At 45.9% G+C, this 72089-nt stretch overlaps 1 protein-coding gene across 2 annotated transcripts; it reads right to left on the bottom strand.

Moving 5' to 3' along the window:
* Positions 1 to 30969: 30969 nt before the first annotated feature.
* On the bottom strand, positions 30970 to 50432 carry WNT10B (Wnt family member 10B). Of its 2 annotated transcripts, none has more exons than XM_030196822.1 (5): positions 50127 to 50432; positions 49113 to 49297; positions 45746 to 46008; positions 38173 to 38549; positions 30970 to 32546 (listed from the first exon to the last, which is right to left on the bottom strand). In XM_030196822.1, exons 2-5 carry the CDS (start codon positions 49178 to 49180, stop codon positions 32088 to 32090), a joined length of 1167 nt encoding a protein of 388 aa, XP_030052682.1. In that variant the 5' UTR covers positions 49181 to 49297; positions 50127 to 50432; the 3' UTR covers positions 30970 to 32087. The 2 variants fall into 2 exon arrangements, with proteins under 2 accessions (XP_030052682.1, XP_030052683.1); XM_030196823.1 differs by lacking the exon at positions 50127 to 50432 and adding an exon at positions 49755 to 50110.
* Positions 50433 to 72089: the final 21657 nt, after the last annotated feature.

Genomic DNA, 72089 nt, shown 5'->3' with positions numbered 1-72089 from the left:
AAGAGCAACTTCTAAATCATATGAGTGATCATCTTTATTCTTTGTTAATGGACTGTTCAAATGACAGTGGTCTTGAGAAAATGAATCCTATCACAGTCCACTGGTGTAAATGCTTCAATGGCAAGAAGAATCTTTTCCAAGATAAATTCTGTGCTGGAAGAATGAAATATTCCCTGGTACAAATGTAGAGGGGTTGGAGTTTGCAACACAAGTGTAAATCTAGGAAGAAGAAATTCCATCAAAACCAGGGTGGAAAATAAAAATAAAAGCGTTCCAGCCAATATTCAGCCAGCGGTGGTCAGAGTTTTTTTTTAAAGCTTACCGTCACCAGCTAAATTAGCCCCCAATATTCAGTGCCATGCCATGTCTGGGCACTGGTACTGAATATCCAAGGCTGTAATGTTATGTTATACAGATCTTCTGTTCCACAATTACCACATTTTGGTTCAATGTGGATTATAATAAGAGAACTGGAAATATTAACCCAGGAGATTACAATTCTTCAGACTCCAATCCTAAATGAATATAAAAAGCCTAACAACAATTCTAGACAACAAATGCAAACAATAATCCTAATATTGCCATATATGCCAATGTAAACTAATTTGCAGATGTTAAATATTTAGAAAACAAAAAAGTCTTAAGAGCCTTTTGGAAAACCAAATAGTTAGTGTGTGGATCTCCAACGGCAATGAATTCCATACCAAGACAGCTCAGTAGAACAGAAAAGAGTCAAATCATCTTCGCAGTTTGATCTGATTATGGGTTTTACCCACTGAGATATTATGTAAAAACATAATCAAATCATTCAGATATAGTGGTGCTACACCAAAATTATTTTTAAATAATAGTACACAATTTAAACTGTACCCTAGCGTCAACAGAAATCCAATGTCGCCATGCTGCGGTGTTCTGAATGACGTGTGGGTCTTTGAGCAACCAATATAAATAACATTACAATAGTCTAATCTGCAGAGGATCAACACCTGAACTAACAGTCTAAATTTAGCTAGCTCAGAGTAACTGCATACTGTCCTCAATTTCCTCATCATGTGGAAAGAGTTAATTGATAATTTCACATGAACATTAAAAGTTAACAAGTTATTTACTTCCACTTCCAAAATGTTAGAACAAAATTTGAAGGTGAAGGTGTTAGTTCAAAACTTCTGGGGAACCACAGATGAATCAAATGGATGCAGCCACAGAAACTTTGTTTTCTCACTGTTTAGTTTAAGTCAATTCACTCTAATCCAATCTTCAATCACTTTCACACATTTAGTGATATCATTCAATGTGGTAGTCCAGTTAGTGGGCTTGCTGAAGAGGCCCTGGCTGCTGGAGCTTAGGTGAATCCCAGCTGATATTCAGCTGGGGCATGCATAACTTTTGTTTAGCTCCCCGTTCCTCGAAATGCCCCCCTTTCTTCCCCCTCCCCCATCCTATGCATCACAAATCCCCTCCCATCTGAACGACCTCCCCCAACCCCCCCCTCATCTTTGTAGGCTATCTAGGCCTACCTGGTGTCCCTGATGGTCCAGTGGGGTTGATGAGGGCAAGAGTGAAGGCCGCTCACTCCTACCCCTTGCAGCCACTAAGAGAACATGGCTGGAGTGATCATGTCGGGACCATGTTGGGGGGGGGGGATGGTCATTCTGGAGGGGTTGAAGGGGAAAGAAAGAAGAGGGCTTTTTCGGGGGATTCACGAGTTAAAATAAAAGCTATTCTGTGTAGACTTATGACCATTAAGATGCACAACCCTGAACCCTGCTACAACTTTGAATTTACAAAGTCTTTTGCTTCTAGAGACAGGAAAACAACATGAGGATATAACAAAGCTTCAAAAGTGCAAAAAAAGGAAGCAAACATAAAAACCAAAATATTACAAACAACGTTTGCTAACTACTGTGACAGGATCAGGACCTAGCAGGCTGGGAAAGGGCACTTTCCTTTAAAAGGAGGCAGAACTACAAGCCCCCTAAGGTCCTTGCACCACAGTCGTAGATACAGTAAGCCAGGGTGGAAGGCAGAGACTTCTGTAAATTTCCACAGATTATGCCCTGTCAACAAGATGCCATTGGGAGGGGGGGACTCTTGCTCCCTATCATTTGTATGATTGGTATAAGTACTGCCCTGTCAAGAAGAGGACACATGGGGTGTTAAGGAAATGGTAGTTTTCCTTTAAGTAGAAGGAGACTCATGACTCCTATAAGGCTCAGAGCTAGACTTGTTGCCTCCGCCTCCAAGAATCTAGGAAGGAGAGGAGGAATTAGGAAAAACTAGCTTACCTGAAAGAGATATGGGAGGAGGATTCTAGAAGTGTGGGGGCACAGAAGTCTTGCTAGCCCCAAAGGAAACATTGACCATACTGGGAAAGGCTGGGGAGGAGCCCAAGCAGATCCTAAATGGAAAGAAAATGAGATTGGCCTGTGAATTGGTGGTACCAAGGAGGTTTGATTGAGAACAGGAGATGGCATGACGTCAAAAAGTTGAAGCCACTTAGGTTAGTCTCTGTTTCCCAGATGTCGTTCTGCATACACTCAAAACTAAGCAAACAAACCTATGAGCCGTTTCATTTATTATTTAATCTCACTTATATTTTCAAACATACGAACTTGTGCAGCATATGGATGTACAGAGAGGACATATAGTAACAGAATAACTTTTTATAGATAGAGTAGTAATTTGTTATAAATCGTAATCAGTGTGTCATTTGTAGGGGCTGGTTATAGGGACTCCCTAGCATGTGCTGTATTCATGCAGATTTTTTTTCTCCTGGAAAAGCACCACTAAAACAGACATCATGTTATGAAAATCAGGTGCTCAGCATTGGAGTTTCTATCTATCTATTTATTTATTTATTTATTTATTTATTTATCTATGACATTTATATCCCACATTAAGCATGAATTAGGTTGAAACCTGGGAGCATATAAAATCTTTTTTTTTTCCTGTACTTAGATCAAAAGAGAAAGATGGTTTGTGGGAACTTGCTCCTTTTGTTTTGTGGAATGCAGTAGTATATTATAAAAATGCACTTAATATTGTTTATTACTACTATTTATAAGAGAGATATTGAGTAATGTATATAGATGTGTCCTGGGAATAGTGATGGCTAAGGGAGTGTAGGAGCTGAATGACAGGAACAAATCTGGTGAAGGGGAAATGAGCCAGCATGAGTTCAGTAAAAGTTTTTATTTTGCCATGTTGGATGGCTCACTATTTTTTTTATTTTCGTATTCTGTATGAAACTTATCAACCAACATGTTGTGCTTTGAATAAAGGTGATTAAACAAAAAATAATTTTGGGACGTTCTATTATTCTGTCTCACTGTGGGCCCCTTTTATTTATTTATTACATTTGTACCCTGTGCTTTCCCGCTCATCGCAGGCTCAATGCAGCTTACATAGTAACAAGAGAATACAATCTATAGTAAACAAATCAACAAAGGGGGTATGTGATAGGACAAATGAACAAGGAGTAAATGGGATAGAAGAGGTATGAGAAAAAGGATAGGGATAGGTAAGGCGGTGGACCCCTAGCATGCTGTCACATCTGGCGCTATAAAAATATATTTATTTTTGTAGCGCTGGGGTGTACTTGGCGGTAATCGGGCATGGCCGCACGCTGCCTGGTTATTGCTGGGTTAGTGTGGGAGGCCCTACCGCCACCTCAATGGGTGGTGGTAAGGGCTCCCCTTCGAAATGACTGCATGGCAAGTGCTTTACTTGCCACATGGCCATTTCCTGCAGGAAAGAAAGACTTCCTTTTTACCTGCTGTAGTAAAAGGGTGCTTCAGCACACGTGAAAACCACGCACCGACGCCAGCACAGGCGCCCTTTTGCCGCAGCTTGGTAAAAGGGGCCCTGTATTTCCAGTTGTGACATAGTATAAGTCATCACAAGGACAAAATATAAGAAAACCAATGGATTGCATTAGGGGCTTATAGCCCATTTAGTTATGTTTAAACAAATGAGAGATCTGCATGAAAGAAAATATTTATTTTTATTATTAACTTATGAAAACCACTTGTCCCTGAAACATGCTCATAACAGAATAATCCATTTACAAAAGCGATAAGGTGAAGATGTGATTCCATGTGCCATAATGAAAGGAGAATTTAATTTTACTTCCAATCTTTATAACACCAGGCTTCCCAAAGCGGCTGCGATAATTTTTTGAAGCTGTTTTAGTGATATTCAGTTTTTATTTCATGATATTTATATCTACATATGGGAATCTTTCAAATAAATTAAAAAGCTGTCAAATGAGTTTAAAAAAAACTTTTGTCCTCCACTTTTTAAGGCACTGCCTCTCCAACTGGAACAGCTTTTGACTTTTTACAGATGGACCACGCATAGGCAGTCTATTTGACCAATAATCTTTTACTGTTGTTTTCAATAGCGTTTGCTATTGTTTGGGGTGAACCAGCGACTCTGCCTACTGCCAGCAAGCTCCACCTACTGCCTTCAACCCATAAAATGGGCTAGATAGCCTTGTACAGTCTTCTGTTCTCAATCTAACCTCCTTCTTCTGTTCTCAATCTAACTTCCTTGGTGAAAACCTCCATGAGAAGGGTGTGGTTTAGTCCCAAAGCCCCATAAAAGCTCTCCTCAGAAAGCAGGCAGGAGAGCAAGAAACCTGGGGAGGAGGGCACTCTCCAGCCACAGCAGATGGATGGATCAGGCTGAAAACCCTGAGGCGCGGAACTCTAAGCAGGAGCCCAAAGAATTGGCTAAAAGAAGAGGTACTTTCTCCTGGGACAGATAAATATCCAGTGTACTTGAATGTAACTCACCTTGAGCTACTACAGAAAAAGGTGTGAGCAAAATCTAAATAAATAAATAAACACCTACATAACAAAAGATCACCTCATTGCTATATCAAAGCTACACCCAGCAACCCCAAACCAACCTTTGGAACTATAGGACTGATGAATATCAGATCAACTGCTAAGAAATCCTCAGTGTTCCATGATGTCATCCATGAACAGCATCTTTACATTTTAGGAATAAGTGAAATCTGGCTAGGTTAAAGCAGGGGTTTACCACTGGCTGAACTATGCCCAATACATTTCAATATCCACCATCACCCAAGACCAGGAAGACAGGGTGAGGGGTAGCAATCTTGATCTGGATTCAATCAAACTGTGCAGAATTGCCATTCCCCAGCTAAATGAACCAGAATCTCTTTTAATCCAGCTAGAAGAAGAGAAACCAATCTGGCTGCTCATGGTATACTGAGCACCTTGTAACAACACATGTGTTGAAGAACTCCTTGATTTGATTACATAAGTGACTCTGATTTATCCTAGGATGGTGATCATGGGAGATTTCAGTCTATACATCGAAACCCCAAATACCAACACAGCTGTCTTCCTGGACACAATGACAGCACTAGGATTCACACAGGTGATCAATTCTCCAACCCATGGAAATGGTCACAGATTAGACTTGGTATTCTACAAAGGGGTTGACATCCCAGAATACCAGGATAGCAGTATCATGGACAGACAACTTCCTAGTTAAGTTTTCTCTAAGTGACCACCTGAAACAAATGGCACCTCCTAGAGTTTGGAAGGATGCAAGAAAAAGCTGACTACTGAGAATTTCCTAGAGGCCTTGGACTAACCAAATGTGATTGAAAAGCCTACAGTGTCTGAACAGGTTGATATTTGGAATATGCACTTAGCTAAGACCTTAGAGAAAATAGCACCACTAAAAAAGGTCTTATGCCCCACTCACAAATGTTCACCTTGGTTTTCTCCAGAAATTCAGACCCTTAAACGGGAAGGACAGAAATGGGAAAGGAGATGCTGTAAAATCTCGCCTGGATGAGGACAGGCTAAACTGTAGGAAACACATGACAAAGTACTGCCAAGCCTTAACAGCAGCCAAAAAACAATATTTCTCTCAATGAACTGAACATGCTGCCAATTCAATCAAGCACCTGTTCAGCATAGTAAACAGCCAGTGGTGTACCTAGCTTGGTTGCCACCTGGGATGAAGCAGTCCCCTCCTCCAGGCATGTCACCCCTCCGCCCTCTCTCCTCCAAGCAAGGGGGTGAACTGAGGAGTTGTGTGGCTGTCAGCTCTGTCAGTCCCCTGCCCCAGAACAGGAGGTTGACATCAGAGGGGGCAGGGGACCGGCAAAACCAACAGCCACGCAACTACTCAGCACCCCCTGGGGCAGAGCACTCCCTCCTCCGAGAAAGGGGGTGCACTGAGCAGTCACGTGGCTATCAGCTCTGTCAATCCCCTGCCCTGGAACAGGAAGTTGATGTCAGAGGGGGCATGAGACTGGCAGAGCCGACAGCCGCGTGACAGCTCAGTGCACCTCCTTACTGCCTGCACCCGGGTGGACCGCCCCTACCACCCCGCCCTCAGACAACAAGTATTATGTTATTTTTTTTACTGGAAAGAGTAGTTGGAGAACAAGAAGAGATGTAATACAGTGCACTGAATAACTTCCTTATAGAAACTGCCATTCCTATTGTCGCCAGTGTAAATAAGGTATTTTCAGGAATAGCCATAGGATTGAGGTGTACCAGGGGTTGGAACCAGTGGGTGGGGCTGGGGCAGGGCTCAGGGCACATACTAAAATTTTCTTCTCAAAAATTGGTCTCCCTTTTTGTATGTGTGTGTGTGTGTGGGCATTGCAAGCATTCACCACTCTTTCCATGAATACATTTTTCCTGATGTTGCTCATGAGTCAGCTTCATATCATGTCCCCTAGTTCTACAGCTTTCTTTCCTTTGGGGATGGTTTGGGTTTTTGTTGGTTCTTTTTTTTTTTTTAGTTCACAACATTTTTTATTTATTTAAGTGAAGAGAGAACAACAACATTATCCATCTACTGCGACAGAGATATTAATACAATGGTAGGAAAATACAAAAACATGCCATCCAGGGAGCATTTCAATAATACAGGACATCATATATGATCAGAAAAGAAGTGCGGAAGGCAGACATAAAGATAATATTATTATTATTATGACATTTGTACCCCACATTATCCCGAAAAAGCTCAGGTTCAGTGTGGCTTGCATTCAAGAAAAAACATCAAAAGTATATATTACAGTCAGATAATTGATTATAACATTTTAACATATTAGGAATAATTGTGTCACGAAGCTAGGCTAGAGAATTGGTTATGTTGAAATATATAAGAGAGACAGCAACATTAGTTTAATGTCGTTTGATAAGATATGTACTTAATAGAAAAGCCTTTAGTAATTTACGCAATCTCAGATAATCTTCTAAGTACTTCAGGGACCTGTTTACTAAGCTGCGCTGTAGGCGCACTAGCATTTTCAGTGCATGCTAAAAATTTGCATGCGCTAACGCTAGAGACACCTATATATTTTCCTATATTTCCCTGCTTACTAAACCTTAGTAAACAGGGCCCTTAATTGCTTGGGTAGAGAATTCCAAAGGTTGGTACTCTGATATGTGAAGCCTCCAACAAGGACTGATTTGTAAGAAAGGCCTTTGCAGTTTGGATAATGGAGTGTGAGGTATTCTCGACAAGGTTTTACTGTATTACGTGAAGGTAAATCAATTAATAGGTAAGTCACCCATTAGTGGAAAGAAATGCAGTGGAGACCAGGTTTTTTCAACATTTTTATGTCTATTAGTGAATTCAGAGGCTTTACATTCAAATGTGTGTATCATAAGGACATTGGACCATCAAAAGGTGATATTCAGAAGAGAGGAAGACTTCCAGTTATGGAGGATCATCTGAATAGTAATAGCTAAGAAAGTATCAAGTAGTTTGGATTGCCACTTATCTAGATTTTCATGAATTGTTACAGAACAATATATAATAATAGTAGGCATTAAAGGTGTTGCAATGGGAAGAATAATTTTGATTATATCCCATACATCTAACCACAAAGGTTGAATTACATGAACATGAAAACAGCATATGCAGTAAGTCAAATAGGTGAGAGTTACAGTGCCAACATTTATTTGTAGATCCTAAATTTGCATGGTGTCCATATAGCTTTGTGAAAAAGGAAATGATTGCATAAGGCTGAAAGAAGCTGTAGGACGTAGTACAAATGTGAAAAGGTTAACCCAGTCTTTCTCATCACCATTCCAATCTGACTCAGCAAACCATAATGACTTGATGCAGTGTGTAAGAGCAAATGTTTTGGAACAGAGAATTTTGAAAAACAGAGGTGGTATGACCTCGGTCAGCCTATGTTGAAAACAATTTAAGAAGTTCTAAGTTTTAGGACCAGGAGGTGAGGGAACAAAATTCAGTCAGTAACCAGTGGTTTAATTGGTACCACCTATAAAACTCAGAACTAGGTAAGTGATATCTTTCCATGAGTTGTGAAAGGGATAAAAAGACATTATTTTCTAAAATATGATGAATATTCTGAATGCCAATTTGCTACCCAAGGGGCCCTTTTACAAAGGCGTGCTGAAAAATGGCCCGCGGTAGTGCAGACGTGTGTTTTGGACGCATGCAGAACCATTTTTCAGCGCACCTGTAAAAAAATGTCTCTTTTAAATTTTTGTCCAAAATGGCAAAATGAAAGTGCAGCCATTTTGGGTCTGAGACCTTACCACCAGCAATTGACCTAGCGATAAGGTCTCACACGGTAACCGGGCGGTAATGGTCTACGCGCGTAGAATGACGATTACTGCCCGCACACCAGAAAATAAAAATATTTTCCGGCGCGCATAGCGGACACATGTCAAAAATGAAATTACCACAAGGGCCCCTTGATAGCTGGGTGGTAACTCAAAATTGATGCGCATTGGGCGCACACAGGCACCTATGTGACATAGTAAAAAGGCCCCCAAGTGCACCAAAATATGGTTGTTGTTTTTTAAAAAATCAATTAATATCTTGGAATTATACCATATAGGTGCATCAAGTGAGCGCCACCTATTTTGTGAGAGAATAGAGTCAAAAATATGAATAGCTTGAATAGTAGAAAAAATGGAGTCAGGTAGATAAGGAATAACAGAAGTAGGAGCGTAATGAGGAGCGTATTTAAAAGAAATAGGATACACCAAATTAGATTCAACCAAGAGCCATGCTGGACATTCCAAGGAGTCTGATGAACAGGACGTCCAGAACACACCATATCTCAGAACAGAAGCAGTATGATATAAAAAGAAGTCTGGAAAGCATATTGCACCATCAATGTTGGACGCTTTCAAGGTTTTCAAAGCTATTCTAACTGGTTTGTTGTTCCAGAGATATTTGGAAATCCTACTTTCTATTTTCTTTTTATCAAAGGAGGGAAAGGCATTTAGGTAACATACTGAGGGCCCCTTTTACCAAGCTGCAGCAAACGGGGGCCTGTGCTGGCGTTGGTGCGTGGTTTTGATGCACACCAAGGCCCCCTTTTACCGTAGCGGGTAAAAGGTAGGTCTTTCTTTTTTTAAAGAAATATGCCATGCAGCGAGTGAAGCACTTGCCGCGTAGCCATTTGAGGGGGGAGCCCTCGCTGCTACCCATTGAGGTGATGGTAGGGGCTCCCGCAGTAACCCGGCGGTAACTGGGCAGTCCACGGGTTAGTGCGGGATATGACAGTGCGCTGGGGGTGGGAAGTACCACTGTGCTGCCGTGGTAGCCAGGTGGTACTTCCTTTTTAGCGAGCAGTAAGCCCACGTTGGGCTTAGCGTCGCTTGGTAAAAGGGCCCCTGAGACAGTAGTTCACTACTGGCACGATAGACATTTTATTGGCCTCCATATGGCCCCACCAAGACAGAGTCATAGGGGACACATGTAGTAATAAGGTTTTCTACTTTAACCAATATGGCATTAAGGTTAATAGACATAACATGATCACGATTCTTTTGAAAAAGTACCCCCTAAGTATTTGTGTAGGAGGCCATTTAAGATCTATGGATCCAATGTTAGTTTGAGGGACTGGTTTATTAATTGGACATTAATACCTTTGAAATATTTACAGCTCCGTATCATTTCTCCCCTGTTAGGTATGTATATTTAGGTCTTCAAGTCACATCTCATATGTATTTTGGGTACAGACCCTTCTTGTGGTCTGCTTCTAGCCTCTTTGTATCCTTACTGAAATGTGACCTCCAAAATTGATCACAGTATTCTAAGTGAGGCCTTGCAATTATAAAATATGTGATAAAGCTTCATTTACAAAAATCATACGATACCACCCTAACAAACTATCCTTATGATAACTCTCAGAAATGACTGACCATATTTAAATATGCAAAAGCATACAAATATACCTCTAAACATCCATATACATTAGTGAATAACAAAAACCCATAGCCATGAGTATAGCAATAAAACCATCTAACAGGGCTACACCCTGCCACTATGGCTGAAAATTGAAATACCAGGTTCCCCATTGAATACCTTTGCCCTTCATTCCCAAGAAGTATCAAATTCCTATAAAATTCCATCAATCTCAACTGCAAAACGTATGGTCTGAGCAACTTACATTTTTGAAATTGCATCAAGAGCTTCTACAATAGGTCCTGGCACCCAGAGACTCACCTTGCTTTAGGCCTCAGACCTAAAATACAATGATGTGCCTTGCTGTGGAGAGAAACTCTTCAGAGATAAGGTGCAAGAAGTAGAGAATGACACAGGGCGCAAAGTTTGTCCTTGTCCCCACCCGATCCCCGCAGGTTCTGTCTCTGTCCCCGCCCCATCCCTGTGGGCTCTGTCCTCATCTACAGAAGCCTCGAACACATGATTTAATATTTAGATATTTTTATTAAAGTATAAAAAGGAACAATATGCTGTGCAACTGTTGTTTATAAATCACAAATAGAAAACAATAATAACAACGAGCAACTATAATAACCCCCCACCACCACCACCCTCTACCCTTCCAACCTCAACAATAGCTGACTTCTACTACCCTAAGAAATCCTAATTCACTCTGTTAAAATATCCAGGGGTACAAAATACAACCCGTTCTATATGCCCTAGTGGGGGATAAATATGCCCTATGAAGCAGTTATGACTTTTTAACCTGTGGATGAATATGTCATCAACAATCTCAGGATTCAGTCTAGCTCTCCTGTCATCCACAGTCCCTTCTGCAATAGAAGATGTCTTCTTAGAAGATGTGCTGGTAGCAGGAATGTACAAGATCCCCTGTGCAAATTTTACTAGTTGTAGCCAAACAATCAAAATATCGTGGTCTGCATCACTCAAACATAAATAACTTCCAGTTCATTAACAAACTTCAAAGTAGAAAATGACACGGGAACAAAGTTTGTCCCATCTCCACGGGCTCTGTCCCTATCCCCGCCCTGTCCCCATGGGATCTGTCCCCGTCCCTGCTCGGTTCCTACGCTGTCCCTGTGGGCTCTGTTCTTGTTCCTGTCCTTGCGGTTACTGCAGATCCCCATCCCGTGTCATTTTCTAGCAAGAACTGCTACTTTGATCAAGCAGCTTTGGGGCTGGCAATCTCTCAGTATTTTGTGCTAGATTGTTCTGCCATTTTTTTTACTTCTAGATATCTATGTACACCTTCTTGCTCAAGTTCTATTATATTATGACCCTCACTGGTGTATTTCACAAAGTGATAAGAAACTGGCAGGTCTGTCCTGATTTTTTTTAATGATTATTATTATATTTTAGCTTTTGTTTTAAAGATTCATGGGAGATGCCTAATATATAAAACTTAAGTCAGTGCAAAACTAGAACTGTCTGATTTGATTCTTCAACCCTAGGGCCAAGGAGTTACCCTGCCTTCACTAAGGTACATATTTCCCCTCCACCTAGAAGTATTAATCAGGACCTCTAGATGTTACAGGATGTGGGAAGAGCTTGCAGGTACGGACACTTAGAATTTGGGGCACCCATTAAAAATTCCAGTGTAAATGTTTACGCTTATCTCATAGACTGCAGACATATGGCTTCCAGGTACAGCACGAACATATCATCCTCAAGACAAAGGATGACAGCTTTATCCAAAGAAAACAAATAGTCTAGATAATTTTTCTTCTTTTTATGAGCAAAATTCCTCAACCAGGCATTGCTTCACCTTGCCAGCTTTATCCTTAGGGATTCCATCATACCAGCATTACATCATAGACCCCATACACTGGCAGAGGTACCCGTCTTCTTTCATTCTTCCCGGTCATGACCTCTCTGTTTCAACTGAAAGCCTCATTTTGTTTTGTTCTGCCTGCCTTGTGGTATTCGGGATTCCTTACATACTTCATATTATACATTGGTAACAACTTACATAGGCAGAGTCCTCCTTAGACCCTAAACATGGTATTTGAAGTTCAATTTAAACTACCCCTCCTTAATTTAATCCTGCCAACCTCAAATCTTCTCAGTCATAGCCTTGCTGTGTTAACTCAGGGCCTCTTATATGCTGCTCATTGTGTGCCAGCCCTCTTGACTCCAGTGAGCAGGCACCGTCTATTACGGGGATAATTTTGTAAAGCACATTTTACATATGGAATATGGCTATTACAAAATTGGTTGTTGGTAGACGTGCTTTAACATTGGCACATCAAAAGATAACATTTACTATTACATGCACTGCACATAAGCATTTCCAGGGAATTATTGATAGTTTCGGCAGAGCAGGAATGCAATTGTGATACTGCACCTGCCTCAGAGCAGGAACAGGATTGTGACATACAGTCATAGAAAATGTACCCATACACACACAGAGAATACACATGCATGTTTGCACCTGCCTCAAAATAGGAATGGATGAGCTGTGACATACAGTCCTGCTTTATAAAACATACACAGAGTGCACACACATGTTTGCGTCTGCCTCAGAGCAGGAATGGAACTGTGACACGCCATTCTACTTTATAAAATACATCCATACACACACAGAACACACACGTATGTTTGCACCTGCCTCACAAAAGGAATGGAATAGTGACTTACCGTCCTACTTTTAAAAATACACTCGGACACACACAGACTACACATGCATATTTGCACCTGCATCAAAGCAAAAATGGAATTGTGACATACAGTCCTACATTATAAAATACACTCAGACACATACAGAGTATACACACACATCTGCATCTGCTTTAGAGCAGGAATTAAATTGTCACACACCCATAGACACACAGAGTACACATGGATGTTTGCATCTGCCTCAGAGCAGGAATGGAATAGTGACATACAGTCCTACTTTATAAAATACATTCATTCACACACAGAGTGCACACGCATGTTTGCTCCTCCCTCAGAGAAGGAGCAGAACTGTAGCATACACAATCCTACTTTATAAAATATATCCATATCAATACAGAGTACATATGCATGCTGCTTCAGAGCAGAAATTGTCACACACCCAGACACACACAGAGTACAAAGGCATGTTTGTACCTGGCACACAGAAGGAATGAAATTGTGACCTACAGTCCTAATAGATACAATACAACCAGACAAACAGAGCACACATGCAGGTTTGCACCTGCCTCATGGAAGAATGGAATTGTGACATGCAGTCTATTTTAAGAAATACACCCAGAGACACACCGATTACAAACCTCACACCAGGAATGGAATTGTAACATATAATCCAACCTTTTAAAATACATCCATTCACACACAGAATACACATGCATGCTTCAGAGCAGGAATGGAATTGTGACACACTATTCTACTTTATAAAATACACCCAGACACACGCAGAGTACGTACAGATGTTTACATCTGTCTCAGGCAGGAACGGAATTGTGATATACAGTCCGTTATAAATATGCCTATATGCATACAGGGTACACATAGGTTTGCATCTGCCTCCCAGCAGGAATGGAATTGTAACATATAACATATGTAACTTATAAAAGAAATCCATTCACATACAGAGTACACATGTATGTTTTCTCCTGCCTTACAGCAGGAATAGAATTGTGATGTATAATCCTACTTTATAAAATATTTCTCTAAGGACAAGCAGGTTGTTTTTTTCTCACATGTGAGTGATATCATCCAATGGAGTCCAGTGTGGACATTGACTAGTGAGTTGTAGAAAATTCTAGCAGCTCCCACCATTCATGGGCAGGTGCCTTCCCACCCAACATGTGAGTTCGGGTCCCTCAGTCTTCGTTTTTCTGTGGAGACGAGGATGCATCACAGTCTTCTCTTTGTGGCATATATTTTTTCTAATGTTGCAGTGCCTTCCCATGCGGCTCTTTTTCATTTTTCTGTTTCTTTTCCTTCAATACAGTTTTACCTTTTATTTTTGTAGTTTTTCAGCACTTTAAGATTTCTTTACTTTTCGCAATGAAGGTTGGAGCCCTGACCTGAATTGAACCCTGCCCCTTTTTTCTGTTCAAAATTGAGAAGTTTAATTTGGCCACAATCTTTTTTTCGATGTCTCAGAAGACCCCCCCAGTGGCTTCAAAAGGTGCGCCCAATGTAATCAGGTGATTTTGGTAATGGACCCGCACCCATGGTGCATCATGTGCCTTTGGCTCAACCATAAGCCTAACTCTTGTTCTCTCTAAAAATGTGGATGAGGACACAGAGGGCATGGCAGATCCAACAGGAGAAATGTTTTGGCTCTTTGAAGACCAGTGCATCAACATTGGCATCGAAACATCGACCTCGATGGCTGCGAAGGTTTCTACATCCACTGGGAGTGCACCAGCATTGAGAAGGTGTCCATCTGTCTTGATATTGGACTCTAATACTCGGCCCTGGGACCGGTCAGCATTGGACCCAACACTGAGGACACATACAGATTTGACATTGTCCTCATCGGCACCGAAGAACCACAATGCTGAACAATGGGGGAAGTCCAAGAAGCACAAACATTGGTCCTCTTCGCATGGAGCTGGGAGCACTGGGACATTGGCACACCCAAGAAGAAGTACCAGCACAGAGAAGAGCACTGCCCCTGCTGTCCTCGGAGAACACCTGATACAGGTGAGTAACTTTGCTATCTATACACAAACAGAGTACATATGCATGTTTGCATCTGCCTCAGAGCAGGAATTGAATTATCACACACCCATACACACACCCATATGTCACAAAAAGAATGGATTTGTGGCACACAGTTCTACTTTTTAAAATACACCCAGACATGCAGAGTATGCATTCATGTTTGCCCCCGACTCAGAGCTGGAATGGAATTGTGACATACAGTTCTACTTTATAAACTATATCCAGACACACACACAGCACACATGCATGTTTGTTCCTAATCTAATCTAGACATTTCTAGTCTGCTTTACCCTAAAAAAGGCTCAAGGCAGATTACAAATAAAGACAAATGGTACAGAATGCCATTGAATTACAAAAAAAGGTTACTTAAGTAGCACACAACATAAATCCATAAAAAAACAATTACATTAACAAATTCACTTCAAACTGATAAGTCACACAAATATTGAGAGAAAAGCACCTTTCTGAAAGTGGTGTAAGAAGTAATACTTCTAATGTCTTTAGGCAACTTACTCCATAATTCTGGACCTTTGCCAATTATAGTTCTTTCTCCGAGGACAAGCAAGCTGTATTCTCACATGTTTGTGACGTCATCCACATCGCCCAGTGCGGAGCTTGATTAAAGCTAATACAGCTTTCAGAGCACGCACTGCGTTCCCACCACCCATGAGTGAGTGCCTTCCCGCCCACCACAAAAGCACGGGACCTGCAGTCTCTCTTCATCCACTGTGAGGAGAGAACGCATTGTCCCGTACTTCTCACAGTGTCTGGTGCATGAGTCTATTTTTGAGCATTTTGTGCCTTGCCTTTGGAGTTTTTTTGCCCTGATTTTTATTTTGTTTTCTTTAGAAAATTTTCCTCTCCCTTCTTTTATAGTTTTAGTTCAGTTTTTCCCCACTTTTAAGTTTTCTTTATTTTTACTTCACTCGGTAGGCCCTCTTAGGCCTGAGCTCCGGTCGGGCTTTATTTTTCTGGTACTTCCCCCTTTTTTCCGTCACCATCGAGCTGTTTGATTTAGCCATAGCTGTTTTCCCTTCCATGTCATTGAAGGTTCCCTGTGGCTTTAAGCACTGTAGCCAGTGCAATCAGAAAAATCTGGGGTGGCAACAGGAGGAAGTTAGGTATGGGGGGGGGGGGGGCAAGCCAAAATGACATTTCCGCTCATGATACCTCTCTTTCTCCCCCACTTTAAATTAGCAATATAAGACACCACAGCGTTCTATACATAAAGAAACCCTCCCTGCCCCCCAAGCCAGTTTTAGCTACCTGGTGAACCCCCTCCTCCCTCCTCCCATCATTCAACAAATTCTTCTTTGTAGACGTGAAGTCAGGATTGCAGAGAATTTCAATATAAACTCTGCACCTCCATTTTTGTATCACAACATAATATTCCCCAACAATGAAGCTATAACCCTTACAATATACCATACAAAACATCTTCAAACTGTGATTATCACCTTAGGAAAAGCACATGTTCCTTCCACTGCCAGACACTTTGCTTAAATCAGACAGGTTGTTGTTTGTGTCTGTAGTCTATAGGATGTGGAGACCACTAGTCCTGAGCATTTTCCTAGCTTCAGAGCCTACTTTCAAAAAAGGCCAGGCACTTTGAAAAATAACACAAGACCCTGCAAAAAGACACTCAAAATCTATATAGGAAATTTATCACACCATAACAGCCCAAGCCCACATATGAAAAGACAGTGCTATAAATATTACACTGGGCCCTACAGCACCAATATACCTACTACTGGGAAACTAGAATAAGGAGTGTTACGGATTCCTAAACAGACACTACATGCTAGCAGAAGCCTTCATCTCAGTTGCACATGAAGAACATAAACAGAACCTCAACTGATAAAAAAAATAGGGGACCCACAAAAAAACCATGCAGACAAAAATTGAAATGGCAGTTCCCAAGAAAGCTAGACTGTATAAGCAATGAAAATACAGGTAAAAGAGAATCAGAAATACTTTCCTCCTGTACTCTGCTAAATACAAAAATTGAAAAGATGTACATTTCCTAAAGTGGACACATTTCAATCCTTAAAAAGTATTAAATAAAGATAAATTTCTTATTTCCTACCTTTGTTGTCTGAGCATTTCATTTTATATATTGGGCTGGTCTCAATATCTCTTCCACATTCCACGTATAAGGTTTTTTCTAAATTCTTTTCCATGTTGGCCTTTTCAATTTCTTCTCTCTCCTCTTCCCTTCCATCTCTACATCTGTCTGGCACTGATCTTTATGTTTCATTTTCCCCTTTTCTCTTCATTGCCTTTATATCCACTCCTTTCTGATTTTACTCCTCATTCTCCCTTTCTCTCACTCTCTAGTCCTTAGCCTCATTCTTCATAAGACCATAAGAAGATAAGAGTAGCCATATTGGGTCAGATCAATAGTCCATCTAGCCCAGTATCCTGTTTCCAACAGTGGTCAAGCCAGGTCATAAGTACCTGGCAAAAACCCAAATCATGGCAACATTCCATGCTTCCCCATGTCTATCTTAATAGCAGACTATGGACTTTCCCTCTAGGAACTTGTCCAAACCTTTTTTAAACCCAGAAATGCTAACCGCCGTTACCGCATCCTCTGACAAAGAGTTCCAGAGCTTAACTATTCATTGAGTGAAAAAATATTTCCTCCTATTTGTTGTAAAAGTATTTCTATGTAACTTCCTTGAGTGTCCCCTAGTCTTTGTACTTTTGAAATGAGTAAAAAATCGATTTACTTCTACTCGTTCCACGCCACTCAGGATTTTGTAGACCTCAATCATATCTCCCCTCATCCATTTCTTTTCCAAGCTGAAGAGCCCTAACCTCTTTAACCTTTCCTCATATGAGAGGAGTTCCCTTTATTATTTTGGTCACTCTTCTTTGAACCTTTTCTAATTCCACTATATTTTGTTTTGAGATACGGCAACCAGAACTGAACACAGTACTCAAAGTGAGGTTGCACCATTGAGTGATATGAGGCATTATAGTATTTTCGGTCTTATTCACCATCCCTTTCCTAATAATTCCTAGCATCCTGTTTGCTTTTTTGGCCACCACTGCACATTCAGCAGAAGATTTCAATGTATTATCTATTTATTTATTTATTTATTTATTTATTTATTGCATTTGTATCCCACATTTTCCCACCTTTTTGTGGGCTCAGTGTGGCTTACAATACATTATGAGTGATGGAAGTACAATTTGTTACAATTCGGTTATGGATTACATTGTGAAGACAAAATCAAAGTATCTTTAAGGAATATAGCAATGGAAAAGAACAGTGAAACATTGGAAGGAAACAACGGGAAGCTAAAGGGCAATATATAATAGTAAAAAACAAAACAAAACATATGGTATACATTTTTCTGTGAGTAAAGGTATGAGTGTGGTGAGATTTCAGGGGGTGAGAATTCATAAGTGGATGTATTGATGTATTACTGAACAGTGAGTGTGGACTTTATGTGTTTTGGTTCTTTCCGTAAATTTTATCAAAAAGATGTGTCTTCAATAATTTGCGGAAGGTGGTTTGTTCGTAGGTCGTTTTCAGGTTGCGCGGCAGTGTGTTCCAGAACTGCATGCTCATGTAAGAAAAGGTTGACGCGTGCAGCGCCTTGTACAGTATTTCAGGCCCTTGCAGTTAGGGAAATGGAGGTTGAGGAAAGTTCGAGATGATCTTTTAGCGTTTCTGGGTGGTAAGTCGATTAAATCAGACATGTAGGCTGGGGCTTCGCCGTGAATAATTTTGTGGACTAATGTGCATACTTTAAAAGTAATGCGCTCCTTGAGTGGGAGCCAGTGTAGCTTCTCTCGTAAGGGTTTTGCACTTTCATATTTTGGTTTTCCGAAGATGAGTCTGGCTGCTGTGTTCTGGGCTGTTTGAAGTTTCCTCAGGATTTGCTCTTTGCAGCCTGCGTACAGTGAGTTGCAGTAATCCAGATGGCTGAGTACGAGGGATTGCACTAGGCTGCGAAAGACGGATCTTGGGAAGAATGGTCTTATTCTTTTTAGTTTCCACATGCAGTAGAACATCTTTTTGGTTGTGTTGTTTGCATGGGTTTCGAGCGTTAGGTGGCAGTCGATAGTAACTCCAAGGATTTTTAACGTTTCTGAGATTGGAAGGTTTAGTTTTGGTGTATTTATAGCGGTAAATTCATTCGTGTTGTATTGGGAGGTAAGTATCAGGCACTGAGTTTTTTCTGCATTTAGTTTCAGACGAAATGCATCTGCCCAGGTATTCATGATGTGTAGACTTTGGTTGATGTCGTTGAAGATTTCTTTGATGTCTTGTTTGAAAGGGATGTATATTGTTACGTCATCGGCGTATATATATGGGTTGAGGTTATGGTTTGATAGGTGTTTTGCCAAGGGGATCATCATTAGGTTGAAGATGGTTGGTGAGAGAGGTGATCCTTGTGGTACTCCACATTCAGGTGTCCATGCGGCAGACATGGCTGAATTTGATGTGACTTGGTATGAACGCTGGGTTAGGAACCCCTTGAACCAGTTTAGGTTCAACGACATCTAGATCTTTTTCTTGGGTGTTGACCACCAAGATAGACCCTAGCATCAGGTAACTCTGATTCGGATTATTCTTTCCAATGTGCATCATCTTGTATTTGTCCACATTAAATTTCATCTGCCATTTGGATACCCAGTCTTCCAATTTCCTAATGTCTTCCTGCAATATTTCACAGTTCACACGTGTTTTAACAACCTTGAATAGTTTTGTGCCATCTGCAAATTTAATCACCTCACTAGTCATTCCGATTTCCATATCATTTGCTGTGACTCAAGCAAGACCAAGGAATCATGATCCTGATCGCTCCATATTGGCCCAGGCAAATCTGGTTCCCTCTTCTTCTAGAAATGTCCTCCAAAGAACCTTGGAGATTGAAGTGTTTTCCAACCCTCATCATGCAGAATAAGCAAGGGATCTCTTCTACATCCCAGCCTCCAATCTCTGGTCCTCACAACCTGGATGCTGAGAGCTTAGAATTTGTTTCCTTGCAACTCTACCCTCCTAGGCCCATTTTGATCTGTTCCAGGCTGCACTCTCACACGGTTGTATATAGTTTCAGGTTAATTACTATTTTGCCCTCACCATTGTGAGGTCCAATTGACCTATGGTTGTTGATTTCAGTGAGACTGGTAGCTAGGGATTTCCACATGTAAGAATATGGCCTGCTTGTCCTTAGAAAAAGTGAAGATACTACCTGTAGCAGGTATTCTCCGAGGACAGCAGGCCATTCATTCTCACATACTCTCCCATCTCCCCTTGGAGTTGTCTCCTATTTGGTAGAAATATTATTGTACTGTGGATCCTGCGAACTTGTGACAGGCAGGAAGGCAGTTGTGCATGTGCTGTGGGGATACAACACATGCTTCTAAAGCTGCATTAGCTTTATTCCTCCACCGCGCAATGTGGATGACATCACCCACATATGAGAATGAATGGCCTGCTGTCCTTGGAGAATACCTGCCACAGGTAAGTATCTTCGCTGTTCATCGTGGACATCCTACAGTACGTCGACATAGAAGATACTTTTAATCTAATTTCCTGAACCCAACATAAGAGCCTTGAGGCAGAATAAAGCAATATCTCATTAGGAAGCTAGTCTGGAACTAAACCATATACAATTTTTTAAACAAATAGCAGTAACTTAAAATCTAGCCTTGCACTAACTGGCAGCCAGTGTAACTTAATCAAAAACGGCGATGCATGCTCAGAGCAGGAATGGAATTGTGAAATACAATCCTACTTTATAAAATACACCCAAACACACACAGAGTACATATACATGTTTGCACCTGCCCCAGAGCAGGAATAGAATTGTAACATACAAACCTACTTTAGGAAATACACCCAGACACACACACAAGCATTTCTGCACCTGCCACAGAGCAGGAATAGATTTGTGACCAGACGCATAGCCAGACCTCAACTTTTGGATGGGCTACTGGGCAAATTGGGTGGGCACATGTAGTCTCTGCATCTCCCCCCACCACCACCACCACTCAGCGTCAAGAAAAAACATTAAATACCTGGCTGGTGGGGATCCCCAAGCCCCACCTGCTGCAGAGGTCCTCTGAAGACAAGAACAGTTTCCTCTCCTTCTTGCTCCAGTTGGCGGCACTGTGCACATGCTGCTGCTACTCTGCCCCCATGTGCATAATTGTTTTTTGCGCATGTGCAAAAACTGAGCATGTGAAGCAGGGGGAGGCCAGCGGGACAGCAGCGCATATAACATGCCACCGGCTGCAGCAAGTAGGAAAGGGAGCTCTTCTTGCCGCCGGAGGACCTCTGCAACAGGTGGGGCGCTAGAATTTTGGGCAAGCCTGCATCCAAAGTGGGTGAGCCCAGGCCCACCCGAACCAACCTGTGGCTATGCCACTGTTTGTGACATATAATCCTACTTTAGAAAATACACCCAGACACACAGAGAGTACACATGCATGTTTGCTCCTGCCTTAGAGCAGGAATGGAACTGTGACATACAGTCCTATTATGTAAAATATACCCAGACACACACAAAAGTCAATTTTATGAAATCACATAGAAGTCTGGATTGCCTTTTATAGGCACCCTGTAAAATTGCCCCATATCCCCTGGATTCTATATAGCTCCTCCTACGTTGCCCAAGCAAATGTGGTCTTATTCTAGATTTCCGCGTACAACTTGATTAGCTAACAAGCCAATCAGTGCCGATAATTGCCAATTAACAATCAATTGTTGATACTAATTGGCATTAATTAGAATTTATGCACACAACTGTCTAAGCGTATTCTGTAAAGTAATGAGCATAAATTCTAAGGCAAATAGCTGAAAAGGGGTTTGGCCATGGGCATGGAATGGGTGGGTCATGGGCGTTTCTATAAAAAATTCAAGTTATAGAATACACCTGGTCCATGCCTAATTTAAGCGTTGGCGTTTACACCAAGTTTTACATGTCATTACTGCCTGTGATTAGATTTAGTTGCATGGACAGACACTAGGCATATTCTATTTAATTTAATTTAATTTAATTTATTGCATTTGTATCCCACATTCCCCCACCTATTTGCAGGCTCAATGTGACTTACATAGATTTGTTAATATTGTCATTTCAGGATATCAAATCAGATACAGTTAGTAATGTGTAGCGATTAGGAGGGGAAGAAAGAAGAAGGAAGAGAGTGATTAGGGTAGTTATAGAAGGTAGGCGTTCATAATTGAGTGGGTCGGTGAGGTGACTTAGTGAGGCTGTAGGTTCTCATTGTAGGCTTTGATGAAGAAGAATGTCTTCAGAGATTTTCGAAAGATAGTTGTTTCGTTGATTGCTTTCAAGTCTATAGGTAATGCATTCCATAACTGCGTGCTCATGTAAGAGAAGGTAGAGGCATGCATCAGCTTGTATTTAAGTCCTTTGCAGCTGGGGTAGTGCAGGTTGAGAAATTTGCGGGATGATCTTGTGGCGTTTCTGGGAGGTAGGTCTACGAGGTTTAGCATGTAGATTGGGGCGTCTGCGTGAATGATTTTGTGTACAATCGTGCAGATCTTGAACGCAATGCGTTCCTTAAGTGGGAGCCAGTGAAGTTTCTCTCTTAGGGGTTTTGCACTTTCATATTTAGTTTTTCCAAATATGAGTCTGGCGGCGGTATTCTGGGCTGTTTGGAGTTTTTTGATATTCTGTTCTTTGCAGCCAGCGTAAAGTGCGTTGCAGTAGTCCAGATGACTTATTACCATTGACTGTACCAGGGTACGGAAGATGTATCTCGGGAAGAAAGGTTTTACTCGTTTGAGTTTCCACTTGGTGTAGAACATCTTTTTTGTCGTGCACCTAAATTTAGACGTACTTTATAAACTATGCCTAGGCGTTTTTCTTTTCCGCACAAATATTTTAGGCGTGATATATAGAATCTAGCCCTATATGTGTTTGTGCAGTGATGTATGTATCTAGTATGTGCTACACAAACCATGATAATAGTAATAACAGTGATGAAGTTGGTATCAAGTACAGTCAGCCGAGCAGAAAAGAGAAAGGCTGAGTCATTCAGCTTTGTCCGTTGAATCTAGAGGCATTGATTCATATACAGTGGTGCCTAATGAAGTCACTGATTCAGGTTGAGGGCAGCCCCTGCTTAAATGGTATTTTCCACTGCTCCTCAAAATACAGATTCCTATTGGTAGAATTCAGGATATAACTGGGCAGTGAGTGGAAATGCTTAGTAATACCAAGAGAGGGAAGGAGAGTGTGCGGGTATAGGTGAAATTGATTTAGTTCCCTGTCTGTATAACCTAATACTCCTAGGGGGAGGGGGGGTTCATGGAGCACATGCCTTGGAAAAACTAGATGAGTCAAGTGGGAGAAGTGTGAATGCTGCGGGACACTTCCCCAGTGGCGTAGCCACAGATGGGCCTGGGTGGGCCGGGGCCCACCCACTTAGGGCTCAGGCCTACCCAACAGTAGCACATGTTTAGCGGTAGCTGGTGGGAATCCCAAGCTCTGCCAGCTGAAGACTCCCCCCTGATGGGAATGAAAATGCTGCTCTCCATAATACTGGCGCCTGTGAATGCTCAGTTTTCAGAGCATGCCTGCTGCAGACTACCAAGGTGGAGAGAAGCATTTTCCCACCAGCTGAGATATTGTTTTGGTGGGGGGAGAACATTTGGTGCCCACCCGTGTCTTGCCTAGGCCCACCCAAAATCTGCTGTCTGGCTACGCCCTTGCCCTTCCCAATACAGAAAGGAATGGAAGCAACTTGCAACCTAGGTCAGCAAGCCAGGTGCACAGTGAAATCCCTCTTGGAGGTGAAAAGAGATCCTCTGTTCTAGGAGACAAGAAATTAGCCACACGCACAGATCCCTTAATGTTTCCATTGGAAAGAAAAGAGGCTGGCACGGTTCTGCTTAAGGAGTTCTTTTCTGCAAACTTTATCATAAAAATGGATAATTGTAACAAGTCAGTGTTTCCTGTGGAATAAAACCTGTTTATCTACTGCCTTGTAAATATAGTCAGGCCCATTTGGATCCCATCCTGTGGAGCAGTCTACTGTTACTGGGAGTTGCCTAACAGTAACTCCCACTGTAGCCACAGCGAGAATATTTCCTTTCCACTGAGTTTGAGTTTCCACCCAAGGTCCACCACAACAACCAATTGGCCTAACAGAATCAAAACCCTATATCTGTTCAGGCCCACTGCTACAGCATTTATATCTGCTGAACAAACCCCAGTAACAGATTCAAGCTAAACTGTGACTGTGAAACACCACTCAACTCTTCAGGTTTAGCCCTGTTGAACAAATCCAGAGACAGTGATTTCAAATAGAACAAGCTGAACAATTACCTGGGGCCCCATTGGCAAAGCGGATTAATGTCATTGAGGTGGAGCTGCAGTGTGCTTGGCTCTGGCTGGGCCCCAGGGCAGGATTAAAGCATAGGCATAGTAGGCAAATGCCTAGGACCCAAATGTTTAGAAAGGGCCTTCTCAGGTTTGCTACTTCAATTGTTATCCTGGTAAGTCAGCTGTGGTAGAGAGTGGGAGGACGACCAGAGCCACCACTGCCCGCAGAGGCCCGTCTGTTCTCCCCACCTCCTGTGTACTGTGCTCCAGTCAGCAGGAGGAGTTGGCAAGCAGCACTTCTTACCTGCTGCTTCCTCTGATTTTCTTCAGCAGTCAGAACTATATGAGGCCCTATTTGTGGGAGTTTTAAAATATATTTATATTACAATGGGAGGCCCACAGTGCTTGTTTGCTTAGAGTCCACCAAAGAGTTAATTGGTCCTGCTGGGCCCATTCCTGTGCCCCAGTGTGTTTAACATTCACCTTGGAGCTTTTTCTTCCCCCGCCCCCCTACCACACCTTTTTTTCATCAAATGGGCATACCTCTTTGTATTCCCTTTGCTGATTCATATTTTAGAATTATCACTGTGTGCCTTATTATTTTCTAGATTTTAGTTGCATTCAGGGCTGGTGTTTGGGGAAGGGAGGCAAATAGGACAGCTCCTCTGGGCCCTACTGCTACAGAGATCCCTGACCTCCATGGCAGGGGCGTATCTGCGTGGGGCCACGATTTCGCCCTGGCCCCCCTCCCCGCCGTCAACCCTCACCCGCTGCTTACTTTTGCTGGCGGGGGGCCCCAACCCCCGTCAGCCGAGGTCCGACCCGCAGTCTTCATATTTCGTCTTCCTCTGACTCCTCCGTGGCCATGCTGTAAGTAACGCTGCTGATTCGTTGAATCCAGTTCGGAGTCTGACATCGCAGCACATTGTACGCGCGTACAACGTGCTGCGACATCAGACTCCGAACTGGATTCAACGATTCAGCAGCGTTACTTACAGCATGGCCACGGAGGAGTCGGAGGAAGACGAAATATGAAGACTGCGGGTCGGACCTCGGCTGGCGGGGGTTGGGGCCCCCCGCCAGCAAAGGTAAGCAGCGGGGGAGGGTTGACGGCGGGGGGGGGGGTGGAGAGTGGTGGCGGTGGCAAAAATGTGCCCCCTCTCTCTGGCTCTGGCCCCCCCTACCGCCGGATTCCAGATACGCCCCTGCTCCATGGTACAGCATCCCCTTGTCCCAAAGAGGTCACTAGAGCACCAGGGCACCACACTAAGGTAAAGGCGGGAAGGGGAGGATAGGATGCCCACCTGCCTGTCCGCCAGCCTGCCTGTTCATCCGCAAATCCAAACGGACAGACAGACAAAACCTGCCCGGTTGCCCAGCCATATCCTCAAAAATCCAGGCATCTTCTAGCTTTTGCCATCACCTTTTCTACCTGTTTGGCCACCTTAAGATCATCACATATGATCACGCCCAAGTCCCACTCCTCTTTCAAGCACAAAAGTTCCTCACCCCCTAAACTGTCCGTTCCCTCAGGTTTTTGCAGCCCAAAAGCATAGCCCTGCATTTTTGAGCATAAAACTTTAGCTGCCAAATTCCAGACCATTTCTCTAGCTTCACTATGTCCTTCCTCATAGCCTCAAGGGAGTGGAGGAGTGGCCTAGTGGTTAGAGCACTAATCTTGGAATCCAGAGATGGCTGGTTCAAATCCCACTGCTGCTCCTTGTGATCTTGGGCAAGTCACTTAACTCTCCATTACCTCAAGTACAAACTTAGATTGTGAGCCCTCCTGGGACAAAGAAGTATCTGAATGTAACTCACCTTGAGCTATTACTGAAAAAGGTGTGAGCACAATTCAAATAAATAAACATCTACACCATCAGGGATGTCTACTCTATTGCAGATTTTGGTATCACCTGCAAAGAGGCAAACCTTACCGGACAGCCCTTCAGCAATATCGCTTACAAAATGTTAAAAAGAATCGGCCCCTGTGAAGAAAAATAATTTGACACCTACATTTCTGTGCCAAGGGCATGTGTAAATTACAGAATACTAGCACTTATACAAGTAACCGTGACAGTCACACATGGAAGTGCTGGTTGGGTGCTACACAGTATTCTATAACTTTAGCACTCAATTCAGCATGTAAATGCAAGGGGGTAAGCACAGGGAGGGGTGCATGAGCAGGGAATGGGCATGTCTAACATTTATAGAATGCTGTATGGTATGTGCTAACATGCGGCATGGAGGAGTGTCACCATGGTGGGTACACCTAAATGTAGGCACATTTCTGCCAGCTTACACTAGTATTCTATAAAAATAACTTGACATGATTGCTTTTACAGAATAGTGCTTGATGTGCATAAATCTGGCGCTTAATTTCTAGCACCCAGTTAGAAAATTGCCCCATTACTCTTTATCTATTTTTCTTCGGATTTATGCCCTGATCTAGGTAAGGATTTACAGTCTTCTTTCTTTTCCTGGCAGAACTGGTTGTGTGCTGCAGCCTCTTGGTAACTTTCTCTGTTAGTCCACCCTCTCTGTTCCACACCTTCTCTATCTTGCTTGTGTCTTTCTCTTAATGTGTCACTTTCTGTTTTTCTTTCTCCCAAAATGTTTGTGTCTGTCTGCCTCGGTCTATGTGTCTGTCTCTGTTTCACTGATTCATTGCTGGTGCTTTTTTGTATATTAATTTCTCCAGCTTGGTTTTCACAGGGTTTTATAAGTAGTGATGGCATAATCTTGTTTTCATTAGATGCTGGCAAGGGAAACTTTCCCCTTCCTTTGGGCTTTCAGCAAAGCTGCTGTCAGCGCCTTCCGGCCAGGCAGGAGCAGGGTAGGTAGATGTTCCCTCTGAAGCTTTGGCTGCCTTTGTTGTGGTAGATAATTACAGCTCTTAGTCTAGGAGGAATGCTTTACAAGTCTGGTGGCACCCGCAGGTCGTGGATAGCCTCAAGCCACAGGGAAGGACTCTCAGCACACATGGTACAGGGAGAGTGGCTTCTGATGTCCTCACAGAGATGGTTAGAACATGGCTGCAAGAAAATCATTTCCCCAATAGCAACCCCCTCCCATCCTTCCACCACCTGTTTCTCCACTTCTGCATCATTCTTTTACTTAAAATCTCAAACACAAGTTAGTTTTTTTTTTAGAAGAGAATGGGAGATGGATGGGATCTACAGTGGAACCTGCTTTTCTCACAGCTGGATCTGATCTGCACTGAGGTTTGTGTTATCACAGCTGAATATGAATTTTTAGGCAGTAAAACAGTTAAATAAAGCAAAAACAATGAGTAAAAACATGTAAAAAATTACTTCAGTTTAATTTAGTTAACAGAAAGACAAAACATGAATTTTAATAAATTACCCTCCCTTCTCCCTCAGGATGGAAAGATGCTATACTAAGAACTTATAATAACCAAAACTTTGAGAAGGGGTAGTCATGGTAGACCAGAGTAGCAAAGATGACAGACGCCAGCAGGGCCTTCTAGACCAGGGGTGCATAAGTTCAGTCTTTGAGGGTTGAAAATACGCCAGGTGTTCAGCATAACCTCTACTGTATGCAAATCTATCTCATGCATATTCATTGGGAAAATACAGAAAACCTGGCCCATGTGCACCCCTGTTATAGACTAAGCAGTTTACGGAGGCATGTGCTTTTGAAGACAAGAGACCATCAGAAGAACTAAATTGTTGTCCTTGAAAGCTCATGCCTCCAGAAACTGCTTTGACTATAACAGTGGTTCTCAACCCAGTCCAGGGACAGAATGGAGGTAGTGCATGCAAATCCTTCTCATGCATATTCATTGTCGGTATCCAGAAAACCTGACTGGCTGGGTGAGTCCTGAGGACTGGGTTGAGAACCCCTTGTGTACACTGATGGTGTGTTAGAAATGACAGACTACAGGCTGCAGAAAAACAGACAGAACACATATTAGGTCCTTGGTCTTCACTCCCAATCCTCAGGGACCTTCAAGGGGTCAGGTTTTCAGGATATCCCTAATTAATATGCATGAGAAAGATTTGCATGCCTACTACCTCTAGTGTATGCAAATCTGTCTCATGCGAATTAGGGATATCCCAAAAACCTGGCCCATTGGTGGCCCTTTGAAGACTGGGAGTGAAGACCACTGTACTAGGTGTTTTCTGTCCTCAATTATTGAACTCTGGCTTTTCCTAAGATAACGTTTCTCAACCCAGTCCTCGGGACACATCCAGTCAGTCAGGTTTTCAGGATATCTACAGTGAATATGTGCAAGAGATCTGCATTGATTTGCATGCACTACCTCCACTGTATGCAAAGCTATTTCATACATATTCATTGCAGATAGCCTAAAAACCTGACTGGCTGGATGTGTCCCGAAGACTGAGTTGAGAGCCTCTGGTCTATAAGTTGCTTCCAGTTTCTTTCTTTACAGTAGAGAGCTGCACGGGAACAGAGACCACGGGAATCCCCCCAAGCCTATTAAGTCCACAGGAATCCCACAGGGATGGATGCAACTCCCTCGGGGTTCCCGCGGTGTTACCTTGATTCTGATCCGTCTCCGACCCATCCGAGTCCAACATGTCTGCCTTCTGCAACAGTCGCTGTGGTTCGCGTTCAACTTAAAAGTGAAACTCAGCAGAATGATGCACTGCAGCACGCTTTCGCTCCAATGGGACCCATGCCCTAAGTTGCGCAATCAAGGAAAGAGAATGCTATTGGACAGAGCCCCAGAATGAGGCTCGAAAACTTTCAACCCTCATTCTAGGGCTCCATCCAATAGCGTTCTCTTTCCTTGATTGCGCAAACACAGGGCGCTCCAATAGCAGTGAAGGTGTGCTGCAATGAGACATGCTGCTGAGTGAGCACGCAGGCTCCAGCCGTGTCCAGCACCAGTGTTTAAATATGCTGGAACTAGGCAGCGAAGGTCATCACACACCGGCAGAGGAAACAGGGTCAGCGAGGAACAAGCAGCAAAAGCAATGCTGGAGGAGGAGAGGAGTGAGGGGACAGAGGCAGCAAGCTGAGGTGACCAGAGGAGAGGAGGCAGTACTGAGCAGCACGTGATCAGAAGAAGCAGTAAGGGGACAGAGGCAGCGATCAAGCTGAGGTGACTGGAGGAGAGGAGGCAGCACGTGATCAGAAGCAGTGCTGGAGAAGAAGAGGAGTAAGGACACAAGCAGCGAGCTGAGGTGACCGGAAGAGAGCAGGAGGCAGTACGACCTGAGCTGTGGCACCTGAGGAGAAGAGAGGAGGCTGTGAGCAATTAGTCCTGACCCACAGCAGAGAATTGCAGGGAGGTGAGTCAGCTGATACATTTTTTTGTATATGCATATATGCAGTTTTCTTTCTTTCTGTAGTGGGAACTGGGAAATGGTTTTCTTTCTCTTGATCAGCTGGCTGTTTTTGTATCTGAGCTCCAGCTAAAGCATGCCCCCCTTTTGACTTTGGTGATGGTTTTTAGTGTGTTGCTGTTTGTCCTTTAAAGAGCTTTTCTACAAGTTGCATTGTAGGTTCAGGCAGGGCTCAGTGTCCAGCTGTCTGTATCTGTCACATTGTTATAGTGACATTGTACTGATTACACATGTTCGGGTAACTGATTTGCTCTCTTTTAGTTTGGAAACTTCTGGGTGTGTGTGTGTGTGTGGCGGGGGGGGGGGGGGGGGTTGTCCTTTCTAAATTTCAGTATATTATTCTAGTTTCTTTGTAGGTTGTAATCCATTTACATAGGTATTTACCATGTTTATTTTTTGTGTGTCAAAACTGGTGGGCTCATTTTGGGCTACTATTTGGCATGATTTGGGCTTGAAACCTTTTTACCATCTGGTAACACTGGCCCCCAGATTGTGGAAAGAGAAAAGGCAGGCCCGGCTGAACCGAGCCTGATTCCTCCACCATGGTTTTAAGTGCTTTTATGCCGGTTTTTCTTTTGGTACCTCGCTGTTAAACTATGGAATTCTATTCCTGTTCAAATATGGAGCATTGACTACTGCTGACAAGATCACTGATGACATCTTGTCTTACTGGAAGTCAAAATCAACTAAATGGGGAAAATCTTTCTGAAGTTGCCAGACAAGACCCCAGAGTGCCTGCTGCCAGCAAATCATCCAAACAGTCATTTTAATCAGCTGGCCGTGTTCTCCAAGATAGATGATCACAGCCAGTACCACATACTGTGGATGGACTTCTGTTTCTGAACGGACTAAAGAAATAACTGCTTGGTATTCCTAACTGACTAGTTATTGTCCTCTTCCTTGGTGGATGTTTGCGTTCAGGGGCGTAGCTATGTGGGGCCATGGGGGCCTGGCCCCCCCAGATTTGGCCCTAGCCCCCACTGACCCTTTCGACCCCCTTCCCGCCACCGCTAAGCCTCCCCTGCCACCTCCATTGGGTACCTGTGCTGGCGGGGGTCCCCAGCCCCCACTACCTGAAGTCCTCTTTAGCCAGTCTCCGGGCCGGCGCGTTGCTACAGTTGATGTGGAAGCCTAGGATTCTGTTTTTTCTGTGTGAGCCGTCCCAACGTCCTGCACGTTCAACGTACAGGACATCAGGACGACTCACACAGAAGAAACAGAATCCTAGGCTTCCACATCAGCTGCAGCAACGCACCGGCCCGGAGAACAGCTGAGGAGGACTTTGGCTGGCAGGGGTTAGGGACCCCCGCCAGCACAGGTACCTGACGGCGGCGGTGGGGGACTCGGGGGAGGGTTGGAGGCTGCAAGAAGGGGGGGTCAAAAGGGGAGGGGCGCCTGGGGGGGGGCTAAAATGTGCCCCCTCACCTCGGGCTCTGGCCCCCCTCCCTCCGAAGTCTGGCTATGCCCCTGTTTGCATTTTGTATTTTCATTAACACGCAATAAAAACTAATTAACCTTCAGAAATAGATACTTCTTTTTTTTAAGGGGACGGGCGGGGATGGAGGAGATTACTCGCAGGGACGGGCTAGATTTCTGTCCCCGTGCAACTCTCTACTTTATAGCAACCAAGACATGCATCCTGGAAACAGGAGCTAAAGTAGTGCTTGTGGTGCTAAGGAAACATCTCTGTATATGCCCTAGTTTTTTTGTGCTCAATCTCTAAGTCACTGTATGTAAAGGATGCCGGTGAGCAGACAATGTTCCTTGATGTTCCCAGAGTCTCCCAGATCCCTGAGATACTTGAAAATGAACAGATATGTTGAGTTATTTTTCTCTGCTGAGGAAAGGGATGCTCTCTAGATCCATCGCTTCTCCATAGTTAGCTATGACAAGCAGAAAATAATGTTGGTACTCCCCACACATAGCATCCTAGAAATCCAGGCACTAGGGCTCAGGGCTGGATCCTGAGATGATGAGGTGAGTAGGAATCCAAGCATACAATTCTGTGCAGTTGATTATCCTCACCCGATGACCTTTGGCAGTCCCTCTTTCCTCACCTTGTGAGAGCCCACAGTGCCCAGATTTTTACCCTCTCACCTTCAATGGTTCTGAGATTTCTGGATGCTTACCTGGTGAACTTTTTACAGTCCCTGAATCCTCGTTCTTTAACCTTCTGTGGTCCCTGAATCCTTGCCTTGCTTTGAATCTTGTTACCTTGGTAGCAACTCATGTTCATAGGATATCTGAAAGTGGAAATCCACAGAACAGTGAGAAGAAGAACCACCTCTATCTCAACTGTGGGTGGAACAGAGGACTGCGCCAATCAGGCTATATTTTAATTTGGAGGTTCAGTGCCCCAGTTGATAACTGTAATTAGTGCTGTACTATAAGATTCCTCCTCCGTCTGCATGGCTGGATGATAAGACAGCTTCTGTCCATCAGCTGACTCACGCCTACATCGCTGACAGTGCGTTATTGGAGCGGACACCTCCAGGCCCATCTGCTCATTCAACCCAGCAGTACTGAAGCAGGTCTGCTTGCTCTATTTGCATACATTCACCCACTCTGTGACACGACACTCCTCACACAAGACATAACAGCACCAGTGGAAGCGGCAGTTGCAGCGTTCCCGCCGGCTCTGCATCAGGATATTGTGGCCTCTCCCACAGCAGAGACTACTGCAGCTGTCCATCTGTGGGCTGGTCTTGTTGCAGATGCGACCTTGGGTGCCGGGGGAGTCTACCTTGGGGTCCCTCTCACAAAAATCAGGGGACTTCTCAAAGTAGACAAGTTCTTTGGCTAGTTGGCGCCGGCGCAGCCGAGGGTGGAAGACACCAGTGTTCTTGTTGTGTGAATCGATGAACACGGCACGCTGGAACTTCTCCCGCAGCAGCGAGCTGACCAGACGGAACTCAGGGGTCACATTCCAGCAGGTCTTGAACTGACAGCTGCCAGAAGTGCCATGACATTTACACCGTCTCTTCATGTTCTCCATCACCACCTGGTTGTAGAGACAGTCAGTGGGGGATGAGTTAATGAAAGCCTCTCTCCTCCTTTTTCTGTCCTATCTGTCCTCCCTACTCCCCCTTCTCCCATGCCTACTGTTTACTCTGGTTTCCTCTTAATCCTCCTCCACTTTTCACTTCATTCATCTCCCAGCTCACCTCCCTTCTCTTTCTGCTCCCCAGTGGCGTACCAAGGGCAGGGCGGTCCGCCCTGGGTGTCAGCGGGTGGGGGGGGGGGGTGCTCTGCTGGCGCCCCGGTCCCAACCTGCCTACCAGCTTCGTTGCCAGATGACCCTCTTCTCCTGCCACCCGGCACCTGACCCAGCCTTTTAAAAAAATCTCTGAAGCAGCAGTGCGGCACCTCACGTCTGCTCTATGTGTAAAGGAAGAAAAATCGCCTCGTCGGCCGGCCTTTCCTCACTGTGTCCCGCCCTTGCGGAAATCGGAAGTTACATCAGAGGGCGGGACACGGTGAGGGAAGGCCGGCTGATGAGGCGATTTTCTTCCTTTACACGCAGAGCAGATGTGAGGCGCTGCCGCTTCAGAGATTTTTTTTAAAGGCTGGGTCAGGTGCTGGGTGGCAGGAGAAGAGGGTCATCTAGCGACGGAGCTGGTAAGCAGGTGGGGACTGGGTTGGGGAGGGGGGCTCAGATGAGAGGAGGTGGGCTCAGATGGGAGAAGGGGACTGGGTCGAGGAGGGGGGACTCAGATGGGAGAAGGGGGTTGGAACTGGGGTCTGAGAAGGGGGCAGGAGGGAGAATGGGGCTATGCCTGGGACAGGTAGGAGAATGGTTCTGGGGTTGAAAAGGGGGGGGCCTAATGCAAAGCATGTGGATGAAGGGGATTGGAACTGGGAGTTGAGAAGGAGGGTAGGTGGGATAAGGGGGCCAGTACTGGAACTGAGAGCTGAAAAGGGGCTGGGGCTGAAACTGTGGGGACTGGGGGCTGAAAAGGGGACAGGGAGAAGTGGCTGGGGCTGAAGCTCGGGACTGGTGGGAGAAAAGGGCTGGGGCTGAAACTGGGGACTGATGGGATAGTGGGGCTGAAAAGGGGGGCAGGTGGGAGATGTGGGCTGGGGCTAGAACTAGGGGCAGGTGGGATAATGGGGCTAGAACTGGGGGCCAAAAAGAGGGGGCAGAGAGAAAGTGAAGGCAGACCCTGGATGGAAGGGGAAACGAGAGGGACGGCAGACCCTGGATGGATGGGAGAGGGAGGACAAATGGTAGATTGAAGGGGCAGAGAAAAAGGGCAGACAGTGGATGGAAGGAATAGAAAGGGCAGACAGTGGATGGAAGGGGGAGAAAGAGAGGGCAGATGGTGGATGGAAGGGGCAGAGATAGAGGGCAGACGGGCAGATGGTGGATGGAAGGGACAGAGATAGAGGGCAGATGTGGATGGAAAGGGCAAGGAGAGAGGGCAGACATTGGATGAAGGGGACAGCAGAGAGGGCAGACACTGGATGGCAGAGAGAGAGCAAAGACAGATGCTGGATGGAAGGAAGACACGGTGAAAAGAAGATGAGGAAAGCAGAAACCAGAGACAACAAACTGTAAATAAAATATATATTTTTATTTTTTTGCTTTAGGATAAAGTAGTATTGTAGCTGTGTTAATAAATGTTTATAAATAGAACATGTAAATAAGGTAATCTTTTTATTGGACTCATTTTAATACATTTTACTTTCGGAGAACAAAACCCCCTTCCTCAGGTCAGGATAGGATACTGTAACAGCACTATACTGTATTGACCTGAGGAAGGAGGTTTTGGCCTCTGAAAGCTAAATATATTAGTCCAATAAAATGATATTATTTGTTTTATTTCTATTTGTTAATTTGTAAAGTGGTGATTGGTATTTGTTAGTTTTCTCAAATTTACATCTACTGTCTTTATATTTTGCACAGTACTAGGGGACATTTTCTGTTTCTGTGGTGTTGCATTGTATGCAGAGCCTAGCATCTTGGGGGTTCCAGTTTAATTTTTGTGTAAATAGAAAGTTTATGATTACTTATTCTATAGTGGATTAGGGTGTATCTGTGTTTGTGAAAAAGACATGGCTTTCAGTTGGCATTGACTATGCAGGATCGACGATCTGTATTATTCTGTCTGGTTTTGTTTTACAATAGGTGAATTGATGTTCTAGTGCTCACTGTAGTGTTTAAGATGCTTTCCTTTTCCTTATGTGACTCCTAGAAATGACTGCTTATGGTATGGTAGAATTGCTGTATAGGTCCTGAGTGTTTTGTATTTTCGGTATGCCTAGTACTGGATTTTGGAGGGGGGTGTTAAAAAATGACCGGCCCTGGGTGTCAACTACCCTAGGTACGTCACTGCTGCTCCCTTTTTCTTTTCCTCTTCCTTCCCCTTCCTAAGCTGATTAGGTTAAAATCTAACCACAGATCTGTGTGCATACCTGAATGTCAAATCCACAACCCTCCACTCATGAATGTAATTTAATTTGAGTTTGGATATGTAATAGGTGAGTAAGAAATCTAAATATCCAATAATTCCTCCAAATCCATCAAACCCGCCCATCTTCCAGTGGCCTAACATCTCCCCCCCCCCCCACCCCCATGTGATAATCCAGAGCAAGGAAAGACAGAGCTTTGAGAATCTGTAGACAGTTCTACACTAGTGAAAAACTCCCTCCTGATTCCACCGATAGCGATTAGCTCACAATCACTGGATTCACGCTTCACCCTGGCATGGAGCACCATCTTCTGAACCACAAATAGTTTTTCTTCTAACAATGTGTCCAATTGCTGTTGAACAGATTTAATGTCACAGCTACAATTACTCTTGCTGGCAAAACATTCCATAATTCCACCACTTTATGGAAAAAATGATTTGTCTCAGCCTTCCCTATCCCCTCTTTTCTCCTACTCCAAGTGCTCATGCTAAGTCTTTAACTCCTTCTCTTCCCATGCTGTGGGTGTAGCAGACATTTGGTAGGAACAGGCCAGAAATCCTCTGCATTGTACGTAACAGAAGTGACACGTTACAACGCGCCTTCATCAGGTGGCTTCTGATTTAAGGTGCTAACATTTCCCCCACACAAATTGGAGAAAGCTCTTAATACATCTGCCTCTAAGTTGCACACTGAAGAGGAAAACCCAGACTGAATTTTCAGGGAAAATGAGGGCAGACACCAACCGCAGTGTCAGCAGGTCAGTTTGCTCCCATGATTTTACAGTACTACAATTTCTAAGAGTAAAAATATATAAATACATTTTTAAAAATCAATATTCAGCCTGCAGCAGTCAGCGTTTTCTTAAAACACTGACCGCTATGGGCCAAATTAGCCCCAGACCGTCAATGCCGGGCTAAATGTGGCCACTGGCACTGAATAACTGGAGCAAATTTCTCAGGTGGTAGCCATCAGAGCTTAAGCGGATCCCAGCTGAATATCAGTCAGACCCACATAAGTAGTTTCCCCCTTCTGATGCCCTTTCCCCTGCCCCCCACTGCCCCCTTCCGATAGCCACCTTCCTAAATCAAAGCAAGCCCCCCCCCCCCCGCTGGATCTTCATTACCCCAACCCCACCCACATGGTATTGCCTGCCCATTTCCCTGAAGGTCTAGTGGGCAAATGGGCATGAGCAATGCCCACCTACTCCTGCCCATTGCAGCTGCCTCCTTAAAATGGCTGCCATGATCTCTAGTCAGGGGATTGGAATAGTGGCGTAGCAAGGGGGGCTGCCACCCAGGGCGGTTCACCATTGCACCCCCCCCCCCCCAGGTGCAGCATGATGACATCCCCCCCCCCTCGGCACATCAACACCCCCCCGACCCAGTGCCTACCCTCCTCAACTCCATCCAACCAGCTCCCGCACCCTACCTTTAAAGAAATCTCAGAAGCCGTGGCGAGGCGAGGTGCAGCGCCTCGCGCCTGCATGTAAAAGAAGTGTGGATCGTCTCATCGTGCCTTCCCTCACTCTGTCTGTCCCGCCCTTGCAGAAATAGGAAGTTGCGTCAGCAGAGGGTGGGACAGACAGAGTGAGGGAAGGCCCGATGAGACAATCCACACTTCTTTTACATGCAGGCGCAAGGTGCTGCGCCTCACCACGGCTTCCGAGATTTCTTTAAAGGTAGGGTGCGGGAGCTGGTTGGACAGAGCTGAGGGTAGGCACTGGGTCTGGGGGTGTTGACGCGCCGAGGGGGGGTGTCATCATGCTGCACCCGGGGGGGAGATGGCAGGGAGCACCCCCCCTTGAGTTGACACCCGGGGCGGACCGCCCCCCCCCCCTTGCTACACCACTGGATTAGAAGGGGTGGTTCAGGATGTGAGGGGAGGGGGGTGCGAGGGGATGAAAGCACTTCATGCCATGACCTAGAAGTTAACCAGGCACTGGCCAATATTGAGACCAGGGGCATAGCCAGACTTCGGCGGGAGGAGGGTCCAGAGCCCGAGGTGAGGGGGCACATTATAGCCCCCCCCCCTGGTGCCGCTGACTCCCCCCTGTCGCCGCTGCTGCCACCACCACCAACAACTTTGACCCACCCCCGCCGACGACCCTCTTGACCCCCCTCCCGCTGCCAACCCTCACCCCGCTGCCGTCGTTGCCTACCTTTGCTGGTGGGGGACCCCAAACCTGCCAGCTGAGGTCCTCTTCTTCCGTTGCAAGGCTTCGTTCAGTTTCTGAGTCTGACGTCCTGCACATATGCCTTGCAACGGAAGAAGAGAACCTCGGCTGGTGGGGGTTGGGGTCCCCCGCCAGTAAAGAGAGGTGACGGCGGCAGGTTGGCGGCGGGAGGGGGAGTCGAGAGGGTCGTCGGCAGGTGGGTCCAGGGCCAAATCTGGCCCCACGTAGCTACGCCACTGGTTGAGACTAGTGCCCAGCTGACTGAAAATCTCTGCTAACTGCGTAGGTTTCTACACTGCTCTAACTCTGCCCCATACCGCCCACAAACTAGACGGTTTTGACACGGGTGGTAGGGGATAGTCAGTGGCACTATCCAGTTAAGTGGCGCTGAATATCCCTAGTTAGTCCCAGACAAGCAATTTAAATGGTCATGAGACTCTCCTGTCTGTTTATATCATTTTAAATATCTACTGCCCCCCCCCCCCCCCCCAGAGATTACAATTTTCCATCAAAATCCTGTCCAGAAAGCTGCATGGGATTTGTGTCCAGTTCTTCAGTTTACTGCTTTTGGAAGAATGTTTTGCTGAGTTTTTCATTGGTGGTACTATGGAGGAGGAAACAAAAGCCCCCTAAAAAACAAAAATGATACACGCAAAAGACACGCTGTTTAAAAAACTTATTTTTTGGTGGGGGGGGGGGGGGGGGGGGGGAGGGGAGAAGTTGTCCGGCTTTTCTCAGAGCATGAACCTAAGTGTAAGACACTTGCTGAGTACGATGTATGGAGTACTTTACCAGGGAGGGGCGGTAGTCGGCCTTCTGGGTTTCCAACTCTGACCACAAGACTAACTGTTAGCCCAAAGCCACCTGAACATCAACCAATGCTCTTCTCCAAATTAAATATCCTGCACTACCTCAGTAAAGTGACAGAAGCAAATCCCTTGGTCAGGCCCCCTCAGTGCAATGCTCCCAAGGCCGAGTACATCCCCACTGTTATCTAAATCTAGGCACCGACATTATTACAAGTGACGCGCCATCTAGCTACCTGTCTGCCCACACGGTTATTGTGGATCCTCATGCGAGCCTGGATGTCTCGAGGAGACTCTCTGGAGTCCATGAAGTCTCTGGAAAACTTCTCTCCAAACTTGAGTTCATGGCTGCAGCCTCCCCACTCCCAGGTGTCCTGCGGGTTGGGCCTTGGCGCCTCCAGGAGCATCGGAGAGAAATTCGGTGCCAGGCCCTTCACCTTGGCTAAGGCCTGCAGCTGCAACTGCTTCAACTTCAGACGGATCTTTTCCTCATTGCCTCGACGTTTATACTCACAGCCACAACCCTGTAGCTTGCCCAGACTGCAGGCAGTGGCCACAGAGTGCATGACTCCAGCGGCCAACAGTGAGAAGGTGAATGCACTTTCACGAAATCCTGTGGAGAAAGAAGGAATTAGAGTAGCAGAAACATGGAAGCCATGACCTGTCTCTTTCCCCATCCTCACCCCCTCCCTAAGCAATATTCAGTACCGAGATCCTCCACAAAATCTCAATGTACAGCTCCCACGAACTGCTCAGATCATCTTAAGCTATTTTCATGAGCACCATCCAAACCAAAGGCAAGGTTGATGTTTCCCTGCAAAGGGATGCTGTGTTCTAAAGGTAGGAAACCCTGCCCCCTTCACCCCAGCACCGTCTCCCTCCTCCTGGTTTAAGCTAATGGCTGGTATAAGTTTCAGGCTGCTGGGTCCTGTCTCAGATTTAGGGTGCCTTCCCCCTCCATCTCCCACCCTGGGAGGAAAATTGAACCCCCGCCCCACTACAGAAGCCAGGGCAACCACAAAGAAGCAGTGACTTGTCCCTGGGAAATTCCCTTTGGAAGAAGATCAAGCAAGAGCTCAGATTAACCCCTCCACTGCTGCACACAGGGCAAGTACAAACAAGACCATGATTTCTCTGCTTTCCTTCTCCTCTCCTCCCCCTGCCATGCTCTCCTGTCTCCTTCCCATTCCAATCTTCCATCTTCCCTCTCTTTCTTCTGTTGCCTTTTCTGGCTCAGCGTTTCCTTTCCCTCCATCCCCTCCCATGTCCCCCTTCCCTTCTATCTTTGGCATTCTCTTCTCACTTCCCTCTTTTCCTTCATTCTCTCTCCTTTCTGTGACCCTCTTTAGCCTCTGTCCTTTCCTCTCCTCTCACTCTCTCTGGCTCACACTTGGCTGAACTTCGGCAGTAGGGGGGGCCAGAGCCAGAGTGAGGGGGCAAATTATAGCCCCCCCCCCGCCACCGCCGCCGCCATTGCTGACCCCCCGGCCACCACTGCCGACCCCCCCCCCCCGCCACCGTCACCTACCTTTGCTGGCGGGGGACCCCAACCCCCGCCAGCCGAGGTCCGCTTCCTCTGTTTCTGTGAGTCTGACGTCCTGCACGTACAACGTGCTGCGACGTCAGACTCTGAAACTGGATTCAGCAGCTTTGAACAGCACGAAGGACGAAGAAGAACTTAAAAGACCTCGGCTCAGCTGGCGGGGGTTGGGGTCCCCCACCAGCTGAAAGAATATTTTTAAAGGCAGCGGCAGGAGGAAGCGGACCTCGGCTGGCGGGGGTTGGGGTCCCCCGCCAGCAAAGGTAGCCCACGGCGATGGCGGGGGAGGGTTGACGGCGGGAGGGGGGTCCAGGGCAAAATCTGCAGGGGCCCAGGCCCCTGTGGCCCCACGCAGATACGCCCCTGGTACACACTGCTTTGCAGGCTTTTCACCATATGTTTGCCACAGTATGACCAAGTTGCTACACTGCCAAAAACACAGAAATCCAAACTAATACCACAGAGCTCTAATGGGCCAATGATCAGAAACAAACACGGGAGCCGGAGGTCAATAGCGTCATACTAACGCCTGTGTTTGCTCCCACCCGATAATCAGAGCTGATGAGCGCATGTAAAAATACACTTGCTGGCTCTGAATGCTAATTGTATGCAAAATTCATGCAAACAAGGGTCTCCGCATTCATCCCTTATGATCACCGGGCAGCGCGCCAAACAAGAGCGCTGCTACCGCTGCAAACCTTACGCCAGCTCAGAGCTGGCATTAGGGTTTGCTAGTGAGGAAGGAATGAGGGAGACCAACAGAAGAGGCTTGACAGGTCCGGGATTTTCTCCTGGACTTGTCCAACCTAAGCCCCCCCCCCCCAAAACACAAGACCTGGAGGTCCAGTGGAACTCTAGGCCCCCCACCCTCAAAGCACAAAAACTCTGGTGGTCCAGTGGGACTGCTAGCTTCCCTGGGATGCGCTGAGCGTGGGTTAACCCATATATGGAAGTTAAGCCCCGCCCAGCGCATCCCAGGATATACCGGGCAGGGTGGGACGCCACCATTTTGGAAGCTGGCGGGTATTGGGGACTCCTGCCAGCCAACCAGGAGCCCAGAGCAAATTTGGGAGGGGGCAGGCCCCCGTGGCCCTACGTAGCTACGCCACTGGTTATCATAGACGGTTAAGTGCTGACTCTGCCCCCAGAATGCCCACAAAATAGCTGGTTTCAAAAGGGGTAGGCAATCTGGTCCTCAGGAGCCACAAACTGGTCACACTTTCAAGACAAACCTAATAAAAAGGCATGAGCTCTAGCTCATATATATTCACAGAGACATTCTGAAAAATGTGGCTACTTTGTGGCCTGAGGACTCGATTTGGCAGTGGCGTAGCTACGGGGGGGGGGGGCCTGGGCCCCCCAAATTGGATCCAGGGCCCCTGGTTTGGCTGGCAGGGATCCCCAGCCCCCGCCAGCTAAAGTCTGTTTCCAGCACTGTTCTCTGCGCATTACACTGCTTCCCCTCACGTCGCGTGCATGCTCAGTTTTAGTAAAACTGAGCATACGCGATTAGTTTCACTAAAACCGAACATGCACGCGACGTGAGGGGAAGCAAGGCAGGTAATGTGCAAAGAACAGTGCTGGAGAAAGGCTTCAGCTGGCGGGGTTGAGAACCCCTGCCAGCTAAGGTATGTGGGGTTGCGACGGGGCAACAGGCCAAACTGTGCCCCCCCCAACCCTCCAAATGTTAAGGTCTGACTACGCCCCTGGGATTTGGCCAGCTCTGTTGAAAAGCAAGAATGGGGGGGGGGGGGGATGACTGATAAATATGTGGTACACCTTTCCAAGGCAGGGGGTAGAAACTTAAACAAAAACAGCATTTTTAAAAAACATTTCTCGATGTCCCATTAGGTCAGGGGTTCTCAACTCAGGATACACTCAGCCAGTCTGATTTTAAGGATATCCATGATGAAACACATTAAAATAGATTCCTATATAATTGTCATGGAGGGGCATAATCGAATGCGAACGCCCATCTCCACGGGCGTCTATCTCCGAGAACGGGTACGTGAAGGGGCGGGACAAACCGTATTTTGGAAAAAAAATTGGGCGTCCATATTTTTTCCGATAATACGGTTTGTGCCAGCCAAATGCATTGGATTTGTGCAGATTTGAGCTGGGCGGTTTCATTTTTCAGCGATAATGGAAACCGAAGGCGCCCAGCTCAAAAACGAACAAATCCAAGACATTGGGTCGTGGGAGGGGCCAGGATTCGTAGTGCACTGGTCCCCCTCACATGCCAGGACACCAACTGGGCACCCTAGGAAAGCACTTGTAAAAGGTAAAATAAAAAATTTAAATACCTCCCAAGTCCATAGCTCCCTTCCCTTGGGTGCTGAGCCCCCCAAATCCCCCCCCCCAAAACCCACTTCCCACAACTCTACACCATTACCATAGCACTTATGGTTGAAGGGGGGCACCTAGATGTGGGTACAGTGGGTTTTGGGGGCGGTTTGGAGGGCTCCCATTTACCACCACAGGTGTAACAGGTATGGGGGGGGATGGGCCTTGGTCCACCTGGCTGAAGTCCACTGCACCCACTAACAACTGCTCCAGGGACCTGCATACTGCTGTGATTGAGCTGGGTATGACATTTGAGGCTGACATACAGACTGGAAAAAAAAGTTTTTAAAGTTATTTTTTTTGGGTGGGAGGGGGTTAGTGACCACTGGGGGAGTCAGGGGTGGTCATCCCCGATTCTCTCCAGTGGTCATCTGGTCATTTAGGTCACTTTTTTGGGACTTGTTTGTGAAAAAAAGGGTCCATAAAGTGACCCAAATTCGCGCTAAAACGCCTTTTTTCAATTATCGGCCGAGGCGCCCATCTCTCCTCGGCCGATAAACACACCCCAGTCCCGCCTTCACCTCGCCTCCGACACGTCCTCGTCAGCTTTGGCCGTTTCCGCAACAGATTGCAGTTAAAGACACCCAAAATTGGCTTTCGATTATACCAATTTGGACGCCCACGGGAGAAAGACGCCCATCTCCTGATTTGGGTCGAAATATGGGCGTCTTTCTCTTTCGAAGATAAGCTGGATAGTATGCAGGCAAACCTCTCTCATGCATATTCATTGAGAGTATCCTAAAATTCCTGACTGGTCGGAGGTGCCCTGAGGACTGAATTGGGAACCACTGTATTAGGACAGGGAAGTGGTATACAAATTCTAATAAGTGAAATCAATAATTAAGCACAGAGGAGTTTTAAGAGGAAGAGAAGCTGAACAGGAACTCAGGTAGAAGCTGTCATATTCCAAGAAGGAAATTGGTTGGGCAGACTATATTGGCTGTACAAGGCAGCTATTCCCAACCCAGGCCTCGGGGGGCACACCAAGTCCCATTGAGTTTTCAGGATATCCACAATGTAATTGACGCACTGCATGCAAATCTATCTCATGCATATTCATTGTGGATACTCCGAAAACCTGATGGGACTAGGTGTGCCCCGAGGATTGGGTTGGAAAAGGCTGATATAGAGGGTAGTTCTCAAATAGCCTTGCTAGTTTCAAGGTCAATGGAGACATTTTGAAGGGAAAACTTCCTACGCAGCTTGCCTTTGAAAAATGGCTTCAGCGAAGTGCGTAAGCAAAAAAGACCTCACAGTCTTTGGCCTTGCCTTACCTGAGAGCAAAGACTGCTGATAAAGTGTACAAATCTCCACTACATACTTTGCCTCCCAACAGAGGCACACTCTTAGTGGTAGCTGGCAGGGATCCCGAGCCCTGCCAGTTGAAGACCTCCCCCCAGTGGTGAGGAAAACGCTGCTCTCCAGCAGTCTGCTGCAGCTCCCTGAGCCTGCCAATGCTGGTACCTGTGCATGTGCAGTTTTCAGCGTATGCGCAAAAACTAAGGATGTACCAGTATCAGCGGATCAGGGCAGGGCTGCCAAGAGTAGGGTTACCATTTTTTGTCCTCATAAAAAGAGGACACTTGCCCCGCCCCTGATGCATATTCCCCTCCCCCTGTCACCCCCTCCTCCCCCCATCACCTTCCCTCCCCCATCATCTCCACTCCCCCCCCCCCCCCGTCACCTCTCCTCCCCTTACTCTACTATCCCTGGTGGTCTAGAGGTACCTCTTCGGGGCAGGAAAGAGCCCTCTCCTTCCTGCCCGGAGCGCCGCTGCCAGCTGCCCTGCATCCTGTGAGTCCGGCTCTTGGCGTTTCAAAATGGCCGCCGAGAGTTGAAGTCTCGCTGGGCTGCTTCAACTCCTGGCGGCCATTTTGAAACGCCGAGAGCCGGACTCACAGTATGCAGGGCAGCTAGCAGCAGCGCTCCGGGCAGGAAAGAGGGGACTCTTTCCTGCCCCGAAGAGGTACCTCTAGACCACCAGGGATAGTAGAGTAAGGGGAGGGTAGGTGATGGGGGGCAGTGGAGATGATGGGGGAGGGAAGGTGATGGGGGGAGGAGGGGGTGACAGGGGGAGGGGAATATGCATCAGAGGCGGGGCGAGTGCATGAAAGGGGCGGGGCAGGGGCATGAAAGGGGTGGGGCAGGGGAAGTGAAAGGGCGAGGCAAGTGTCCTCTTTTTATGAAAGAAGTGCAACAGCGGCAGTCTGCAGATCGAGGGCGGGACACAGGGAGGGAAGGCCCGAAGGGAGGCAATCTGCAGACTGCAGCTGTTGCTTCTTTCACACGGAGCAAGGTCGAGGTGAGATGCTATGATTTGAATTCAGGGGGGCCCGGCCCGGTGGTGGATGGAGGGGGGCGGCGGCGATGACGACAACCTCGGGGGGGGGGGGGGCGGCCTTGCCCCGGGCCCGGCCCACTCTCTCGGCGGCCCTGGATCAGGGAGCTGCAGCAGACTGCCAAGGTGGAGAGCAGCATTTTCGGAACCATCAGGGAGAGGTTTTCAGCTGGCAAGGCTTGGGATCCCTGCCAGCTTAGGTATGTTTTTTGAGTACAGGATAGACAGCAGGGAGTGGGGGGCAGGGGGGACCATTTGGTGCCCATCCACTTTCTGTCTAGGCCCACCCAAAGTCTGTTGTCTGGCTATGCCCATTTCCCAGACCTCCCTTCATCCTTCCCCCACCCCCAGCAGCTAAATCTAGCTAGTTTCTGAAACTGGGCTACTAAATTTAGCTGCTGGGGATGGCATGGGACATTTTTTAGCTCTGGGCATTCACCCAGGTAATTCGCTTTGAAAACTGACCTCCCTGTCTTTATCTGGTATCATATTCCACGTCCTTGTTGCAGGGCTTCTCAACTCAGTCCTTGGGGGCACACCCAGCCAGTCAGGTTTTCAGGATATCCACAATGCACAGGCATGAGATAGATTTGCCTGCACTGTCTTCTTGATATGCAAATCTATCTCATGTGTATGCATTGTGGATATCAGGGCCGCCGAGAGCCAGAGCCGGGCCTGGGACAAAGCCGCCCCCGGGCCCTCCCCACCACCCGAGGTCGTCGTCGTTGCCTCTGGGCCCCCCCCCACCTGAGTTCGCCGGCCCCCCCTCCACCCACTACCGGACCGGGCCCTGCACTAACCTTAAACGCCTCCTTTCAGCACGTTTGCAGCAAGCAGCAGCAGGGCAGACCTCTCCTTCCTTCCGTGCCCCGCCCTCGCGGACGTTACATCAGGCGAGGGTGGGACACGGAAGGAAGGAGTGGCCTGCCCTGCTGCTGCTTGCTGCGAACGTGGTGAAAGGAGGCGTTTAAGGTTAGTGCTGGGAGTGACGGAGGGAGGGCGGGTCGGACTGCGGTGTCGCCGGGCCCCCTCCGGAGGCCCAGGCCCAGGGACTTTTGTCCCCCCTGCCCCCCCTCTCGGCGGCCCTGGTGGATATCCTGAAAACCTGGCTGGCTGGGGTTCCCTCAGGACAGGTTTGGGAATCACAGTGGCGTAGGAAGGGGGGGGGGCGGTGGGGCGGTCTGCACTGGGTGCACGCCGCTGGGCGGGTGTCGGCTCCGCTAGTTCCCTGCTCCCTCTGCCCGGAACAGTTTACTTCCTGTTCCGGGGCAGAGAGAGCAAGGAACCAGCGGAGCCGACGCAGCTCCCAGCGACGTGCACTTGGGGGCGGATCGGCCCTCTCGCCCGCCCCTCGCTTCCTAATTGAAGTAAGAATGCGCTCGGGGGGAGGGTGCGCTCCGGAGGGGCGAGGGTGCGCGCCGAGGGGGGGCGCCGTGCTGCACCCGGGGGGGGGTGCGCAGCGGCGACTCGCCCCAGGTGTCAGCCGCCCTCGCTACGGCACTGGGGAATCACTGTGATACAATGACATTAGCAGACACAGGATCGGGGATGCAGTTCTCTGTTGAGCTGCCATGCATTCCAGCTGTACCTCTCTTCAGGATCGTGCTGTCATGGGGCACTTTGCTAGCACTTTCCAGGGTGGAGCAGTTCCAGCGCTGCATGCGCAGCTGATATTGGCACTCATGAATTGCAATCTGGATGCCTTGAAGAGCTGATGCCGTGACGTCAGGGCTCCGCACACAGAGGCCCATTTGCCGCTTGCTGAGACCAGGAAGGGTCAAACACACAGTGTTTGGAGTCAGAACAGGGTCCCCATGTATCTTGAGCCCCAAGATGTCATTGCACAGAACTCTGGAAGAGAGGAGAAAGCACATCCCTTAAAAGCAGAGAAAGGATGTTCTCTATCAACTGTAAGTGGCTGCCTGACCCAGAGCTCAGAGGCTGAATAAATACTCCATTCTATCATGGCCTTGACTAAGATCTGAAGTAGAACCACGCACAGAATTTGAGTCATGGGCTGAGCATGGTCCTCTCTTGGATGTTTGACTGAGACTAAAAAAAACTATTGCATATGGGAAGTAGCACCTGCCACTCACCCCACTGGGGACAAGGATGGGGCAACAACGATTACCAAAGTAGCAGCAGTAATGCGCCTGCTAAAAAAAAACAACAAAACAACGATACAGACATGCTCTGATTGACCATCACAACCATATCTACCGCCAGGGCTGCCAAGCTGGGGGGGGGGGGGGGGCAAAATTTCCCAGGCCCGGACCTCCAAGGGGGGCCTGGCATCAGGGTGTCTCTCTCTCTCTCCTGCTCCTGAAGGGGCACGGGTGATTGCGTCCCGACAGGAGCAGGAGAGAGAAAACTGCAGTGTCAGGCCCCCCTTGGAGGCTGGGAAAGACCGGGAGGAGCAGACACAGCAGGCTAGCGGGGGACCTTGCCAGCAGAAGAGATCTTCCTCCAGCGCTGCTCTTCTTCATAGTCTGTTGCGAAGCCTTCCAAGCGGTTGCTTTTCCCCTCAGGCCACGCATGCGCAAACTGAGAGAAAAAGCAGGCTGCAGGGTCAGGCCACGAGGCGGAGTGAACAGCAGCCTTGGAGGAAGACTCTTCTGCTGGCAGGGCCTTGGGATCCCCGCCAGCCAAGGTATTTACAGTTGCGAGGGGCAACAGCGATCCTTGAGGGGACGGTGACAGCAACAATGCTTGGGGGAAGGGGGCAGGACTAACGGCGGCGGCCCTGCCCCAGGCTCAGCTCAGTCTCTCGGCGGCCCTGTCTACTGCCCGTGCACCTCACAGTCCATAGCTGTGAATGAATTCATGAAATTTAATTTGTAGAACAATCTAATGGGATTACAATGTATGTGCAGCCTGGGGAGGTAGATGGTCTATACACCCAAACAGTGAAACCGTTATCCCTTAAAATTAAGTTCATAGTTATTTAGCTCTTGGTTTAACAGTATACACATAGGAGCTGACTCTGTGGGTGCTTGAGCACCCCCAATATTGAGAATTTCCTTGTATGTGTCCAGGGAAGGGTTATTTCCACTGGGCTTGGCACCCCCAATAATTCTGAAAAGTTGGCTTGACAGAGATAATGCATGACTTGACTGCCTGAGATTATATAGGATGTGGCATAGTTTAGACTGACGCATTGCATGAGTGGTTACATGAGCTGCCCATATGGATGATGTGGGTTTGAGGGAATCAGACTATTTGCTCATATTACTGGAAAAAAACTTACACGTGACCATAATTTCCTTCATGACATCTGTGTACAGTAGATGCAAAAGAAGTTAACAGTTCTTGGGGACTAGCAGCAGGGGGAAAACCACGGAACCCACCCAGAAATGCTGAACATTGGGAACCACTATTCTAGGACAGGGAAATGGTATAAGTGAAATCAATAATTAAGCACGGAGGAGTTTTAATTAATAGGAAGGAAAGGTAAACAGGAAGTCAGGTAGAAGCTGACATATTGCAAGAAGGAAATTGGGCAGACTATATTGGCTGTACAAGGCAGCTATTCCCAGCCAAGTCCTCGGGGGGGGGGGGGGGGACACACCAAGTCCCATTGAGTTTTCAGGATATCCACGATGTAATCATCGAGGCAGTGCATGCAAATCTATCTCATGCATATTCGTTGCGGATATTCTGAAAACCTGATGGGACTAGGTGTACCCAGAGGACTGGGTTGGAAATGGCTGGTACAGGGGGTGGTTCTCAAATATCCTTGCTATCATTGATGAGGCTCAGTCCTGCTCTAATGCCATGGAGTTCTGTTCCCAACACGTGGTGATAGAGTTTCAGTCTTGCCTTTTGATATTTAGATCCCAGTTCTGTTTCCTGCTCCCTGATGCTGCAGGTTACATTTCTGCCCCACAGGTATCCAGTCACCTCTCCTGCACTTGCTGCTGAGACCTCATAGCTGCCTGATAATTAGAGGTTCCATTCATATCCTTGCCCCACGGTGCATGAGCCTATCTTAGTTTTGTTGCCAACCCTCGGATCTTAACCCTGAGCATGTTCCAGTGCCTGAAAGGCATCTGCAAATACCTGCTTAGATCCCCATGGGGCCGTTGGTAGCTGGTGAAAAGCAGGTTTACTGCTACCTGAGGTCTAGACCTCTAGGTTCCCATGGCATGGGAGGGAGAGGCAGGAAGAACATTGCTCTCACTGCCAAAAAACGCATCACAAGTGAGCAACAGATCAAAACATGTTTATGCTGAAGGGGAAATAATCTTTTACCACCTCTTTAATAAAGAGCAATTGGCTAAAAAACAGGAAGTAGGAATATACGATCCAATATATACATCCTTTTTGTACTCCTGCAATAGAGGGAGAATTTTTGCCTTCACCCCACCCATGCAGCTGTGCATAGAAACACAGCTGCAATCAACACCTTGATCTGTGTGCTGGTATCCTGCACCCACTTCTTTGGGTATCACCACCTTATTCATAGTTACCATAAATGTAAGAAAACAAACACAAGATGACACGTATGAAACTGGAGCACAACAATATGGATAAAGGGTAGATGATGGACTTGTGGCTGGATGGAAGAAAAGAAAAGGGGGGGGGGTGATGAACAACGGACGGATAGAACAAAAATGGGTAGTGGATCCATGGAAGGGTGAATGGCTGAAAGATGATGGATCGTAGACGGATTGACGAAGAAATGAATACATAAACTGACCAGGAGAAAGAGACAATAGCAAATAAACCAGATAAAAATGTGTTCCTAATTTGATCCCTAAACACACACACAAAGAACAAGGCAGATAGTCTGAGGAGAGGATGGATGGCTAGAAGGCTCACTAGATGTACGTCTGACTACGAATCTGAAGACAGGTGGATGGACGGAAGGATGAGTGAATGAACTGATGGATAATAGATGGAAGGCTGTGCAGTGGATGGGGGGGGGGGGGGGTCAGGTCTCTTCCTCTACTTACCGACTGCAGAGCAAGAAGCAGCAGATAAGGAGCCAGGGACAGATGGTTGGGAGGGGGCTCCAGGCCATCCTCTGACCACTCTCTTTCTCTCTCAATGATGGGCTGTGCTAGCGGCGACTTCTTCTTCATCTCCTGGCCCATGTGGGGCTCCAACTCTTCCTCCTTTGAGAAACTGAGCCTTAGCTCTAGAGAAGCAGCAGAGGATTCAGTTAGTGTAATGGAAAGACCCAGATCCAGAGTGAACCGGAGCGTTGGGCATCTCCTTATTTCCCACACCCAGCTGTGGACCTCAAAAGATAACCCTGCTATGAAGTCATTCTCTTAGGTCACATAAGGCCCCATCATTCCCAGAGAGGTCCAAAAGTTACTAACACCAATCACAGGGCAGATCATTGGGCATTCACCTGGGTATGATGCTCCTATGCCTAGTTCATTCCCTCCTTTCTCCCCCACCTCTACCTACTTTCCCAGCCATGCACAATGCAGACTTTAGTAAAAGAAAAGAAAGCAAAACGTGTAAGGGAAGCCCATAAAGTTGGAAACGGCACTTGCTTTAAATCACTGCAGGACACGGATCGAATCTGCCCTGGAAAAGCAAACTCTCTTATCAGTGCCGTGGCTGCACCTCAGAGCAATTCGCACCTGATCGCTTTTCCAGCTCTAGAGTCAGCTCAGCTCCAGGAACGTGGTCAGGATCAGGGGTGCAGATGCTGCCACTGATAACCAGATTTGAGTCAGAGAGGCAGCATGAATTCCCACTTAACATCTACTTCGTGTGCTTCTCTCGGTCTGACGCAGTGACGAATTAAAAAAAAAGCCCCTTTACACTTCATCCTCCTCCATCCCTACCCCACCCTATTCTGACTATTTATTCAACTCATCGGCCCCTTCAAAATTGCTGATAAATTCTAATCCCCCTTCATTCATCTCTAGTTCTCTTTCACTGACTTTGACAAGTTATAGATGCCATGCCAAAGCTCCTTCCTATGCGGAGCTCCCCTGTGGCCACCTTACCTCCCTGTCCAGGGCAGTCGCTGCCATCTGCTCTGCTGTCCCTGCTGAGCGTCTCTCTCTCTCGCCTTTCCTTTCAATGAGTTTCTTTCCCCTCCCGCCTCTTCTCTCTCCCTCTTGCTGGGACTGATCGCGTCTCTCTCCTCTCTCCTCTGTGTTGTAACAGCCACTCCCTCAGTCCCTGTCCTCGATTTGTTTCTCTTCCCCTCTGCAGCTGCTCCCCTTTCATCTCGTTGCCTTTCACCTGTCAGCCAGTCTCTGTAGTTTGTGGTTTCCTGGCAGGTATCAGGCCCTCCTTCCTTTGCTGTCTATCCTGCCGCTCACTCTCTACCGAGTGCTTTCCTTCCCCTCTTGACCGTCTCTTTTTCTGGTTTTCCCCTCCCTGTTGTCTCCCTCTGCGTGTCTCGCCTTGATATCTCGCTTGTTCTCTTTTCTCTCTCTCTCTTTGTCTAATTCTGATTCATTTCCTTCCGTTGTTTGTCTTTCTTTCCTTTTAAGCACTTGCTCGTGTGTGTGTGTGTTTTGCCAGTGCATTGCCAGAGACAGATGAAATGTTTTTCTCATGCCAAGAGCCCAAGACCAAAATCGGTGAGGCTGGCCCGGACACCTCATGCTAGGGGAGAAGGTGACTGGGTGATTACCTCCAGTGACTACTTCCCCACCGACAGGTGTCTGATTTGATTACACCCTCCCCTGTCACATTCTACAGGGGAGATGATGGAGGTGTGGCCCCCCCTTCTATCTTTCTCCATAGAGGAAGGGGCGACTGTAAAATCATCATGCTTCCTTAAAAGAGAGGAGGGGGTGGATGTGCCATCCTTTCTGGTGCTCCCTTTCATAAGGGGTCAGCTAAATGGCTAGTGCTTCCGATCACTCCTTCCAGGGGTGACTGTGTGATCCACTTCCAAACCTACTGAAGATGGGGCTGTGTGATTCCCATCGATGCAGCGTTCCTTCACATGGAATGGGAGGCTTATGTAACCCCCCCTTCTGTACTTTCCATGGGGTGGTTATGCCACTCTCTGCTATTTCCATGCATGGGGGCAGTTTTTGGTGATCCCCTACCACCAGCACATCTAGACTTATCAAAGGCTCCTTGTGACCCTGCTCCGCTCTCAGGCGCATTGTAGGGATGCGATTCCTGCGGCGTGCACCCTTTCTTAAAAGAACAGATCTTGTACGCTTGCATCATACGCCTGGAATAGACTTCCCAAGTCAGTACGTCAAGCTCCGTCTCGGGCCATCTTCAAATCTAGGCTAAAAGCCCACCTTTTTTGAGGCTGCTTTTAACTCCTAACTCCTATTCACTTGTTCAGTACCCATGTCTGTTTTATCATTCCCACCTTAAGTAATTCCCTTAGCCCTTATTTGTCCTGTTTGTCTGTCCTGATTAGAATGTAAGCTCTGTCGAGCAGGGACTGTCTCTTCATGTTCAAGAATGCAGCACTGCGTACGTCCAGTAGCGCTATAGAAATGATAAGTAGTAGTAGTAATGGTATTACACTGTTCATTGTGTTGTAGCTTTAAAAAAAAATCAACAAAAAGATTAAAAATAAAAAGAACAGATCTCAGTAGGGGTAGTTGACGTGTGTGACAGAGAGAGGGCAGTCTCCTCACTCCCCTTTGCCTCATGTTTGTTTTGGCTGTATTAGACATAAGTGACTCATGTGAATGCTGCTGACTTTAGGGGCCGTGATGGGAGGGGGAGAAGGTAGAGATGAATATCTGATGGCATTCTGTGATCTGTTTATTCTCAAACTCTGAAGATCCTCAGAGTGCAGCTGGAAAGCGTCAGACACAGGTGAAATATCAACAGGTTTCAGAGCAGGACAGGCAGGGCTCTTCCAGGCCACAAGGTCTGAAGCTGAGAGTCCACATCTACTACTTATCATTTCTATAGCGCTACTAGACGTACGTAGCGCTGTACACTTGAACATGAAGAGACAGTCCCTGCTCGACAGAACTTACAATCTAATTAGGACAGACAAACAGGACAAACAAGAGATAAGGGAATATATTAAAGTGAGGATGATAAAATAAGGGTTCTGAACAAGTGAATAAGGGTTAGGAGTTAAAAGCAGCATCAAAAAGGTGGATTGCACATCCCACAGGGTTGGAAGATAGAGAAAAGCAGAGCAACAGGGAACGCACTAAATGGAGAGATCAGAGGGACTTTTACAAATTCTTGTTATTAGAATTGCCTATTATGACATAGTAACACAAAGTATACAGGCGTGTTCAGCACGTGTTTTATTAATATACTGACAAAACCCGCCTTCTGGTTTTTTCCTTTCAGTCTAAGGATATTTTAATTTTCAGTAAAATTAAAGGGACCACAGAATCCAGCCTCACAAGTTGTTCAGAATAACAATTCCTAACCTAAATACCCTAAATTGTTTCATGAACTTCTTGTTCTATAAATCACGTAGTCTTCTTTGATGGAACACATAATCAGTTCTTTTCTCATTTTTGGCAGTCTGGACACCAAGGGAAATTTTGATAAACCAACGCTAGCAGTAAAGAAGGGGAGAATGAAGCACTGTGGGGGTGGGGGGGGGGGGAGAGATTGGGGAGGGAAGGAGGGGAGCAGTGTGGGTATGATGGAGGAATAAGGTAGAGGGAAAGGTGCTATGTGATATTCGTCAGCTGAGAGATGGGGAACTTTGAGGGATGCTCTTGACTTGCCATAACCACACCTGCCTTTACATCTGGACTATGCATTGAACCTAATGCCGACACAGCTGTCTCTGTAAGATATCTTTCAGTGCCACTGGAAACAGCAGAGTATCAGCAGTTCTTCTGAACTCGAGACCTTCCTGCACTGTGCAGCTTACAATTTCTAATAATGGAAAGAGATCCATAGTGCAGATAACACTACCCAAGTCCCGTCATCTGAAGATGAGGTAATGCTATCACAACTACATCACTGAGCACAGATACCACTATCACCTAAACCAGTGGCATAGCCACAGGTGGGCCAGGGCTCACCCACTCAGGGCTCAGGCCCACCCAACAGTAGCACATGTTTAGCGGTAGCTGGTGGAGAACCCAAGCTCTGCCAGCTGAAGACTTTCCCCTGATAGTAACAAAATTCTACTCTCCACAATACTGGCACCCGCGCATGCCTGCTGCAGACTGCCAAGGTGGAAAGAAGCATTTTACTGCCAGCTGAGATATTTTTTTGGTGGGGGGGGGGGGGGGGGGGGAAGAACCTTTGGTGCCCACCCACTTCTTACCTAGGCCCACCCAAAATCTGTTGTCTGGCTACGCCCCTGGCCTAAACACACTGGGACTTGGGGAAAATCCACTGCTTATTTCTGGGATAAGCAGCATAAATTGTTTTGTACTTTTTTGGGATCTTGCCAGGTATTTGTGACCTGGATTGGCCACTCTTGGAAACAGGATGCTGAGCCTGATGGACCTTTGGTCTGTCGCAGTATGGCAATATTTATGTACTTATCCTTCCAACCTCTTCTCCTAAGCACAGACAGCACCACCCTAGCAGCATCGCATCACCTAAATACAACATTCTAGCCCCATTGCCCAAGTATAGGAGCCATCATGCCCACCACAACACATAAGGGCGAAAGGGAAATGTGGTCTTGATATACCGCCTTTCTGAAGTTTTTGCAACTACATTCAAAGCAGTTTACATGTTCAGGTACTTATTTTGTACCGGGGCAATGGAGAGTTAAGTGACTTGCCCACGGTCACTAGGAGCTGCAGTGGTAATTGAACTCAGTTCCCCAGGATCAAAGTCCACTGCACTAACCACTAGGCTACTCCTTCACTAGCAACATTCCATGTAGAAGCCTGCCCTTGCAGATCAGCAATGCGGCCGCGCAGGCTTCTGTTTCTGTGAGTCTGACGTCCTGCACGTATGAGCAGGACATCAGACTCACAGAAACAGAAGCCTGCGTTGCTGATCTGCAAGGGCAGGCTTCTACATGGAATGTTGCTAGTGGAATAGCAACATTCCATGTAGACTCTCAAATAGGGAAAGGGAAATGGGATTTGAGGTTTTTGCAACTACTTTCTGAGGTTTTTGCAACTACATTCAAAGTGGTTTACATATATTCAGGTACTTATTTTGTACCAGGGGCAATGGAGGGTTAAGTGACTTGCCCAGAGTCACAAGGAGCTGCAGTGGGAATCGAACTCAGTTCCCCGGGATCAAAGTTCACTGCACTAACCACTAGGCTACTCCTCCACTCCCTATGCAATAAACTGTTAACATATGAACTATTCCTGACTAGGCAAAATGAGTGCTAAAACTCAAACTCTCACTGTGCAAACACACGGAACATACTTGGTCAAGTGACATGCATGTGCTGTGCAATCACATCCACTGACTGGGGTACACACCTTCCCTAAGAACAGTCAGACACAGGCGCACGCCGCCTTTATTCCCTACAGCACCCAAATTCCAAACAACTCCCGGCCTGTTGTGTTTCTGCCTCAACTCGCTGGGATAAAGTGTCTGTGAATTTCCCCCGTGGCTTTTCATTCGCTGGGTGTTAACCGAGATTAGCTGCTTCAGAAATGAAAAGCTACTGTAAAGCAAAGGGAGAAAAACTCTCTGCTGGGATCCTGCCAGCCAGCTGAGGTTTCAGGAGCGCCATTCGCTTCAAAGATCTCCACTGCTGGGAGGCTTGGAAGAGGAATTCAAGCAGGGAGAAAGAGGCCTCTGTCCCGACCAGCAGGAGGTGCTGCACGGAATGGGACAGAAAGGAATACATGTTTGGGGGGAGGGGGGAATCTCTTCTGCTGGATGTAGGGAACACAGATGAGACAGAAAGATGTAGTCAGGGAAGGCGTAAACAACACACAAGATGGCTCACAGCAGAGAAATAAATGGTAACAAAGGAAGAATCTGGAAAACAGAACTGGAAAAGAGTTATGCATTTGATAATGTCATGTGGCATGCATTTGGTTTTGCAAGTTGCATTTTTATTGCATTTGCATCCAAATGCAATGTGTATGCCATGCAACACAACCAAACAGAATTACTATCTGATAGGTGTGAAAGAATGCACCTTGACTGTTCCTTTACAAAACCCCAGCTTTACACTCTCTCAAACCCACCTCCCTTCCAAAAAGCTCTCCTGTATACAAGTCCACCTGGTTTCTGCTTGTGGCCTGGATTGGCCACTGTTGGAAGCAGGATACTGGTCTAACCTAGTATAACCATTCTTATGGTGATCCATTTTAGAGCCACAAGGACTGGAACCTATGAAGCACCACAGCAGTGCACAATTGTACCAGGAAAAAAGATTGGGACCACAGTCCTAAGAGCTGTGGAGAATGAGGAAATTGCACTCACCTGGGACAATCCATCTGATAAAAAGCTCTATGCAATAACCTGGGGAACCAGGACCTCCCAAGCCCAGGTATCCAATTAATTCCACCCCACCCAATATATATTCCCACACCTTAATCAACATTAGACAATACCAATAATAACTCCAACAACCAAGTGGAAGTAAACCAGGCTGCAGCTTCGTTTATTGTTAATCATTAATTATTACAGCAATGAAGTTCCACACCCAAGCTATAGGTTTACAAGAATATTACTTAAGCTCAGCTGCTTGCCATGACAGCTGAGCAGGAGACATCACCAAATGAACTCACCTGCTGGTAAGCTCCATTTCACACACTGCCATAATTAGCTAGGGCTTAAGGAGCAGGCATGGACCTCCATGCCCAGTTCACCGGGTCCCATGACCTCAACTGGAAACCTGATCTTCCATCAATAATTTCTGCTCAGTGCATATCCCCCCATAATCCAAAGCCACAGTAGCTTGGGGGGCAGGGGAGGGCAGTGCCTAATACCACTGGCCCCTCCCCCTATTACCAATGAAGCTGCAGCCTACAAACACAGGCATTAACAAAGCTTTCCACTAATTCCTAAAAGTCATTGAGAAAAAGATCTATTCCAATCGTAGATAGATGAACCCCCATCTCATCCAACAAACGCGAATACTGGGGATCCACCCAGTCATGGTGCAGCTGTAAGCCACCCCAAGCCGCAAGCCAAAGGCCTATCTGCCTCTTAACCTTCACCAGACTACACGCCCATTTTTATCCTCAAATGTCTAGGCCTGGGAATGATGCCTGACTGAACACCCAAGTAGAAAAATACCAATTGATAATAAATCTCAAGTCATCCTTCACTGCGTCAAAGAGGCATTTTCCAGTCCAAGGTGATAATCAGCACTCTTGGGTGGCAGGGCCTGGATTGCAAACTGTACAAGAGTGGCAACAGTTGACACCAATGCATGCCACACTCTCCCAGTCAGGAAATCAAAACTCCCAGATATGCCATGCCCACGTGTAGTCCGCCAAGACGATGAACCGTCCTGTGTCCAGCCTAATGGACATACAAATGGCCAGCAATCCAAATTGGGTGTACCCGACCAGTTGTATCTGCAACAAATGAATATGTCAAGGTGGAGGGGAGCAGCAGGCCACACCAAATCGAAGGGACAGGTAACCAACACCAAGACCCTGTAAGACACCAAATGAGAAAAACATAGGAGTTATGAAATATAGCCCCCATTGCAGGAGTCAGGTCCTCCCACCACTTGTTATCGTCCCCCTATATTTTTTAAATAAATAAAACCCTTGAAAACCAATGGCCAGTGTTTGTAATTGCTTCCTCACTCAAGCCTGCTGCATCGGCAGTAGTCGTCACACCTATGCGGAAACAATAGATACTTAAAACAGATGTATCCACCTCCAGAACCTTCAATGCTTTCTTCAAAACAGCAGCTAACAGTAACCTGGTTAACACCTTTCCGTCCACGTGGACCAACAAGGTATGCCTGCCCACCATGTGAATCTTCAGGTAGTCTACCATGTGCAATATGGGACAGGTCTCCACCCCAATAACTTTCTTCAGTACAATAGTTTGACCCCCTTCTCACTTGGGCTGTTTTTGATCATATGATTCGTATACGTAGTGTCACCCTGTATCATCACATGCTCAAGTTGTCACCTACTGTCCCCTTGGGTCACTCCCATTCTGTCCACAAATTTGCCCACTAGAAATGCTCCAAAAAAGGCCAGCGAAAAGGCAGCCTTGAACAAAAGGGCCTCATACCCGGAGTATACTATGGAAGGCAAAACCCAAAGTAATGATTTTAAAATGTCATGGGAAATTGGCCACCTAGAATCAGGGCAGATCAGCACCGCATGTTCCCACCCAGTGAACATTCTACACACCAGAAACCCCAAAGCCAGATTTCCCCAACCAAATGCTTTACTAAAAAAAAAAGGCAAAACTGGTCACCTGACAAATCACAACTCCATTAGAGTATCCCAACCCTTTGGCATAGAGAACATACTCTGCCATTCCATTATCCGGTACCGAGCCCACTTTCCAACCACCTTGCTCAAGGAACAAAGCCACCATCATATAACCAGTGACATAGGCTGACCAAGTTGAAGGTGCCATAGAGCTGTTCAGCAGCCCCCAGACTGACCCACGTTCCACAGATGTACAGGCGTTGTCATTCCCTCCACATCTGCAGTAGATGCGAGTGTCCAAAAAAGGTCAAACTGGAAGCAAGACAAGAAGTCAGCAGGTCTGTTACTGGACCCAAGAACATGTCTAGTCCTGAAGTACAGGTTCAAGTGTAGGCAACAACGCCACACAAGCTCCCTGATCAAGGACTGCACTAAGAGGGATCGTGCCAACTGCCTGTTCACCACCTCAACCACTCCTTTGTTGTCACACTACAAAATTACTCTCTTATCTCACAACTTGTAGAAAAGTAATATTCTTCATCAAACCTGATTTGACCCAAGACTAGCCATGCCTCAGTGCACTACGCTCTCTGACAGTTTACCCCAAATCTTAAACCTACAGCGGCATCACAGTATAGTTCCAGATCCACATTAGACACCTCATCACCTTGCAGAGCCAACGTACCCATTAAAGGTCTGCAGAAAATCCAACCATTCTCCCAAATCCTTCTTAACCCCCATCGACAGATGGGTAAAGTCATGGGGCCGCCTAATTCCCTTAGTAGATGCATCTCCTAGAAAAGGACATGCCAAAATTAAGACTACCTATTAAGGACTAGATATTATGCAAGGTGGATTTCTTCATTCCATACACCTGTCATATCTGATCTATGAGCTGAATGATTTTGTTTTTTATTTATTTATTTGTAGCATTTGTATCCCACATTTTCCCACCTATTTGCAGGCTCAATGTGGCTTACATTTGCCGTAATGGCGATTGCCATATTCCGGACTACAAATATGCACATGGTTTTACAATCAAGTGCGTACAAACATGGTGAAAGAATACATTTTTTTGTTACATTTGTACCCCGCGCTTTCCCACTCATGGCAGGCTCAATGCAGCTTACATATTGTATACAGGTACTTATTTGTACCTTGGGCAATGGAGGGTTAAGTGACTTGCCCAGAGTCACAAGGAGCTGCCTGTGCCTGAAGTGGAAATCGAACTCAGTTCCTCAGCTCCCCAGGACCAAAGTCCACCACCCTAACCACTAGGCCACTCCTCCACATTGTGATCTTGCATACATATTAGTACATGGTTTTACAATCAAGTGTGTACATACATGGTAGAAGAATACATTGTGATCTTGTGTAGGTGTCGGCATTGTGTAGTTGCTCAGGTGAGGACATTAGGGTGAGAGTATTAGTGTATGGCGGTAAGGTTAGTCGGCATTTTGTGGTTGCTTAGTAGTCAATATTAGATTAGAAGTGGTATTATTTGTTCATTAAGGTCATTGAGTTTGCTCGGTCGTGTGATTGGGGTTGGACCAATCTTAATCTTCATTCTTATTGTTTGGTAATTAGGACGGTTGTTTGTTGTATGCCTTCTTGAATAAGTCAGTTTTTAGTAGTTTTCGAAAGATGGTTACCTCTTGCGTTATCTTTATAGTCTTCGGAAGCGCGTTCCATAGCTGCGTGCAAATGTAGGAGAAGCTGGTTGCGTAGGTGGACTTGTATTTTAATCCTTTGCATTTGGGGTAATGGAGGTTGAGGAACGTACGTGCTGATCTTTTTGTGTTCCTAGCAGGCAGGTCTATAAGGTCTGTCATAAAGGCCGGAGCATCCCCATGTATAATTTTGTGGACCATGGTACATACTTTGAATGCAATTCGTTCTTTTAGAGGGAGCCAGTGTAGTTTTTCTCTTAGGGGTTTGGCGCTTTCGTATTTTGCTTTCCCGAATATGAGTCTAGCTGCTGTATTCTGGGCTGTTTGCAGCTTCTTAATGATTTGTTCTTTACAACCTGCGTAAATTGCATTACAATAGTCTAAGTGGCTCAGTACCATTGATTGTACTAGGTTGCGGAATATGTCCCTTGGGAAGTAAGGTTTGATTCTTTTAATTTTCCACATGGCGATGAACATTTTCTTTGTTGTATTTTTCACATGGTCTTCTAGTGTGAGATTACGGTCAATCGTAACTCCCAGAATTTTCAGGCTGTCATAGACTGGGAGAGTATAGTTTAGAGTGTTTATAGTATGGTTTTTATTTGAGTTGTATTGTGAAGATAAGATGAGACATTGTGTCTTTTCTGCATTTAGTTTCAATTAGAATGCATCCGCCCATGAATTCATTATTTGGAGGCTATGTTGGATTTCTTTTGTAATTTCAGTTAGGTCATGCTTGAACAGGATATATATCGTGACATCATCTGCATAGATGTACAGGTTAAGGCCTTGGTTGGATAGCGATTTAGCTAGAGGTGTCATCATTAGGTTGAATAAGGTTGGTGACAACGGTGATCCTTGTGGAACTCCACATTCTGGTGTCCATGGTATTGACGTTTTTGAATTTGAGATCACTTGGTAGGTTCTAGCTTCTAGGAATCCTTGGAACCATTTTAGTACATTTCCTCCAATCCCAAAGTAGTCTAGGATGTTCGAGAGTATTTGGTGGCTGACCATGTCAAACGTGCTGGACATGTCGAATTGAAGGAGCAACACCTTGTGTCCGGTTGCTATTAGTTGTTTGAATTTGGTTATGAGGGTAGTTATCACTGTTTCCGTACTATGGTTGGATCGGAATCCTGATTGTGATTCGTGTAGTATTTTGAATTTGTCTAAATAGTTGGTAAGTTGTTGTGTTACCATACTTTCCATTATTTTGACAATCAGGGGGATGGATGCCACTGGTCGATAATTGGTCGTGTCGTTTAATTTTTTCTCTAGGTCTTTGGGTATCGGTGTGAGTAATATGTTTCTTTTGTCTTTGGGAAAGAGTCCATGTTGTAGCATGTAGTTCAGGTGTGTTGTGAGTTCTGTTATGAAGCGTTTGGAGGCAGACCTTACTAGATAGCTAGGACAAGTGTCCAGTTTGGAGTGGGTTTTGGAAAATGTGTTGATTGCTTGAGAAATAGTGTTTTCGGTTAATAGATCAAAGCTATTCCAAATTCGATCCGCTGGGTATTCGCCGGGGGTTGGGTCCATGCAGTCCATAATTTTTCGTGGTCAGTGGTGTTGAGTGGTAACGTGGACCGTAATTTTATAATTTTCTCTTTGAAGTACTTGGCAAGGTCATCTGCCGTTGGGATGTCTGTACTGGTTGTTGTAATTGGTGTAGTGTCTATTAGTTTATTTACGAGTTGGTATAGTTTGTGTGTGTCTTTGTAGTTAGGTCCTATTTTGGTTCTATAGTATGCTCTTTTGGTTTGCTTTATTGTGTATTTGTGTTTTCTTTGTTGTTGTTTCTATTCATTTAGTGTCTGTTCGTCTTTCCTTTTCTTCCACATCCATTCAAGTCTTCTAACCTGTGTTTTTAATGTTTTTAGTTCTTCATTGAACCATGGTATTGAGTTTTTTCTTCGTATGGTCTTTTGTTGTAATGGTGCAATTTTGTCTAGTGTGTTCTTACATCTGTTGTCCCAGTTTTGAAGGAAGTGTTTAGAGTCTGGCAATCTCATCACCATCTGCTCCAAATCAATCTTGATCCCCCAAAAGGTGATCACTGACACAGGCCCCTCCATCTTGTCTGCCACCAAAGGGATTCCAACAAGAGGAGTCACGGCTATAAAAGCAATCATAAGGAGTTTGCATTCATTGTTATTCAAAAAACCAACAAAAAGGAAATCATCTAAATAATGAAATATTGTCACAGCCCCCCCTCTGAGCCACTACCGAGTGCACAAATGAGCTGAATAACTTAAAATAGGTTGCCGGAAATCGAATAGTCCATGGCATGCACTTATTGAAATCCTATCAATGAAAAGGAGGAAGGATGCACCGGTAGCTATTCATCATCCATGTTGGCCATCAAGGCCCCCTGGTCACACCTGTGGACCAAGGCCAAGGCCTAATGAAATGAGGTGTGCTGGGGAAGATCATCGTTGATAGATCACCAAGCAGATGAGAGAGGTTATGAATTAATCTAAACTTTCCTTGATCTTTCTTGGAATCGCAGCCAATAGGGAAAGCATCAGCACTAGAAAAAGTCTCTGGTGAAAAGGCCCCACTTTCCTCCCCAGACTGATTTCCTCTGCTAATGTTTTGACTACAACCTCCCTCAACTGCCTGGTGGAAGGTGAATTACGAACAATGTTATTGGCCAATGTCTCTTGGAAAGGAATTACAAAACCTTCTCCCTCTTATCATACCTCCACAATCATGGGCACAAGCCCTCAACCATCAGTAGGGTGGGTACCCACACGAGGACCGTATCGCTTTTCTGCAGAGTTTGACCTACTTTCCTGTCCACACTGAGAGCACACGTGCTGGAACTTGCAGTTCAAGAAGGGATTTGAGGCTCTGTTGAACTTCCAATATATGTTGAACCCAATTCCTGCTCCCGCAGCTCCAGTTCCCGATCCTGAGGTCTGAAAGGACTGCACCAAACCAGGACCTGCAGCCACCATCTTCCCAACCCCAGCCACCATGGCAGACCATAGGCCTGGGTGTCATCAGGAGAATTCTATAAATGGCACTTAAAATTCTGCACCCAATTGGCAAGCGCATTTTAATCAAGTAATTAATCTATTAGCGCCAATAATTGGACACTAAACAATTACTGGCACTAACTGGCAACAATTTGGATTTTCATGCACATCTTGCTAGGCACTATCCTATAAAGATGCACGTGTACATTCTTTAGCATGCGACTGAAAAAGGAGCACAGCCATGGGTGGCGCTTGGGCAGGTCAGGGCTGGTCACTCAGTATTATAGAATTTAGGGAATTTGAACCCAGTTTAGGCATGGGGATTTTACACCAGGGTTCAGTTGGTATAAATCCTCGCACTTAAAAGTTGGTAGGGCCGGTGTAAGGGTTTCTGGCGTCCCCCCTGTAACATATCAGTTGGTACCCTCCACCATCCAGCAACTGTGCTCCCCCCCAGCACCTTCTCTCTTCCTTCCCCTCCCCTCCCCTCCCCAAGGGCAGCAAAATGCCTTTTGTTTGGGGGGAGGCATAAGCTTCACTCCCAGCTCCACCTTCAGTTCCCAAGTTCCCACACCAATTTACATTTAGTTAATTTGATATAAATCATACTCTCCCTAATTCTGTAACAGGAAACTAGGAACTAGCCTGTGAGCTCTGGAATACTGGAAAAAAAGAAACAGGAAGATGTTTCTTCCTGCAAGAACAAAATAAAAGATATTCACATTTTCAAAGCTATCTTTTTCTTTAAATATTAAAATCTTGAGGGGAGGGGGGGGGGGGTTGTACCTTTGTTGTCTGACCATTTGTTTTTCCACTTAGATTGGTCCTGGCCTCTTTTTACTACATCCTCTCATTGTTTTTTTCCAAAATCCATTTCCAGGATCTAATTTCTATTTTCATTGTCCATCTCCTTCTTTTCCTCCCTTATATCTGGCTCTGTTTTATTTCTTCTGTTTTATTTTTTTCTCTGTTTCCATCATCTGCTTTTTTAAACCTATCTTTAGCTAGATTTTATTCCTCCTTCTCCCCTCCCTCCAATCTTCAGTCTCCATCATTCACCTACTTACCAGCTTTTCAATTCCTGCACTTACCTCCCTAGTTCTCACATTCTTGCCTATGTCTTATTCCTCCCCCAGTCTCCTATTCCCTGTCTTTCAGTCTTCCATTTCCACCCTCTATATGCATTGCCTCCCCAGCTTATCTGTCTCTGCCTCTCTTCCCCTGCCAACCCCAGCTCTTCCTTATCATTGATCCCCTCTCCAGCAAAAGTCCCTTTATGTCTTGTCTCCTTATTCAGGTTCCCATGTCTCTCTTTACCTTCCCTATTTCTACCCTCTCTCCCTCCTTTAAAGATCTGTCCCTTTCCTTGTGCTTTGCCCTCTTCAAATCCTTCCTTGTTTTCCCCCTTTCCCCATCATCCTTTGCTTCTGCATCATCACCTTTCCTCTAGCGTCCATCCACCTACCTCTTTCTCCAGTATTTATGTACCCTATCTTTCCTCCACCTCAGCTCCAGTACCCACCCCTCTGCCCCTCCATAATCACCTTCCTTGCAAATACCCTTGTGTCTCCCCTCCCTCACACTGTATTTGTCATCCTCTTCCTTCTCTAAGCCCCTGCATCAGCCCCAAACACTTACATTCCATCTGCCCTTGTCACCTCCCAGCCCCCTTCACTCATGGATAGCATTAGATCCCTACTCCCATCCCTATCCCCAACCCCAGTTTGATAGCCAAGCCCCCTTTCTCCCTGCCCCAGTCCTAACATCAGCCCCTTGTTTCATCTGCCCCCAGCACCAGCTCCCTTATGCTATCCCCAGCCACTATCTCCTAGCCCATAAATCAAGGCCATCTCCTAGCCCTAACCACTTTCTCCTGGCCCCTAAATCAGAGCCATTTTAAGCCCCAACCCTCTTCTCCCACCCACTCCTTTTTCAATTCCCTGCTGCAGCTCTTGTCCTCTTCTGTCACCTGTCCCCAGCTCCAGTCTCAGCCTTCTTTTCAGCCCCCAGCTCCACCTCAGTGCCCTTCTCCCACTTGCCCACTCCTTTTCAGTGCCAGCCCCTCCCCTCATTTTCGGCCCCCAGCCCCCTTCTCACACCTGCCATCCTTCCCCCCGTTTTCAGCCCCCAACCCCCCTTTTCCACTTGGTTCCACCCTTTTCAGTACCCAGCTGTAGCCTCAGTGCCCACTTGCCCCCAGCCCCCTTCTCCCACCAGCCCTGCATTTAAAAATCACTTGCTGAGCGATGAGAGTATCTCTTTTCACTGCCGCTGCCCTGCCTGCCTTCCTTCAGGTCTGGCTGCCAGCACTACTACTACTAAGATTAACCTTCCTGTTTAAGAGGAAGCAGTTAATCTTTCTAATGTGGCGCTAGTGACCAAACCTGAAGGAAGGAAGACAGGCAGACCAGTGGCAGCGAAAAGAGATGCTCCCATCGCTCTGCAAGCAATATTTAAATGCAGGGCTGGTGGGAGAAGGAGGCTGAAAAAGGGGCAGGAGTGCAGGTGGGAAAGCTTTCCCCTCAGATGCCCATGCTCCACAGGATTGGCACAACAGGTAAATGTGCCAGCTTTTACGCCCCCGAACATTGACGCCCCCCCTGCTGCACTTACCATGCTAACCATATTGCTTTGGCCCTGAAAGTTGGGTATGGGTCCCAGAGCTACTCGCTAGTCTATAAAGAGCACCCGACTTGGATTGTCATTTATAAAATAGCACTCAGCCCTCATTTTTTCAGTGCCCAAATTTGGACACCATTTACTGAATTTAGTCCCATATGCGTTAACCACAGGTTTATGTCCTGGATACCCCAAGACAAGGAAAGAATAGTGAGATTAATGGAATCCAAATGGGTTATAAAATCTGAGGCAACATGATTTCACCAAAGAAAAATCGTGTCAAACGAATCTGATTGATTTCTTTGACTGGGTGTCCAGAAAATTGGATAGTGAACATACTCTGGATGCAATCTACTTGGATTTCAGTAAGGCCTTTGACACAGTTCTTCACAGGAAGCTCATAAATAAGCTCAGTAGGCTAAAATTAGGACATAAAGTGGTGGTTGACTGTCAGATGGCAGAGGGTGGCGATAAAATGGAGTCTACTCGGAGGATAGAAATGTAAGTAGCGGAGTGCCTCAGGGTTTGGAACTGGGGCCGATTCTATTCAACTTATTTCTGAGCAATGTTGCTGAAGGGTTAGAAGGAAAATTTTGCCTTTTACAGATGACACCAAGATTTGTAACAGAGTACTACTACTTATCATTTCTATAGCGCTACAAGGCATACGCAGCGCTGTACACCATACATGAAGAGACAGTCCCTGCTCAAAGAGCTTACAATCTAAATAGGACAGACAAACAGACAGAACAAGCAAGAGGCAAGGAAATTAAAGAGGTGGGGATAAAAGGTACAGGGCAAGTGAGTAGTGGTTAGGAGACAAAAGCAGCGTCAAAAAGATGGGCTCTTAGCCTGGATTTGAAAACGGTCAAAGACGGGGCTAGATGTACAGGCTCAGGAAGTCTATTCCAGGTGTGGGGAGCAGTGAGATAAAAGGAACGGAGTCTGAAATTAGCAGTAGAGGAGAAGGGGACAGACAAGAGAGATTTATCCATGGAATGGAGTACCCGAGGGGGGGGCATAGAGAGAGACAAGAGTGGAGTAGACTTCCCAGAGGGAGTGGACAACATGAGAAGAGATCAACAAAAATTGGAAGACCGGTTTGGCAGTTAAAATTTAATGCAAAGAAATGCAAAGTGATGCACTTGGGGTGCAGAAATCCAAAAGAGCAGTATATTCTAAGGAGTGAGAGACTGACGCGCACGGATTGGGAGAGAGATCTTGAGATCATAGTGTCTGAAGATCTCAAAGCAGCGAAACAAAGTGACAAGGCGGTCGTTGTTGCCCATGGAATGTTAGGCTGCACAGAGAGAGGCGGTATTGATGCGCCTGTACAAATTATTGTTGATACCAAACTTAGAGTATTGTGTCCAGTTTTGAAGGCTGTATCTCTTCAAGGAAAAAAGAAAAGATTTGAGGAGATTCAGAGGAAGGCGAGAAAAATGGTACAGATTTTGTGCATAAGACATTTGAGAAGAGACTGGAGGACTTGAATATGTATACACTAGAGAAAAGGAGAGAGACAGGTGATATGATATAGACATTTAATTGCTTGATAGATATCATTATTCAAACAAACCTCTTACAGAGACTTTGGGGAGATAGAACTAGAGGACATGAATGGGGGTTGCAGGGAGGAGGACTTAGGAGTAACGCCAGGAAATACTTTTTTACAGAGAAGGGAGTAGACGCCTGGAACACCCTTCCAGAAGAGATGATAGAGTCAAAAACGGTAAGCAAATTGAAAAAATACTTGGGATAGACACGGGGAATGCCTAAATAGAAAGAGGATGAAAACACAACATGGTTGTGAGGTGTTATCATGGGAAAGAGTACTGGGAACAGAGGCTGATGCCAGACAGACTTCTACGGTCTATGTCCCACAAATTACAAAAGACTGAAAGATTAACCAAGTCCAACATGGGGGAACTGAGGTCAATACCGGACAAACTTCTGCGGTCTGTGTTTCGCAAATTGCAAAAGACTGAAAGAAGATTCAGCAACTCTAGCAATGGGAGAACTGAGGTTGATGCTGGACAGATTTCTACAGTCTGTGTCCCGTAAATGGCAAAAGGTAGGTGAAGCTTCGGCAACTCCAGTGTTGCAGATCACTTTGTTGTCACTTGCTGCGAGTGAGGGTGCTGTACAGCTTGGAGGGAGGGGAAGACACCTTGACTGTAAGTTAAATACTGTCAGTGATACTTGGGGATGAGTTGTGGGTATAACCAAGATTACATCATGTTTGGCTGCCTATATGGTTGGCATGGTGGAGACTTGACAATCAGCATTTAAGCATTGCCGACTGGGGCCCCCACAAGAGTGACGGGTACAGTTCTAATCTTGTTGAGCAGGCTAGATAGACCGAACCGGGTCTTTATCTGCCGTTATTTACTGAGTTACTGTGTTATGATTCCAGTTCTGCTGCATGGAGGCACACAGGAAGTGAAATCATAAGAAGCACTGAGTGCTGATGTGATCCGCAAAGAAGTGCAGCTTGGATCAAATGAGGGAAAGACGCCAGAGCTTTGTGTTACTGTTCCTCTTGCTGCCAGGCTTTCCTTATGTCACTGCTCCTGCTTCTGCTGCTGCTGCCACCCCCTCTGAGCTGTCATCAGCAGGTTGCACTGTCCTTGGACATTGGAGGGGTGTGAGCCAAAAAGATCTCTCCCCCTCCCTTGGCTATACCTCTAGGCAATTTTGAGATCAATTCATAGTCCTGGAGGATGAAATTGGAGCTTTGCTCTTTGATATCTACAGTTTCCTTCAGCTTATTAAAGAAGCCTCCAGTGCTTGGAGTATCTGCTAAGCTGGTGTGGATATCTTCACATAGGCTAAAAGCACACAACCAAGGCAGATGCGTGGCAGCAATGGCCAAAGCAGAAAGTTTGGAGGAAGCATCAAAAAACATCATACACAGTATGTGCAAGATGTGACCCACACTCTTCAGCCTCTGCCTAAGATGGTTGCTGAGTCTGAGCATGTGCTGAGAAGCTGAACAGTCATACTTGTACCTTTTGAAAAATAGCCTAAGCTGCTATACAAAGCAAAACACACAGGGGTTGAAGCGAACCAAGTCCGAATGACCAGCCCAAACCACAGTAGTAAGAGCACCAAAACAAAGTTTATTAGGACCCTAAACGGTCCGTGTTTCGGCTACACGCCTTCCTCAGGGGTCTAGAAACATAAACATAAAATACTAATATAAATATAAAATATAAAACATAATATAAAAGGAGAGTACAAGGGTAAATACATATATATATATATAACACACAATGCAAGAAAATGCATACATTCCCAAAAAGCCTTTATATGTGAGATCACATAAAATGTCAATGTGCCATTGGTTTGCTTCCAGCCCTGTGTGTTTTGCTTTGCTTGTTTTTTTGTGGAAGATGTGGACCTCTTCTTTGTACTTCCTGAGCTGCTATACAAGCAGAAAACATGGCTTCCTGGAACACCTTCTTGCCCAAGTGATCCAGATCTTCAGCAGGAGGAGTGTTGAAGAGCTCTTTGCACATGTTGGCTTTCTTCAGACCTGCTTCCCCACAGTGGGGGAGTTTGAGAGCTGGATTTGTTAAAATCAGCTGTTGTCTAGACTTATGTTTCACATACATTGTTTTGGAAACAGGCTGTATGGTAAGTGGAGTTTAGCATATACAAACAACATTGTTGGTCTTGCAGGAGTCCATGAGCTGGTACTGCAACAGTGACCTTTGGGACCTTTATGAACTATAGGTGACCAAAAACATCCATCCATGGTTCTGCGTCTTGTTGTGATGGGAAGGATACCTCTCTTGTCATGCCCTGGACAAACCTTGGCTAAAAGATGTCCTCATAAGGAGATTTATTTCTTGGAAGAGGTGAAGACGGATTGGATGTGTTCTGGTGGAATATTCCTCCACCTCTAGGAGGGATGAAGTCCACATTATGAGATAACAGAGCCTGGAGGAGATGGGGGGCAGTGAGTATGCAGTTTCAGGCTCTGAGGAGGACAGAAAGACTAGATATTGCTGGCTGTTTCCGATGAGTCTGGCTTTTTCATTGAATGGCAAGGCCATATTGGAGGTTAAAAACAACCTGTGGTTGATCTTTTGTCTCCAAATGAGGAACGCGGGAAGACACCCTCACCACAGCCTGGAAAGGCCCCGCGTGCTTCAAGATGGCAAAAAAAAAGCTAATGCCAGACAACACACTGCATGGGAAGATCATTGATGACTGTGTAAGCACCGCGGTGAGCAAGTTCGGCATGTTAGTATACATTAGTAGGAATTATTCTGTGGATCCTGTAGCTCTCGCATAATTTGGTGAGTATGCCTGAGTGCTCATGAGATTGGAATTGTATAGTAAGCTGGCTCCTTACATGCCTTCTGTTTGCTGTTTTCTGTCATGGAGAGCCTGTTGTGTAGGCAGCAGACTGATGTAGCTTTCGGGGGGGGGGGGTGGAGTTGAGAGGGCTTGGGGTGGAGAGGGGGAACAAGGGGGGGATCGAGGGGAGGGGGTGGGAATGGGGAGTAGACTAAGATGAGTATAGGTATGGCCGACTGAGAAAGACTGCTGACTGGTTGGAGAACCTCATATCTGGGCACTATAGAAGACAAAAGTTTTGGGAAATGAATTTCAGAGAGCAAAGCCAGAACGTTGGTTGGTGGGCTGGGCAGCATGTTTATTACTTTTTTTATTATGTCTGGGCTAACTTTTTTTTCATATAATATCAAAGGTTTAAATTCTCCCCAACAGAGGCAGCTTTATTTTAAGGAGGCCTCATGGGTACATGTGGATATTGGTTTCATTGAGGAAACTCATCTATTGGCTAAGCATGAAAGGCTGATGGTAAACAGATCTTACCCACACACCTTACCTTCCAACAGGCATCAGACAAAAACTAATAGGGTTAGGATTATGATACACCACATTGTGCAATGTTCTCCTCAAGAGGTAATTAAGGATCCTGAGGGCATGTATATTTTTTTCCAAGTCATTTTTATTGAGTTTTCAAATAAGAAAAACAATTTACAAACTTACAAACATAGAATCTATAACTTGTGAACAAGAAAAGTACCAAATGTATATTTTATTGAAGGTGGAATTGGGGAGAGGATACTCTTTTGAACATTTATGCACCCAATATTTATTTATAGTCTGCTCTATCCTACTAATTTAGACGAAATTGGTAACCTTCAGTGAGGGTATCCTTCTTATAGGGGAAGACTTCAGTCTTACTTGTGACCTCTAGACAATTCCACCTCAGCAATTCAAAACGCCAGGTGGAGTGTGGGATTATACCTCTTTTTCTGCCCTGCACTGGACCTGTGGCTGATGGAAAAAATTTTATGTAACTTAATACGAGCAGTTTCCACTGAGCCCGGGATTTTGTCAGACCATGCTCCACTTTTTTTTAAATTTAAAGAAGTCTTTATTGATCATTGAAAAGCAATACAAAACATATGCAGCTCTATGCAAAACCATACAGTATTCCACTCTTATGTTGGTTCAGACATTGAGTGCAACCCAAGAAGACAAAACATGCCAACATAATACCAATGCTATAACAGTAACTTATTGTACTTCAAACTTTTTCCATTTTTGTATTATATAAATCCACCCTTACCCCATCCTAACTCTCCCCCTCCCTCCCTCCCACCCCCCACCCCCCCGTCTTCCCCCCTACGTCCTTCCTCCCCTCAAGTAAGTACATCTTTCATCCAGAACACCTTTGTAAAAAGGGTTCCCAAACCCTTTTCCATTTGGGCAAAGTTTTTCGTTTCACAGCAGTCAATCTCTCCATCTCACACATGTATCGTATTTGGTTATCCATCGTCCCATTGGGGGAACCAGCGGTGATTTCCAGTTTTGAGCTAAGTTTACTCTGGCTGTATTCAGAGAGCCTCAACGTAAGACCTTCTGGTCTCTGCCCAAGCAAAAAGATTAAAGGATGCCACTGTACAGACCTACCCACCCACGTCTGGAGGCGCGACTGCACCCCTCTCCAGTAGGCCTGCGCTTTGGGACACAGCCACCAGATATGTCCAGCAGTTCCCACCCCCCACAATTCCTCCAACAAAGCTTTGATACCTGAGCGAACGACCATGCTCCACTTTTGTTGAAATTGGCTTCCCCGTGTCGTTGTAGGGAAACACATTACAGAAAGTTCAATGATCACTTGTTAGTGGACCTGCAGATCCTCCCACAATTAGAGAAGGACGTCTGTGAATATTTTGCTATCAATGACATGAGGGCAGTCAACCCAGTTATACTTTGGGAAAGTTTTAAGGCTTTCCCAAATGCATTTCCAGAGGTTCCTATAGACACAAAGACCGCTAAGAATTACATTATATTACATGTGTACTTATATTCTGCCAATTCCCAATCACTTTTTTATACAGATAAGAGATTTAGCAATATCTGGAGTAAAGAGATGCGATAGCCATGTTAGTCCACTTTTAAAAGTAATCAATAGAAATAAAAGAAAATAAAACAGAGAAAAAAATAAGATGATACCTTTTTTATTGGACTAACTTAATACATTTTTTGATTAGCTTTCGAAGGTTGCCCTTCTTCATTATTTCCGATCTGATGAAGAAGAGTTACCTCCGAAAGCTAATCAAAAAATGTATTAAGTTAATCCAATAAAAAAAGGTATCATCTTATTTTCTTTTCTCTGTTTTATTTTCTTTTATTTCTAGCAATATCTGGAGAATAACAAACAGAAACCAATATGTGAAAAAGAATAATACAAGTCATAGCCTAACAGCCGGTTAAAAATTGCTTAGAAGGTAAGTTTTCAAAGCTTTCCTAAAATAAGAATAGCTTCGCAATGATCTAATTTTGAACAGCAGCTCATTCCAAATAAAAGGAGTTTGATACATAAAAAAGGCATTATGACTGTTCCTGCATTTCAAGCTTTTTGGGCTAAGCAACTGTAAAAGCACAGCATTTTTTTTCTTACATTTGTACCCTGCGCTTTCCCACTCATAGCAGGTTCAATGCGGCTTACATATTATATACAGGTACTTATTTGTACCTGGGGCAATGGAGGGTTAAATGACTTGCCCAGAGTCACAAGGAGCTGCCTATATCTAGAAGATTATAAACAGATTAAATCGGACATATAAGCCGGTGCTAAACCATGTGAAAGTATTCTATAAACCATCACGCAAACCTTAAAACGAAAACAAGCTTCCATAGGGAGCCAATGCAAATTTATCAGCAGAGGAGTCACACTATCAAATTTGAGCTGAAAAAAATCAGACCAGCCACAGAAGGAGATTCAACAGCTTTAGAGGTCTCATAAACTCCACCCACGCTCAGCTAGTGTCCTCCAGTCAGTGGAAGAGAGGCGGCAGGATCTCTAAGATATGACTTTACAAAAAACACAGCAAGAATAGTTTGAGTGGGGGATAAAGTGGGGTTGCCTTTTTGGCTCAAAAACTTAAAGAGCCTCGCTT

Source organism: Microcaecilia unicolor, chromosome 3 (assembly GCF_901765095.1).
Source record: "Microcaecilia unicolor chromosome 3, aMicUni1.1, whole genome shotgun sequence".
Classification (NCBI taxonomy): domain Eukaryota; kingdom Metazoa; phylum Chordata; class Amphibia; order Gymnophiona; family Siphonopidae; genus Microcaecilia; species Microcaecilia unicolor.
Note: the sequence above shows the minus strand (reverse complement) of the source record. Positions and strands in the feature narration are given on the sequence as shown.

Coding starts and splice junctions, on each gene's coding strand:
- WNT10B (XM_030196822.1), bottom strand. CDS start 49,180: ATGGCCTGGAGCCCCCTCCCAACCATCTGTCCCTGGCTCCTTATCTGC. Junction 46,009..49,112: donor TGCTTCTTGCTCTGCAGTCG/GTAAGTAGAGGA, acceptor CCTCTCTTCCAG/AGTTCTGTGCAATGACATCT. Junction 32,547..38,172: donor ATAACCGTGTGGGCAGACAG/GTAGCTAGATGG, acceptor CTCTACAACCAG/GTGGTGATGGAGAACATGAA.